General features: G+C 42.9%; 10 protein-coding genes across 10 annotated transcripts; 1 reads left to right on the top strand and 9 right to left on the bottom strand.

Annotated features, from left to right (window-relative positions):
* Positions 21,167-22,111, bottom strand: LOC8083223 (polcalcin Phl p 7). The gene has a single exon (XM_002460295.2). It carries the CDS (start codon positions 21,866-21,868, stop codon positions 21,569-21,571), a length of 300 nt encoding a protein of 99 aa, XP_002460340.1. The 5' UTR covers positions 21,869-22,111; the 3' UTR covers positions 21,167-21,568.
* On the bottom strand, positions 23,473-24,316 carry LOC8063706 (calmodulin-like protein 1). The gene has a single exon (XM_002460294.2). The coding sequence runs from the start codon at positions 24,116-24,118 to the stop codon at positions 23,564-23,566; it is 555 nt and encodes a 184-aa protein (XP_002460339.1). The 5' UTR covers positions 24,119-24,316; the 3' UTR covers positions 23,473-23,563.
* On the bottom strand, positions 29,431-30,153 carry LOC8083221. Its single transcript, XM_002460293.2, has 2 exons — positions 30,003-30,153; positions 29,431-29,906 (listed from the first exon to the last, which is right to left on the bottom strand). The coding sequence occupies exons 1-2, from the start codon at positions 30,151-30,153 to the stop codon at positions 29,431-29,433; spliced, it is 627 nt and encodes a 208-aa protein (XP_002460338.2).
* On the bottom strand, positions 32,106-36,086 carry LOC8063705 (protein disulfide-isomerase SCO2). The gene is made up of 3 exons (XM_002460291.2): positions 35,540-36,086; positions 35,308-35,434; positions 32,106-32,480 (listed from the first exon to the last, which is right to left on the bottom strand). Exons 1-3 carry the CDS (start codon positions 35,954-35,956, stop codon positions 32,407-32,409), a joined length of 618 nt encoding a protein of 205 aa, XP_002460336.2. The 5' UTR covers positions 35,957-36,086; the 3' UTR covers positions 32,106-32,406.
* Positions 36,596-39,500, bottom strand: LOC110432341 (probable LRR receptor-like serine/threonine-protein kinase At1g67720). Its single transcript, XM_021452557.1, has 9 exons — positions 39,231-39,500; positions 38,523-39,105; positions 37,915-38,381; positions 37,679-37,814; positions 37,514-37,585; positions 37,358-37,426; positions 37,152-37,223; positions 36,974-37,057; positions 36,596-36,896 (listed from the first exon to the last, which is right to left on the bottom strand). Exons 1-9 carry the CDS (start codon positions 39,310-39,312, stop codon positions 36,869-36,871), a joined length of 1,593 nt encoding a protein of 530 aa, XP_021308232.1. The 5' UTR covers positions 39,313-39,500; the 3' UTR covers positions 36,596-36,868.
* Positions 42,133-44,081, top strand: LOC8083219 (galactoside 2-alpha-L-fucosyltransferase). The gene is made up of 2 exons (XM_002462445.2): positions 42,133-42,310; positions 42,409-44,081. Exons 1-2 carry the CDS (start codon positions 42,133-42,135, stop codon positions 43,875-43,877), a joined length of 1,647 nt encoding a protein of 548 aa, XP_002462490.1. The 3' UTR covers positions 43,878-44,081.
* LOC8083218 (protein WEAK CHLOROPLAST MOVEMENT UNDER BLUE LIGHT 1) lies at positions 44,192-50,251 on the bottom strand. Its single transcript, XM_002460290.2, has 3 exons — positions 50,075-50,251; positions 46,392-47,074; positions 44,192-46,278 (listed from the first exon to the last, which is right to left on the bottom strand). The coding sequence occupies exons 2-3, from the start codon at positions 47,001-47,003 to the stop codon at positions 44,482-44,484; spliced, it is 2,409 nt and encodes an 802-aa protein (XP_002460335.2). The 5' UTR covers positions 47,004-47,074; positions 50,075-50,251; the 3' UTR covers positions 44,192-44,481.
* Positions 53,785-54,970, bottom strand: LOC8083217 (ethylene-responsive transcription factor ERF109). Its single transcript, XM_002460289.2, has one exon. It carries the CDS (start codon positions 54,894-54,896, stop codon positions 54,012-54,014), a length of 885 nt encoding a protein of 294 aa, XP_002460334.1. The 5' UTR covers positions 54,897-54,970; the 3' UTR covers positions 53,785-54,011.
* Positions 56,609-57,143, bottom strand: LOC8083216 (alpha-amylase isozyme 3C). Its single transcript, XM_002460288.2, has 2 exons — positions 57,069-57,143; positions 56,609-56,982 (listed from the first exon to the last, which is right to left on the bottom strand). Exons 1-2 carry the CDS (start codon positions 57,141-57,143, stop codon positions 56,701-56,703), a joined length of 357 nt encoding a protein of 118 aa, XP_002460333.2. The 3' UTR covers positions 56,609-56,700.
* On the bottom strand, positions 66,465-68,164 carry LOC8083215 (alpha-amylase isozyme 3C). Its single transcript, XM_002460287.2, has 2 exons — positions 67,057-68,164; positions 66,465-66,970 (listed from the first exon to the last, which is right to left on the bottom strand). Exons 1-2 carry the CDS (start codon positions 68,086-68,088, stop codon positions 66,689-66,691), a joined length of 1,314 nt encoding a protein of 437 aa, XP_002460332.1. The 5' UTR covers positions 68,089-68,164; the 3' UTR covers positions 66,465-66,688.

Below are 69,976 nucleotides of genomic sequence, written 5' to 3'. Positions count from 1 at the left end.
ATCAGTGCTGAAGAACTCAGTACACTGTACGTGTACGTACCCTATGTGCTCATACGATTTCTGAATGGTCCACCGTGGGGCTTGAAATGTACTGTACTGTATGTATTATTGATCGAGATCAGTGATGTATGCCAGTTGAAAGGCGGTACCGTACCATAGTGGAGCCACTGTTTCGTCCTATGTACTGGAGTACACTCGCTATTCGGTCCGGGCATCGATCATCACTCTTCATCAGGTGGAATAGATGCGCATCCCATTGTATTACGGCGTGGATTAAAACATACTGTATTACCCCTCTGGGTCTGGGGTTTCTCAAATCTCACGTGACTTTTATTAGGGCAGCTAGCTAGTGTGGACGCGGACAACGTGGCTATAGTAAACTTGTTTGTCGCCCAGCTGGACAATTACTGCTACTCTGCTAGTATAACTATTCTTTGCACCCATGCAAGCCACAAGGGTCCCGTTATGATAGTGCTAGCAAATAGCAAAGGGTGCATTTGCTTTGTAACTACAATCAACCGTAGCTTCGCCACTCTACTTCCTAGATCAGCTTTAGGAGCAACTGGGGAAATGTCTTCCCGGCAACTAAAAGGGGCCGAAGGGCTCCGCTCTACATCATTTCTTCCACAATTTCATTCTCTAAAGCCGAATGAGATTAAGGGAGTCTAGGGCCTTGTTTAGTTCTCTCCAAAATGCAAAAACTTTTCAAGATTACCCATCATATCGAATCTTGTGGCATATGCATGAAATATTAAATATAAATATAAATATAAATAATAACTAATTGCACAGTTTATCTGTAGTTTGCGAAACGAATCTTTTAAGCCTAGTTAGTCTATAGTTGGACAATAATTATCATATATAAACGAAAGTGCTATAGTGTTCCGAAAATTGTTCAGAAGGGAACTAAACAAGGCCTAGAAAACTACTTTCATCCGGTTCCTCAATCATGTGTGTTTCTTCTTTTTTTGACAATAAACACATATATATTATATTGTCACAGCAGCCAAATTATATAGAGGTCCTCAAAAGGAGACCATTTTACAATATAGCCCTAGATTTGGGGAAGAAGAAGGCAACCATGTCCATGGCATCGGTGGCGATGAAGCCGCTGGCGGAGGGTCGTAGGGGCGTTAAAGACGCTTACATCCAGGTGGATTGACCGTGCAGAGCATCGGTTGAAGGCGGGCCGGTCGAACCATCGAAGCACGAGCACACCAGCGACCGAAAGATTTATTTGAAGTCATTGGCGGAGGTTGAAGAACAGGCTTGTATCGGGATACCAGAGGGAGGCAACATCATCGAGCGTACCAGGAGGGGGCACCTTGTTGCTAAAGAGCACATCCAGATCGGAGGCTACTGTGGAGAGGAGAAAGTGTGCAGCTAGGTGGAGTTGGAGAGCACAGACGATACGGCCGGGGCAGGGAGGAGCAGAGCAGCGGCACCACGGATCAGATCCATTCAAAAAGGGACTCGATCCGTAGGCACAGCCCACAAATCAGCCTCAATCTCGGACGAATCGGGGATGGCGTCGTGAAATCTCGAGCAACCATGGAGGGGAACGGGTGGAGATGGAGCTGCACAAGAGAACTGATTTATTTTATTTTGACTGACCTAAGAAGTGGCGGCGCCGGCGACGTCGACCATGATGGTCATGGCAAGCACGACGACGGCGACGGCTCCAAGGAAGGACTTCCACATCGGGGATTCTAGAAACTCTTAGTTGAGTTGGTACTAGGTACTACTCCCTCCGTCCCTAAATACTGCTATTTTTAGGAGAAAATTTTGTTCACAAATACTGTTATTTCTACTAGCATACTCGGTCCACTAGCCTATTTAATTTCTCCTCGGAACTTCTCTGGTCTACCAGCCCATTTAATTTCGTGCATGATTAAATGGTGGAACCTAAATTAATTGATAGTATAATGGTCTTTTGTTTGCCACACTAATCTGTTTGAAATCTGCTAGAAATAGCAATATTTAGAGACGGAGGGAGTAGTATCTAACTAGAGAACTTGTTTAGTTGCAGGATACTATAGAACTTTCGTTTGTATTTGATAAATATTGTTGAATCATAAACTAACTAAAAAATTTGTCTTGTAAATTATAAACAAACTATAAAATTAATTAATTTTTAATCTATTTATAATACTTCATGCATGTGCTCGGATATGATGGGGAATCTTCAGCAACTAAGCCTTGTTTAGTTCACTCCAAAAAGCAAAAAGTTTTCAAGATTCTTCGTCACATCGAATCTTACGGCACATGCATGAAGCATTAAATATAGAGGAAAGCAAAAACTAATTACACAGTTTAGCTGGAAATCGCGAGACGAATCTTTTGATGCTAGTTAGTTCATAATTAAATAATATTTGTCACAAACAAATAATAGTGCTACAGTACCGAAATCCGAAATCTTTTCGAAACTAAACAAGGCCTAAACACGGATATGATGTACGTAGTCCAAGACTTCAACTAGCTAGCACTACATACGTACAGTACAGTGCAGGGCAGTGTATACATGTTGCTTTTAATCCTTGCTGATCCTCTGTCCAAAACTGGAAGAAACAATGATATCGTGACTGAAGTATACTACCCAAGAGGTGAAGACGAAGGCTACTCTGCCGTGAACAGTAGCGGCATAGTATGAGCTTGCACGCAGCTAGCGCTTACGGAGTTACAAAGTGTCGTTTTTTACTTTTAGATTCTTATTTGACCGTTCGTTTTATCTAAATTTTTTATAAAAGTCTATCATATTTTGATATGGTTGTTAGGTCAATCTCAATGCATGTTTTATGAAAGTGTTATACATATTAAATAGGGTGTCACATAAGTAAAATTACTGACTTCGCAGAGTTATTAATTAAAGGAGTTTCATCTCCATGAAACTTACGTGGCTCAGTTATCTAGTTTATAATGTTAGTAAGGGCACTCCCAATGCAGAAACCACCATAGTTTCTATAGACATTAATTAAGGTGTCACCTAAGCATTTTGCTGATGTGGCAAGGTAGTTATTAAAGAGAGAGAGCAAATATCATAGAAACTGGGTCTAACTTAGAAACCATGTCTACGCGAAATCCAAGACATAAAGTGATATGATTGGTTGAGAATGAAGAGAGAATGAATATGATTGGATAACAAATTATTGTATAGAAACAATCCATTGGAAGTATAGTTTCTATACGTAGTGTTTATAGAAATTAATATGTATACAAACTACATGTAGTTTCTAGCATTGGGAGTGCCCTAAGGGCACTCTCAATGCTAGAAACTATATGTAGTTTCTATACATATTAATTTTTATAGATAATACGCATGGAAACTATGGTCCCAATGAATAGTTTTTTGGAGAATAACTTTTTATCCAATCACATTCATTCTCTCTCCATTCTCAACCAATCACATCACTTCATGTCTTGGATCTCGTGTAGACATAGTTTTTAACTTAGGGCACTCCCAATGCTAGAAACTAGTACATGTAGTTTCTATACCTATTAATTTTTATAGACACTATATGTAGAAACTATGGTTCCAATGGATAGTTTCTATAGAATATTTTTTATCCAATCAAATTCATTATCTCTCCATGCTTAGCCAATCATATCACGTCATGTCTTGGACCTTGTGTAGACATGGTTTCTAACTTAGACGCAGTTTCTATGATTTTTGCTCTCTCTCTTCAATAACTCTCTTGCCACATCAGCAAAATGCTTAGGTGACACTGCAATTAATATCTATAGAAACCACGATAGTTTCTGCAATGGGAGTGCTCTTAGACCGAGTTTCTATGATTTTTGTTCTCTCTCTTCAATAACTATCTTGCGGTCTTGCCACATCAGCAAAATGCTTAAGTGACACTATAATTAATGTCTATAGAAACTATAATGGTTTCTGCATTGAGAGTGTTCTAAGGCCAGTCTCAACGCATAGTTTTATGATACAGTTATCAAGACTATAAACTAGGTAACCGAGCCACATGAGTTTTATGGGGATAAAACTCCTCTCTCATCTGATGAAACTTCTTCATTTAATGAACCTGTCAAGTCAGCAATTTTACTTATGTAGCACCCTATTTAATGTGTATGACACACTTAGGCTAGTCTCAATGGAGGTTTCATTAGAGTTTCATGACATTAAATATGCTGATGTGACACTATATTAATGAAGAGAGAGATGGTAAAAGTTTCATGAGAGTAGAGAGAGTTTCATCCCTATGAAACTCCAATGCACTGTTTCTAAAATATTGATGTGTTGGAAACTGTGTCATGAAACTCACATTAAAAATGGCCTTATGAAACATCCACTGAGAGTGGACTAACTGTACCATAAATTATGTACTGCGACTGGCCTTATAGCCTCGTATCTTGTGCAGCCTACATGCTTTGGACCTAGACGGTACCGTGTCCATATACATGCAAGAGACAATGAGTACAAACGCTTTAAAGCTGTGCCAGAATGACAAATAAATTGGAACAAAGGAAGTATTATTTATTTTATTATAACTTATTTTTGTCAAAAAAATACTTTAACAATAATTTATTTATTTTATTATTTGTATAAAAAAATAAATAATATACATGATCAAACAAAAAATCTTAAAATAAAAAATGATATTTTTGATGAGACGGAGGGAGTGATACTCGTCTTCGTCCTTTTGAATCTTGCCTCAATCCATCGACCATACCAGTCAAAGTTTTGGATCGCCCTACGTGCACTGTGCAAGCATCGATAGGAGCAATTAAGCGAGCGAGCATCGGAGCATGCATGCATGCAGGGCAGCAGCTGACCCGACGCCGACGGAAGCGCGCGCGCGGCAGAACCTATGCATGCATGCACGGGCACTGTGCGTGTCCGCCCGCCCGCCCGGGCCACGGCGCCATGCCATGTATATCCATCGTGCACGCACGCACGCACGCATGCCCGCCCGGGTGGGGTGTGGGCCGGCCGGGTTGCCCCGCCACGACACGAGGGGGCCGTCGTCCTTGAAGCTGCATGCGCGCGCGCGAAATTGAAGGCATCGATAGTGACGCGTCCTACTAGACTACACGCATGTCGACGAGGACCCGGGCCGGGCCGGAACAATATGATTGACACGCACGCCTCAAATCCCTCATGTAGAATTGTACCAGTACTCGCGTAGTCACCTTGCCGATCATGGCGTGGCACCGCTACCATCTTCCTCTTGGCAGGATCTATCTGGAGTGTACATCCAAGTGTACGTACGGAGTACGTGCTTCGCTCTAGGTTCTCACCGTACTGTATTATTTACTCGTACGGAGTACGTGCTTCGCTCTGGAGTGTACATCCAAGTGTACGTACGGAGTACTTGTACACGAAAGAATGTAATTCTCATATCTCGAGGAGGAGTCAAACAATTCAAACATTGATTAGAATTATATAAAAAGATACTACCACTCTTGAAACAAAATAAATATCATTAAATTAGTTATAGAATATATTTTTATATAAATTTATTTAGAAATACAAATTCTAATATTATTTTTTTTCTAAATTTTATTAAACTTAAGATAATTTGGCCGGTAGGTTTAGGTCTTGTTTAGTTTCAATATTTTTTTAGATTTTGATACTGTAGTATTTTTGTTTGTATTTGATAATTATTAATCACTTATAGACTAAGTAAGCTTAAAAAATTCGTCTCGTAAATTATAGACAAACTGTGCAATTAATTTTTATTTTGATTTATATTTAGTGCTCTATATACGTACTGTAATATTCGATGTGATGGAGAATTTTTTTAAAAAAAATTGAATTTTGAGGTGACGTAAACCAGGCCTTGCTACAATACTACTATACGGGGCGGCCGGCCCAGCATCCAAGCGCATAGTCCAGGATATGGGATGCCGCGAATCCGTGATCTATACGTAGGTTACAGATCCGGGTAGCATCTAGCTGGGGCACACCGCACTTGTCAGTGCCTCAGCTCCCTCTAGCTAGAAAGGTGTCGTAGGGCCGAGCCGGACCGGGGGGCGGGGCCATCAGTCATGCAGCACTACGGCCATTGCCTACTACTGTTCCGCCACGTGAAATGCTCAGCCTAATGGTCGCCAGGGTGAGTACACTTAAAAACCTAAAACTTTACAAGATTCTCCGTCACATCGAATCTTGCGCCACATGCATAAAGTATTAAATATAGATAAAAAGAATAACTAATTGCACAGTTTACCTGTAAATCACGAGACGAATCTTTTAAGCCTAGTTACTTCATAATTAGACAATGTTTGTCAAATAAAAACGAAAATACTACAGTGTCAAAATTCCAAAACTTTTTGCATCTAAACCAGGCCTAAACCGGCCGGAGCGGCAGGTCTTGCAGTTTTGCTCTAATCGTAGTACGTAGTAGTGTACAGCAGTACTATTAAATAGTTAGCCCCTGCAACTGTAATGTACGTGCATCAGCTGCATGTGTACGTACACAGCCTAGTACGAGACAAGCAGCGCCCCACCTGCACTGCAGATGCAGGGCAAACGAGACATCGATAAAAACTCGTGGATATACACAGCGGTCGGTGAGGTGACGCCGGCCGGCTTTCTGCACCGGCGCGCGCGCGTCTTTCCACGTAAAATAACGGTAAGCTAGCTCGTGTTCAAAGCCCGCGGTCGTTTTTGGGTCGTCGCGCTCGCTCCCGGACTCTCCTGAGCCTGCATGCATGCAGCGTGCATGGGGCCGGTCGACGCCACGCCTGGGAAGGGCGGTGGCATGCGCATCGGGAACACCGCGTTCCAGAACGCCTGCACCGGAGGTCGTTGCCTTGCCTTGTCTCGCGGGAAAACAAATGAAGCCAGCTGTTTAGTTCCGAAAAGTAAAAATTTTTCGGTACTATAGCATGTTTATTTGTAACAAATATTATCTAATCATGGACTAACTAGGATCAAAAGATTCGTCTCGTGATTTACAGCGAAACTGTATAATTAGTTTTTGTTTTCGTCTATATTTAATGTTTCATGCATGTGCCAAAAGATTCGATGTGACGAGGAATCTTGAAAACTTTTTGGTTTTCAGGGTGAACTAAACAAGGCCCCATTCATCAATTGTAAAAAGTTTATATAACCTTCCAAATTATCTAGAATGAACTACACCCTCCAAACTATAAACCAGATATTCTACCTCTTAAATTTTAAAACCGGTCAAATAATCCTCTCGTGTGGTTTTTGAGGCTGGTTTTATCTTTATCTTTTTTATTCATTTCCGCTGAATATTTAAAAAATCATAATAAATCACAGAAAAATCATAAAATAAAAAATTCAATTTTGTTGGACTCATGATGAGTAGATTTACACAGTGAATATATAATATGGTATACTTTAGTACAATGTTTTTTCTTAAGCTTTAAATATATGTTTTTTTAATTAATAAGAATAATTCATATATGTAGTTCCTAACCTTCAATTGTGGTAAAATTTTTATGGTGGACTCATTATTGTATGCTTGAACTATGGTAAAAGTTTCGCACCTATTGGATCACGTATAACTTAGTTATAGTTTTATTTAGCTTTATTCTTGTTAAAACTATGCTTTATCTATAACTAAGTTATACGTGATCCAATGTGTATGAAATTTGTACCATAGTTCAAGCATACAATAATGAGCCCACCAAGAAAAATTATACCGCAATTGGACCATAGGAACTACAAATATGAATTATTCGAACTAAATTACAAAAAAGCATAGATTTAAAACTATAAAAAAACTTTGTACTAAAGTATACCATATTATATATTCACTGTGTAGATCTACTCATTAGGAATCCAACAAAATTGAATTTTTTATTTTATAATTTCTCTGTGATTTATTATGATTTTTCAAAGATTCAACGGAAATAAATAAAAAAAGAAAAGGACAAAACCACACTCTAAAACCACTTGAGAGAGTTATTTGACCGGTTTTGAAAGTTTAGGAGGTACAATATCTGGTTTATAGTTCGAGGAATAAAGTAGTCCATCTTAAATAGTTTAAAAAGTTATGTAAACTTTTTCCTTCATCAATTCAAATGCAAGCACGGAAAGCAGAGAAAGGTTCCCACTTCCCAGATCTTCTGCAGGCACTCCATCTCCGGTTCCTAGGCTAACTACTGTATTAGCTCACTTGCTGGTTGTAAGGCTGCTTGCAGCTTTCTTATAGCCTATTCATACAATAGTTAGCTATTCACTATTAATACATAGCGTACTTATCTTTTAAACAAAGGTTTTTAGTTCCTGTGTCTAAGTTGTTGTAAGCTTAGAGCCTGGTTCTCCTCTCTCTTCTCTCTTCTCTCTTTTACCTCAGCATTTAGCCGGCTTATAGCCCACTATAATACTTACTCTCTGTGTTACCTCCCCCTCTAAAATTAGCTCAATTCCTAGAATCCTTTTAAGTCACATTAAATTATTTTAAGTCAAATTATCTTAAATTTGATCAACTTTGTATAACATACTATTACTCATCCATCTTAAAATAAGTACGAGTACGTACAATTAAAAATTAAACAAAAATAAGTACTCCTCTATGCCAAAATAAAATAAGTATGCTATATTCGTGTGGATCAGTTTTTTTAAAAGTTTAACTAAGTTTGTAAAAAATATTAGTAACACTTATATATATCCAAATAAGCTATCTATCTAATAATATTAATTATATATATATAAATATTAATATAACTTTTCTATATATTTGGTCAAAATTAAATGTATTTGACCTCTCGAGAAACAGAAAATGACATTTATTTTAAAACTGCAGGAGTACTCATCCATCTTAAAATAAGTACGAGTACATACAATTAAAAATTACACAAAAAAATAAGTACTCCTCTGTGCCAAAATAAATAATGCTATTATATTAGTGTGGATCAATTTTTTAAAAAAGTTTAACTAAGTTTGTAAAAGATATTAGTAAGTTCCTCAGTACTACTAAATGGCATACCGGGCAAAAGTTTTAAATGTAAAAGGGGGGTTAGACTAGGCAATCCTCTGTCCCCTCTTCTATTTGTACTAGCAGCCGATCTGCTACAAACCATTGTAAACAAGGCATGGCAAGCTGGAATCCTAAAGCATCCTCTCAGTGATGATTTCCAGGAGGAATATCCCATTGTACAATATGTCGATGATACACTTCTCATTCTCCCTGGTGATGCTAGAACCCTCTACTTTCTCAAAAAAAATGCTAGAACCCTCTTCAGTCTGAAAGATTATTAAGGTCCTTTTCAGATTCGACTGGTTTGCATGTTAACTTCGATAAATCCTTTATGGTACCAATCAACATGGTGTTGGAGAGAGTCACACACCTTGCCAACACCTTTGGCTGCCAGGTTGAGAAATGCCTTGCCTCTTGGAACGACAAAGCCTTCTGTCACTGAGTTTGCACCCCTTGTCACCAAAATGGAAAGAAGGCTCACTGGGATCAACAAACTCCTGTCCTACAATGGTAGGCTCATTCTGGTAAATTCCGTCTTCTCATCTCTTCCAACGTTTTATATGTGCACCCTTAAATTGCCGCCAGCAATCATCAAAAAAATTGACACTTATAGAAAGCACTGTCTTTGGGACAAAGGGGACATAAATCGAAGAGGGAAATGCCTTGTGGCATGGGAGACTACCTGTAAACCTAAAGAGCAATGGGGTTTGGGAATTGTTGACATCCAAAAGCAAAATGAGGCTCCTTTTTTTCAATCTAACATGGAGCAGGTTGTATTCCAATGATCTCATGCCCCCACATGCACGAAGCCCAGTTGGCTCTTCCTGGTGGAAAGATATAATGAAACTCTTTCCAAATTTTCAAAGTATCTCCACATGCTTACCCAATAGAGGGAAGTCAGATGTTTGGATAGATCAAGTAGTGAAAGATATGTTACCCCCAACTCTAATCTTTCACCAGGAAGCCCAAATGCTCCATAAAATTCTTTCTTAGTCAGCAAATGGATAGAACATTTAGTCTCCTACCTCTACCACAGATTGTGGCTGAACAGCTTGAGGATCTAAAAGACATCATACACAGCAGACAATGGGATGAAACTCTTAATGACACGTGGTCATACAACTGGGGTACACCGAACTACAGTAGTAGGAAGGCCTATGTTATTTTCATCGACTCCCCTCCCTCTTCAAATGGCTCTAGAAATCAAGCACCTTGGGTAACCATAAATTCTTCTTCTGGATACTTTTGAGAGATCGACTGAACACCAGAAACCTCCTAAGAAGAAAACATATGTTCCTAGAGGACTATAGTTGTGTGATGTGTAATCGAGGATGTGAAGAGACCAGCCTCCACCTGTTCTTTGAATGCAGCTTTGGCAAGGAATGCCGGGAATCCATCCCTATCATTTGGGAAATGAATCTCAACCCTTTGGACATGATTCTACAGGCAAGAATGAACTTTGGCAGTGTCATATTCAGAGAAATCCTCATCACGGCATGTTGGATCTTATGGAATACAAGAAATAGCATTATCTTCGACAATGGTCACAAGAACCTACAAGTATGGAAAAGGCAATTCAAGGATGAACTTGGTTTGGTCTGTACCAAAGCCAAGCCTAGTATAAGTGCTGCTATTAATAGTTGGAAAGAGTCTTACATGTAATTTTCTTGTTTGTTTCCCTTTGGGCATGCTGCCTTGCATTTCCTGTCTTTTTGGGCATTTGCCTTTTGTAACTATTCTTTCATTCAATGAAAAAAGAGGTGGGGAGCTTCCCCCACCATTTCATAAAAAAACACTTGCATCTCCAAATAAGCTTATTATAAATAGATTTAACTATTTATTTATTGATATTACTTATGTATATAAATATTAATATATATATTTTTATATATTTGGTCAAAATTAAAAGGTATTTGATCCCTCGAGAAACAAAAAATGACATTTATTTTGAAACTGCAGGAGTAGTACACTTCTGAAGGTATGGGAGTACACTTCTAAAATGTGTTTTCCCTCTTGTTGACAGCTGATCTCTATTCTTTGTGCACCACTTGGCCCAACGGGGTGCCCACCCAGGCGCCAGCTTTGGCCTCAGCGTGGCCTAGCCAAATACTAAAATGCAAATTAGTTTGCTCAAAAATTATGCTCAGTTCATAGGACTCTTCCTCGTCCATATTTGGATATTTTAATTAGGAATATTTCTACATTTACGTTGAGTTTTTCTATTACGCAAATAACGGACTAACACATCTGCCATACGATTACACGAACATCCACCCACACTTCATAGGTAATGCACATTGTATCGCAGGCATATAGCTTCTAGTCATCTTTTAATAGTTTGGTGTTTTGCGAAAAAATAAGATAATTAAGATTATACTAGTATTACCTCTGTTGTAATTATTAGGTAATGCGAACAATTAATTTGATTATACTCTTGTTAGTTTCTTTTTACATTTTTTTCAGAAAATATTTTGCCCGACGGGGTTGAAATCGCTAGCTCAGAACCACAAAAAAGGAGAGATGAAGTGGTAAGTTACTGCAGTATGGAGCGCTAGCTCGCCTCTCCAGATTTTCGTCTGTGATACGTTTAGGCCTTGTTTAGATCTTATTTTTTTATTTTGATACAGTAACATCTTCATTTGTATTTGACAAACATTATCTAATTATGAACTAACTAGGTTTAAAAGCTTCGTCTTGTGATTTACAGTCAAACTGTGCAATTAGTTTTTGTTTCCGTCTATATTTAATGCTCTATGCATGTGCCGCAAGATTCGATGTGACGATAAATCTTAAAAAGTTTTTGGTTTTGGGGTGAACTAAACAAGTTACAGTCCGGTTGCACTAATCAACTTTTTTTCTTTTTTAATTGTTTCTGATGTTCACGCCAGCAAACGATTCCTACCTGCTGTTGGGGCCTGGGGGCGCCCAAGTTTGCACCGGGGTCAAGTTTACTCTAGCTTTGCCCATGTAAAGGTATGGTCTGCCTTTTTTTATTTTCTCTACTTCTAATGTGCAATAATTATATGCTGAAATAACTTTTAATAGGGAAATTTGTAATTTCTTTGTAATATTGATATCTTCCTGCAATCTTAGAAGTGCACTTATTTTGCGACGGAGGGAGAAACAACGTCCATGGCACGAAATAAATATATTAAGAAAATATATTTCATAATGTATCTAATGATACTAATTTGAGTCATAATATTGATGCTCTTTTCTATAAAGTTGTTGATCAAACTTCAATAATTTGACTTACAACAACTCTAATAGTTGATTTAATTTGAGATGGAGTGAGTACTAAATTTTGATACCACACATAATCCATCCGTCCACAAAAGAATGCAAGTATTTATGTCCCCAAGTAAATTTACTATGTAAATATATTCTACAACTAATCTAATGATACTTATTTTGTATAAAAAATATGAGTATTTTTATATAAATTCAGTAAAATTTTAAATTGGTTGACTTCTCAAAAAATGGAAATTTTGTATTCTTTTGTGGACAGAGAAGTACTAGGAGAACTAAACATAGATTAATTAGGATAATAATGGATCTTCCAGACTAGTGGTTCGTTGAAACTCACTAGCTTTTATTGTCTTATAATTATAATTAGCTAATGTTTAACATATTATCACAATAATGAACTAATTTTTAGCCCTGATATCCAAACATCCCCTAATGATATTAAGCTGCATACCGCAGTCAGCGACAAGCGATAGCTACGGAGTACCTAGGCCCCTCAGTTTGCGAGGAATCCTCCAATGCAAGCTCCGGTTCCTCCAGTAGATCAGCAGCTCTCCAAAATGTGTGTGTACACCTACGTCGATCAGACGACAACAATGCATCAAGAGAGGCTGCAGCAAAAGCTTTTGTGAGGTGTGTGTGTGTGCGCATGGACAACAGTACAATACTGCATGCAGGCTACTGTAGGCTGGAGGTGCAGGATTTGACTGCCTGGTGCCCTTTGAAAGGCTCGAGCTCGCGCTCTCTACAGACTACAGGCTTTTGCTCCAGCCTAAGGCCTTGTTTAGTTCCGAAAAATGAAAAGTTTTCGGTACTGTAGCACTTTCGTTTGTTTGTGACAAATATTATCTAATCATAGACTAACTAGGATCAAAAGATTCGTCTCATGATTTACAGCTAAACTGTGTAATTAGTTTTTATTTTCGTCTATATTTAATGTTTTATGCATGTGCCACAAGATTCGATGTGACGGGGAATCTTGAAAATTTTTTAATTTTCAGGATGAACTAAACAAGGCTTAAAGTTGCTGCTTGACCGTCCAATGGATTGCTGTGGTTGCAACAACATACAGAACTATCGGATAAAAGGAGACCAGCCAGCCGGGTCCATGATAATAAAATACTTCATCCCTCCCTAAATAGAGTCACTATACGAAATTTATTCGATCTACCTCATGATACTACATATGTATATAGATATTAATATTTTATTAAATATATTTGATCAAAGTTATACTTTTTCGGAAATGAGGATGACTCTCTTTTTGGTGAGGGAATAGGCTCGTCGTATGCATACAATAAAATAGGCACCATGCATCAATGCATCATCGTATCCTAAAATTTAAAGATATTCATCTTTATCCTCAAACCAAATACATAGTACTAAAGTGGTTAGCCTCAGTAATTGTGTTTGCATATAATGAGATATTTGAAGGAGAAGAATATCATTGTTGTGTGAATGAAATGAATTATATACCTTCGATCGAGTTCGATCAGACCTCAAGAGATAGTTTTCACAACCACCAACTAATCCAGTCCAGTGCCCTTCCTTGCCTACCGCCACAGTCCCGCCAATTGGCGTATGGTAGAACCCTTAGTGGCGTCTAAAAAGATGGCCACTCGCATCTTTGGCATAACCACTACACCTATTATCTCCTCTGTTCCATGCCATTGACGATGATCCCATGTGAAGGCGGTCTCAATCTTTTGCTTGGGTGTCGATGGTTGGAGGTGGGCTCGTCGCGTTGAATTTGTGGTATGGCTGTGTTCCATGAATGGTGCTAACAATGGGGGAATCATACCTTACTCTTGTTGGTAGTAACACCAATGGCTAACACTCCCCTCGCTTGAGGCATCAATGTATCTACTCACTTCTTGTTGTGCGGATACATTTGGGTAAAAACTTAGTACTGGTCTATCCGTTTGTGTGGCGATAGTGCCTCCGGATGTTGTTCTCTCATTAGAGACCTTGCCTTTGGATAAGGATAGGTCATCCTAGTGTTTAGTTCAAAGGCATCGGGGATAGAGTCATGTCTAGGAGGGAATATTCTCTCACATTCAAGGACAATCCCATCCCAAAAAATTGGAGGGATGACATCCTCCTATCCTGATGTCGTTTGTTCGTTCGTGCACCTTCCACTTCTTCCTTGTGCAAGTGAGCACTTCGGCGATGGTGGTAGTTTCGGCCATGATGTTGTTGGACCCCATTGTGGGTGCACGAGCTCAACCCTAGAGCAGAGCACGAGCTGGTTCAGCATGAGCTTTGATGCTGGCGAGGTGAGCGGGTGAACTAGGCCCAAGAGCAAAGCAGACATGGCAAATATGATCCGGCGTACGCTCTAGTGTAGGTGAGGCTAGTGCGGGCAAGGACGAGGTCTAGCATGAGCTTCACCATGGGTTCCGACAGGGCGGGATTGAATCACCATGAATTTCGAAGAGGCAAATCTGTTGCGTGAGGTTCAAAGCTGGCAGGGGCAAGTCTTAGTAGGGATGAATCTCAATGGGGAGAGGGCAGCTGGAGGTGAGGGTGAGCCTCAAGGTGGATGTCCAACGGAGGTGGAGCAAGTTTTGGTGGGGATGGGAGAGGTGGCCGAGGGGTGAGTCTTGGGTTGTAGTTCTAGCATCAGCGTCTCGGTGGGGAAAACGATAGGTGTAAGTGCATCAATCCTATTAGTAGGTTTTGGTGAAATATTGACAATGTATGTAAAGAGCTAAAATTATGTTTCATGAAGTATTTTAGTTATATACTCCCTCCGTATCTATTTTACTTGACGTTTTGGGCTACTCGAACGATTTCGTAATACTTGACGTTGCGCGGCCACATAGTCAATTACGGACGCAACTGCCCCTGCCCATTGCCTCCCATTGCTGGACCAAAACATGCATGTCACAACAATCAAAAAATATCGTAGCTAAGAGGAGTCAGAACCGGCAACCAGTAGCCTTGAAACACAAAGGTCTCACCAATTGAGCTATATCAGATTGTTGTATAGAAAACACCCACGACGCTATTTAATAGGGGCAAAGCAGGAAAACTAACTCCTAATTAATCACTCATTGGTTACCACAATCTTATCCTAAACATCAACTAATTCGGGTATGGAGGAAATACTCATGTGAAAAGTGCAAATGGTAACATGGGACCCCTCAATGTTTAGTCAAAACAAAGCTAAGATAACTCACTTTAGTTGAATGAAGTTCGCTTTTATTTCCAAATTTATTTGAATTTTAAGAATTTAGGACGCCATACTATTAAGAGGGGTCAAAGTCACATTACTTGCAAGTGTTCGTGTGCTCAAAAGATATCTAAGGTGATGAACAAGGGATGGATGCTGTTGTTTGATGTGGTTATCTTGCACATTGGGGACTTCTTGTTGCCTAGTCCCAGCATTCGAATATCTCCAATTGTGGTCAATGTTTTTGTTGGATTTGTAGTGCCCTTTGTGGGTGTGTGTGTGTGTGTGGTGTTGGTTTCTTAGCTTGGCAGTAGTCAGAGCCTAGTCATCACTTGGAGATGTTCTATGAGGCGAGGAAGAGAGGAGTGAGGGAGGAATGAACAAACAGGAAAGAGAATGTGCAGAGAGTTAGAGACGGGAAGATCTTTTTTCAAAAGAACATATTATTAGGTGTAGAAAAATTAGAGAGATTCTGGTATGTCCGCCATGGCCGTTATTAGTAATGTAGTAACATTTTCTGCAATATCTCTGCAAAGTTTGAATGTCAAAGAGTACATATTACTTGACCACAACTCCAGATTTTACATCTCAGTATATATATATATATATATATATATATATATATATATATATATATATATATATATATATATATATATAAACTATGCACATCTAGGCCCATTGCATATACATTTAAAAATTTGATAGTACTATGCATATCCAATCATTGGTTGAGTGGCCTTAGACTATCTCCAACAACAACATCCAAAATACAAGACCCATTCAATATTTGGGTAGTGCTGTAGGCAAAAAGTTCAATACCCATTCAATATCTTCTCCAACAATAAGACCCAAAAGAGAATCCTTCTGCAAATGAGTTTCCAAGAGAGAAGATAGTCATATTTGGGTATTTAGTTGGAGGCTGATTTTAGGTCGCTTGCTACCTATTTTGGGTTTGGGTACCCATATAGATATAGGTCTCTTATTGGAGATAGTCTTAGGTCATGTTTGGTTGCGTTTGTTAAAGTTTACCGTCCGTCACATCGAATGTTTGAACACATGTATGGAGTATTAAATATAAACTATTTATGAAACTAAAAAACAAAGCTAAAGAATAATTTGCGAGACGAATTTTTTAAATCTAATTAGTCCATAATTGGATACTAATTATCAAATAAAATAAAAATGCTACAGTCTTGTTAAACTTTAACAACCCTAACCGAACACCTTACAAAGTGTACCGTGTACGTGTACAGACAAAGATGCTAAGTACCGTAAGCTGTAAGCATCTAAAAATGCTCCAACAAACGGTCAAAGGGAGCAAACAAATAGTGTAGCTAGCTAGCTATAGTCGTATCCACATACACATCTTCAGCTGCTTCTGCCTCCAAGTAAAATATGGTCACCGCTCATCATCGCCCCATGATGCCATTTCCCTCCTTTCTCGCCAACGCTCATCTCGGGGGCATAGCACGAAAGCACTGTGTGCACCCCTTGGGCAACGCGTCGGCGTTGCCTCGCCCTTTGAGCAATGTGTGTATCATATATATGTGGCCGACCTCGCTTAGTTTACTGGCGATGCATGGCTTTGGAGGCCTGAATGTGATGTTCTCCAAAAGCTCACAAAAGGGGTCATCCGGTTGCACTGCTGGTCTAGTTTATTCCTGTACATGTCGAGAGCCAGAGCGTCTGGGTGATGCATGAGGCTGGTGGGGAGTCAGGCAGGGAGCCATGCATGCAGGATCACATGCAAAAGCATGCATGTATGTCCTGTTGGGTAGCAAAGGGGGGAAAACAAGAGAAAAAAATGATGCTAGCTGGGCCATGCGTGCACGGGTCACCACACCAGATGGAGAAGGTGTGCGTGATGGTCAATCCTCCCAATAGTCAATTGTGTGGTAGCTGCATGCAGCTAACCCGAGGTTGATTACTTTCCAAAGCGGGCTTGGCTATAGGGTGATTTGTTTTGCGAGGAGGGCCATACCATACCTCGGCAACGCGACAAAAAGTGCAGCTTTATTTGTGATCCTACTTGGTCATGCGGCTTGCTTGGTAATTGGTAGATGATGATCATTTGAGTATTGGATCGATGAGCAATCTTTGACCCGTCAGTGATCCTTGTTTTTTTTATGGGCTGTTCGGTTGCCCGGAATGCATCCCTAGCTGCAACCATTTCAGCCAGGAATGTGTGTGTTAGGGCCTGTTTAGATCCACTTAAAAATCCAAAAGTTTATAAGATTTCTCATCACATCGAATCTTCCGACATATGTATGGAGCATTATATATATATATATATATATATAAAAATAAATATTTAATTATACAGTTTAACTGTAAATCGTGTGACGAATCTTTTAAGCCTAGTTAGTTCATAATTGGACAATATTTATCAAATACAAACAAAAGTGCTACAGTGTCAAAATCCAAATATTTTTTGCATTTAAATAAGGCCTTAATTTGATCACCTGAAATGATTTTTGGTGGAATCAAGGCCAAGCGAATGAGCCCCTTTTGAGGAGATGGCCCGGCAGAAAACTTTTCTACTGCACTATGCCAAATGGCACGATCTACGCCATTTAAGTGCCGGCACCACAGAATAATATATAAAAACAAACACTCCACTGGTTAAGAACTCAAACCTCTCGGTCCAATCTTTAACTAGGTTGGGCTGGAATCTCAAAAACAAAGCTAGGTTGGGCTGCCTACTTATAGTGGATTGGGCTCTTCCCAAATGGCCCTTCAATTATTCATATCTCGAGCAAGGGCCTATGACCTATTGGGCTCACTCTAGGTGCATCTAAACCATCTTGGGCTGCGGCCTTATTGGTTGGTCTAATCCTTTTTCCTTTTAATTAGCAGGTATTTTTTGACATTTTTTTGAGGAATGGCTTTTTTTTTTGACATTATAAAATAGGAGTGAGGATTATGATCAAGAAAAGTCAAATTTTTACCATAAAAAAGACAGGTCAAATTTGCAACGTCCAGATTTTAGTGAAAGAAATTGAGGCGCGTGCGTATGTATAAACATCACCCCTATTTGGATTATGACTTGTTAGTTAAACATGTTTTTAATCATGAAGAAAGCATTCAATGTCTCCTTTTTGAATTTCATTACGTTAAACTTCTTTGACGCAATCTTTACTTTTAGAATAATTTATTTTAACCATTGGATTGGGATTGTGGGGTGAGATAATGTGCTAAAGTTGTTGACATTTGCTTCAGCAATTTCTTAGGCCCTACGGTTATCAAGAAATGACTTTATTTTTTTACAATGCCCACCAAAAACATACCTGTAGGTTTTATTCAGGGGACATACTAGATATGACTTTGTGCACCATAGTAATGACTTGATGATCAGCAACAACTGCAGATTTAGGCATGTCAAGAGATTAGGGTTAATAACTATGTATTTTTTTGTTGCCTCCCATGGATAGTCGTTAATTTTTTGGTTGGTCAATAATGTTGAATTCTTTTTGCATGATGTAGTTTTAGAATTGTTTTGAGTAGGTTTTGTAGCCGTGGCTGCCTCTTTGATGAGGTTGAAGTTATAACAAATTCCGTTATCTAAAAGAATATAGGAGAATGCTGGTTGCCTGATAATCGATATAGAAGTCCGCCTTTACAAATACCAAAAGATGGTTAACATGTACAACAACCTAGAGAGTATCCTACAAAATACTAAGGAACAACATCTCTTGTCCCCTCAATTGCCCTTACAAGATTAAGACTATTCTTGATATCTTTAAAGGTTGCACGACATGTTGTGTAAATCTATTTCGAACTTGATCTTTAGAAGAATAGCTTTGTTGCATTGCATTCTCAAACATAATGATAATCAACTTCTATAGATTTAGTGTGATTATGAGAGACACCATTAGCAAAAAAACTTGGCTCCAAGATTATCACACTGTAGTTTAGTTTAGTTGCTCTAGGAATTTGAACACTGAAAGCCATATGTTTGGTTTTGGTAATTGAGACAACTAGTGGGCTAACCTTTTATCCTAAGTGTTATGATTGAGATAGGTTATGTCCACACCAAAGTTGAGCAAGATAGAACTCATGGAGGCGATGCGAGGTGGCCACAAGTTGATCAAGTGCTCAACATTTGGAAAAGAAGAAAGAGAAGAACAAAACCTTATGGATTGAAGGAAAAAATATAAGATAGGGTATTTTGTTTTGCCGGTCAAGATGCAACAAAGTGTGTGATCGGATTTAGAATAGATAGCCATACTATTATGAGAGGAACTCCAAAGTTCAACCGATTATCTAAGTGCCACTAGTTGTCAAAATACATTGCATATGAATTAGACCTAGTGACAAGGTGAGATCACATGAAAAACCCTTTAAAAAATTGTTTGTGAAAATGCTAACTCACTTGAAGCCATTGCGAAACACTCATGTTTGGGATGGAAGATTCAAAACCATGCAATCCACACACCAATGGGACTGGGCATTTGGATTTGGATACAAGTGGTGACATAGTTGACCAAAAGCCATATCAGTGAATGCCTACTTTAATTGACCACATTAAGGTCGGATTTGTTTAATGTATGCATGTATGCAAGATTTTAAGCCTCACAAGAGAAAGTCGTTTGAAGCCATAAAGAGAATATTGAGGTACTTGAAGCATACACTAAGGTCACAGTTTGAGTTGGTTGGATACTCAGACTCGGACTATGTGAGATGCATGGTGGATAGAAAGATTACATCAGTGACATGTCAATTACTTGGAAGATTACTCGTGCCATGGTCATCAAAGAAGTAAAACTCGGTTGCACTTTCGGTGGCCAAGGCAGAGTACATATCCGTGGGAACTTTTGTTGTGAACAATTGCTATGGCTGGGAGCAGCATTGCTTGACAATATGATCAAATTTGAAAAAGTGCAATTGCTATGTGATAATGAAAAAGTCGTCCAATCTTCAGTTGCTTGTAGTTGCATGATGAGTGCCTCTTGGCTGGTTGATCATCCTGCGCAAGATGATGAACAATCATTAGAGATGGTGTATTGTTGTCTAAACATCCTTAGACAGTTGTAGTGGGGCGCTTAACGTTGTCTTCATCCATCAATCAAGATATTCTTCTCAATCGAAAGATCAGACCACCCTACTTTTATGACGAGGGAAATGAGTCATCATGAGGAAAATAGGTGTGAGACAAAAAAATGGGACCCACGTTATGAAAAATGAAGGGGAAAAAGACTCCAACTCTTGACATCACATCCCTCTAATGTGAGACCAGATTTCTGTTATCATGGTTGCAATTGCAATGGAAGTGATGACGACTTCATCAATTTTAGTATAATTAACAATCGTGAGGAGTACGTTCAACTCTCGACAGCCCATCCTTCTCGTGTGGGATAAGATTTCTTCTATCATGGTTGCATGCAATTGCAACAGAAGTAGTGGAAGTGAGGGCTTCGTCAAATTTTATTATAAATTTCTTTTTTGGATATCATGTTTTGTTCTTGTTTCAGTTTATATAAATTCAGGTAATATGACGCCTGACGTAGGAAGTCTTTTGTCATAAAAAGAAAGATTATTTCCACTGACAAATGGGCTTCGTCGACACTGAAGTGGATCACAAATGTTCAGGTCAGTGGTCAACGCGTAAGGCTAGCTATTGCGTACATCTCCGGCAAGGTACAGCTCGTGCGCCGTGCGGTGTGGAAATGGAACACCATATCGTAAGAAACGGCAACTGTAGCCCGAATAACTTGGCGGTGGCACGGTCTGACGAAGGCTAAGCAGCATTTTTTTTTTGACAACAACGAAGGCTAAGCAGCATGGACTGGAGCTAACTAGTACACACAACTTTAACCGAGTAGCAAAACACGGGTAACTGAATGATATCCTCAAAATAGGAAAATATTTTGCCGGGAGTACACGGGATGGTCAAGCATTATACTGTCAATTTCACTGGAGCAAATTAACATCCACAGCACCCATGCATGGCACGGCCGGAGGAGCTAGGCTATGCAAGCCGAGGCAGGCAGGCTGCCACGCATGAGTACCATACACACCGTACATAGATCACGCAACGACACATAGAGCTAGTGCATATGCATGATGCCATGATCGAATTGACTAAGTACAAAGAAAGCAAGTTTTAACAGACAAGCGATAGATGAAGCCGTTCTTATTTTAGCCGGCAGCAGGGAGAGTGATGGTGACTGGTGAGTTGTCGCCGGCGAGCCAGCGCCCGCCGCCCGCCGTAGCAAGCTCATGCCGGATGCGAAGATTAGTAGGCGACGATCTTGAGGCCGAGGTTCTTCTGCGCGAACTCGATGAGGCCGTCCACCTCGCTGTCGTCGATGTAGCCATCGCCGTCCGTGTCGGCGTAGCTGATCCCTTGCTTGCTCCTCCACCCCGAGAACCGGGCGCGGATGGCGCGCATGGCGCGCCGCAGCTCCTCGCGGCTGATGCGCCCGTCCCGGTCCGTGTCGAACCGCCGCAGCCACTCCTTGAACTCGTCCACCGTCATGTCCGCGTCCAGCGACCGCGTCGTCGTCGGTGCCACCGTCATGCTCTTGATCGCCATCGATCGGTCGAGCGGCGGCGGCGGCGGCAGCAGCAGCAGCAGGAGCGTCTCACAACACTACCAGCACAAAAAAAGCTAGCTCCTCTGCAAATGACCTATACCCCTTTCTTCCTGTATGTGTGTGTGTGCAGCAACTTGTTGAGACCTATTGCTCTTATATAAGCAAGCCAATTTGGCAAGGCTGTTGCGTGCGATACAACACCTGCAGCCGTCACTTTTTTCTGGGGGTAACGTTTATCACGGCTTGTATTGTATCTTACCCCTGCCTAGCTAGCTTTGTTGGCACCTTTTGCTGCTTAGCTTATTCTCTACGCAGATTTGGTGGTCGACAAATAGGCCACTGCCAGGTCCAAGAGCACAACGGCATCTGTATCGCGCGCCGATCAGATGGGGGCGTCTAGATCCTCGTGCACTACTCGTTGAATGGAGCAAGAATCTGCACCCAAGTGGCTGAAAAAGAACAAAATTAAAAGCTGAAGATATGAGCTTCTGCATTCATCATCCAGCAAGCTGATTGATGGTGTCGTGGGTAAACCATGCACAGGCAGCCGCACAATGTGCAGTTGGAATCTGCAAAGAGAGGAAAATCGGGCATACTGTACACTGTATAGTGCTATCTTGTTAAAAGGAGATGGAATAGGATGCTGAAAGGCCTTGCATTATTGCCCTCTCGTCTAAACTCTGCAACCGTACACGCTTTGTTTTTCTCGTGGTACCGGCTTGGTGCTGCTTGAAGAAAGTTGTGCTCACTCTGTTCCGTTCCAAATTATTAGTCATTTTATCCTTTTATTATAAGAAAAAACAGCAAAAGTTTTTCCATTATATATTAATATAAAAGAAAATATTTTTCTAGAGAGATAGTATATATATCAAGATATAGTATATATCTATGTCCATAGCAATTAAAAGATATGTAACTAAAAATGCCAAGACAATTTACCATTTGGAACAAATTAATGGAGTATTAGATTTTTTTTAACATAAGGAGTACATATATTTATTAATAAGAAAATGTAATATAAAGTTGAAACGAACCCTACAAAAAAAACGTAAAAAAGAGCATAACGACAACTCAGCAAGGAGGATAACAGCCCGTGTTAGGTTTCAACTTGCCATGCATGCGCTACAAGCCTACAACCTTTGCATTGACTTTGAAACTTTTGGTAAAGTTTCATGGGCATTAACTCAAGTTCTCCATTAATTTGGCGTAAACGTCTTACTAATGTAACTCTTGTAAACAGTCGGCTGGCGTGATTTTCTTCTTTCGTGTATCTCTGTTAACTCCAGTTTGCTGGAGAACTCTCGATTATATTGATCTCAAGGTGGGGAACCCCCCCCCCCCCCCCCCCCCCCCCCATTTTTGTCAAAAAAAAGGTTAAAGTTTCATGGGCACCGATTATTTGTTTCAGTAGCTTTATTGGATTCATCTCTACGTCAGACACGGCAAGTTGTCAGGTCATCGACAAGACTGTAATCGCTAGTGTGTACTACCATTCTGTGTTCTTCCGGATGAAGAAGCAACTGTTGTTGCAGCGGGAATTCTACTGTGCAGAGCAAACGAGCAACTGCAAAGAGCAGTGACAGATGACAGGAGAGAAGATAGCTGATTTCAATCTGATCATCATATTATTCAGGATATGAATTGCATGGCATATTTACATCACGACGTGCACGGAAGCTAAGCAAGCTCGGTGCTCACGGCTTCCTCCGCGGGCGAGTCATCATGACCATGAACTCGTCCATGTCCACGAAGCCATCGCCGTTCCTGTCGACCTCCCTCACCATCTTCCGGCAGTCATCCAGGCTGCAGCTCTGCCCGAGGTTGCACAGCACCGTCATGACCTCCTCCGCGCTGATCCTGCCGTCCCCGTTCCTGTCGAACACGAAGAAGGCCCGACGGATGTCCCCGAGCTGCACGCCGTTCCGGTGCACCTCCATGAACTCCTCCAGGTCCATGTACCCGTCCTTGTTGTGGTCCGCGACGCACATCATCCGCCGGGCCTCGGCGGCGGCGTCCGCCTTCCCGAACCTCTCCAGCAGCAGCTGCAGGTCTTTCTTGCTGATCTTCCCGTGGGATTGGCCAGCTATCATGCTGAAAACTTTCTTCATCTCCTCGTCGTCGGGCTTGTAGGTGCTCAGGTCGGAGTACTGGCGGTCCCTGGCCGACAGCGGCCGCCCAATTGGCCGGCCGGCCTTGGACCGGAGCTTCGCGAGATTGTACTTGAAGGAGAGGATGCTCAGATGAGACATTTTTGCGATGAATAATTGGTCAGCTGCTGGCTAGCTTGCCCTTCGTCAAAGTTTATATGTCGCCTGCCATCAGCAAAGTTTGCGATAATACATATGCCTGAGAGCTGCAGAAAGTTTCAGAATGTGGGATTCCTCCAGAACCTGCAGCGTAGGCAATCTCAAACCAGAAAGGAGGGCAACAGATGGACCATGCCAACGTGCGAAGTATAAGATTCTAATACGAAGCTGCTTGGGAACGTACAGCAAACCAAAAAGGTTTTATATATATACAGCCGAGGGAAGAATCCCCTTGAAATCTATTATTTTCTTTTCTGAATATCGATCGTTATCATCTCTGTAAGCAAACAACAGAGGTAAAATGAGTACAATTATTAGGCACCATTGCTAAGTTTACAATGTTTTTTTTTTAACGCAAAGTTTACAATACTTAAAAGAACGACCCCTCCATGTATCATCCTGAACAGTAGACTATGCACTGGAAAGAATCATTGGTCAATTTGTAGGTTGTGAGCACAAGCTATTCGGCAGCAGTTACAAAACTACAGCAGCCGAATGACTTCAAACCTTTCAAACTATGGTAGTTTGCCACTGTCTAGGTCGTCTATCTTTTGAATGTCATCACGAAATGTAATTTTCCTCACATAACCTGCAAAACAAGTTATGTTCCCATCCACAGGTATGGGAAGAAGTCAGCGTATAATCTTGTAGAAGATAATAATAGAGCAGTAAGCTGTTAGAAAGAAAGCCCAACACTTAATGAAGAACATCCTAGTGTGAAACTATTGGTAGACAAATGAATTACAGTTATGTCAGACCATTGAGGCACTGACAACTACACTCACAAATTAATACCAATCTCATCAGGGGTTTCATCTATCAGAAAAGGTATTAGAGGGTGTTTGGGACTGCTCCACAAACTCTGCTCCACAAATTTCACTGTGGATCAGCTCCATAAAAAACTGAGGTTTGTGGAGTACCTCTTTAGGTGCTCTCACAACTCCATCCTTTTTTCTCGAATTGAGTGCGTGGAGCTGAAATCGTTTGGCTAAAAACCGTGGAGCAGAGCTAGAAAACGTAGAGAAGAGCAGTCTCCAACACCCCCTTAATCTGGGTCTTATCTCTGGTAACGTGGCAGTACTCTACATATTATTCCCTTATTTCTCAAATGGATTAAGTCCATATTTGGCCCCTCAACTATCGACCGAGTTTAATTTTAGCCGCCAACTCTGAAACCGTCTAGTCTTGGTCTCTCATCTTTCACACTGGTCCAACTTTAGTCCCTGAGTCCGGTTTTGGGCAGCGGACCCTGGTTTTGCTTGCCACGGTGGCAACATTGAACACGGTGGACGCCACGTAGGCTTGCAGCATTGCTTAAACAGGCTGGCCCATTCAGCCCGTCTCTCACCCCCACCATTCTGTCTTCCTCCTCCTCCGCCGCCGCCGACGAGAGGCCCTCCAGATCTGTTGTGGAGAGCTCCCCCGACTCAAATGGCGAGCTCAAGCTCTTCCAGCCGCAGTGCAGGCCAAGCGGCAGAGTATTGGCGCCGGAACCTCCAATCCGCGTCCCCCATCCCATACCGTGAAGCTCCTCTGGAGTACACCCCTGCAGTGAACTGTAAATGTGGTGTCAAAGCCGCTCAGTTCATCTCTTGGAGTGATTTGAACCCAGGGATGAGGTTTCAGAAGTGTGCGCGTGCTCGAGTAAGTTCAAACTTGGATTTCCTTCAAACTTTAGGTCAATTTGTCTTGCATATTTGTCTTCGATTCACATGCTGTAGGACCCCTTGAGTCAATGGATCTCAGATTTCGTTTTTCTGCGTAGGAGGGTGGTTGTGATTTTTACCGCTGGGTGGATGAGCCAACCATGGGGTTCATGAAGCAGTTGTTGCTTGATTTGCGCGATGCAGTGAAGTATTGGAAGCGTGAAACTCTTGCAGCCGAATGGGGACTTGAAGAGGCCCGAACTCATCATGCAAGAGCTTTGGATGCTGCTACCATGGAGAATCAGAGGCTGCAGGGTCAGTTGGAAGCTGCTGGGAGGGAGAATCAAAGGTTGCAGGGACAGTTGGAAGCCGCTATCAAGTTCAATGAAGATAGGAGACAAATGTTTGTTGATGCCAGTAGGGATGTCGCCACTATGCAAGGTCAGATGGTGGGTGTTTTGGATGCAAGGGCTCAGCTGGAATCCAGGATTGTGAAGCTGCAGAAGGAGAGGAAGTTCCTGTTGTTTGCTCTTGTTGTGTGCGTTGGATTAGTTTCTGCTTTTTGGAAGCTTAGTAATTAGTATGTAGGATGTATTAAGTATGTAGTTTCTGTGTGTGGCCGTTGAATGTAAGACTTATTTGGCATTTGTGTACTGTGTATGTCTTATTCGGCTATGAGAATTATCCTAGTTTGTGGCAGTTCAATCTGTACTTGCAATGCTGATGACTAAATTCATAGACATTAGAATGACCACACGAATGCCAAATTGTTTTATCACAACATGACATGGTTCACAGCATCACATGGTTCACCAAACAAATGACAAATTGTTTTAGCACAACATGACATGGTTCACAACATCTCATGGTTCACCACACAAATGACAAATTGTTCTAAAAGAAAACATAGTTTCCTTGTGACATGACAATGACAGAAATGGTTTATTCTTCAAGGTAGTGCTCCTTGCAGCAGTAAAGTTGGTGTTGTGCCTGATCCTCTTGGTGTTGTCCTTGCACTTTTTTTCCTGTGTGGTCCTATAGCTGAGACCTCAACCTTTGAGCTCGATGGCCCAGAAAGTTGCACAGTTGCTTTTGAATGCCTTCCAGGCATACCAGGTGCAGTGGCCTCTAAAGTGACCTTAGCTTGACCTCCTTGCTTGAGTCTTGTGGTCATCTTAGCTGATGAAGACATGGAATTGTTCACAGTCTGCAGAGTACAAATAGATTGTTACCCATTTGGAACTATAGTATCTTCGTACAAAATTGTACTTACTTTACTTACATTGCAATCAACAGACAACTGGGAGCAATGCCTTTTGGTGGACACTGATGTAGAAGAAGGTGTTGCCTTCCTCTTGGAATTACCAGTCCTTGCTCTAGTTGAATGAGAGTCATTTCCTCTAGTTCCACTGGTACTACCTCCTCTTGCATGATGAGATCCCCTAGCACTGCCACTAGGTACTTGGCCTCCACCACTGACATTAGCTCCGGTGCCACTACCTCCACTTCCTGTCTTCCTGCTGCAAGTTGTCCGGTTGTGTCCAATCCCTTTGCAAACTCTGCACCTCACAACTGTACCATGTTTGGATAGCTTACCACGACTTGGCTTTTTTTCTCCCCATCCTGCCTTTTCCTCTCCTTCTTTGGCCTTCCTGGCATTCTAACATACTTTGGTGGCAAAGGCTTAGCCCTGTCTGATACTGGCCAGAATTCCCTACCTTCAACAGGTTGAAGACAGTGGGCATATGTCTTATTGTATTCCTCAAAAAAATAACACTTGGCTACATAATCCTCCACAGCCTTGGATGCTACATAGATGCAAGAAATTGCATGAGGGCATGGCAGACCAGATAACTGCCAGAACCTACAAGAACATGTCTTTTCCTCCAAGTTCACAGAAAACCTATGATCCCAGTATGTTACTTCAAAACAGTTTTGGCCATTACTAATTGCATGACAGAAACCACTAGCTGTAATGTAAGTCATTAACTTCTTGTAGGTGTTTGGACAGATTGGACCAGTCCACCTTTCAGCCTTGGTCCTATTTTCATGTATCCTGACCATTACCTGGCGCCTTATGCCTTCAAGCATGCTGATTATTGGCAAGAATCTTGCTTTCAAAATCCAGTGGTTGAAGCACTCACACATGTTATTATCCACTGAGTCACAGCAAGAACCTAGTTTGAACCAGGCCCTACTCCAATGCTTAGGATCTATCTGCATAATTGCATCAGCACCTTTAGGTGTCTCAGCCCTGAGCTTGTTCAAGTTGTAGTTGAAGAGATTCATAGATGAGGACTTGGCACACCTCCAAAACAGCTTCTGATACTTCTTATTGGTGAATTTTTTCCTCCAATTGGCATAGATATGCCTAGCACACATCCTATGCTCTACTCTAGGAGCCCACTTGTTGACAGCATTGATAAGACCTTTTTGCTGATCAGAAATGAAAACCCAACCAGTTCCATCTCCAAACTTCAGATCTGCACTGAGTAAAGCTAGAAAAAAGTCCCAGGAGTCTTTAGTCTCTCTCTACCACGGCCCATGCAATTAGGTACATTTGATTGTTGGCATCTCTTCCTAGAGCACATAACAGTTCTCCATTGGTCAGGCCCTTGAAAAAGCATCCATCAAATCCAATAACCTTCCTGCATCCAGCAAGGAACCCCTTCTTGCAAGCATCGAAGCAGACATAAAACCTCATAAATGTAGGCTCTGCCTCTTCAGTATCTAACTTAACTACCACAGTGCTTCCTGGATTGCTCCTAAGCAGCTCTAGCTGGTAATCAAACACCATTGCATATTCACCCTTGGTGGCATCATACATCCTCTGCATGACAATTGACTTAGCTCTCTTGATCTTTGAAACACTGACATCAGCAAACATTTCTTCTTGGACTGTTTCTCTAATGCTCTGAATAGACCATTGTGGGTTTGCTTTAATCATCCTCTCATACTTGTCTGCAATTTTCTTAGAAGTAACTAGAGAGTTGTCCCTCCTAGGTGGACAAGTGTGGTTGTCTATGCATGTAGCTAACTGTGAGCTCTCAGCCCTAGATGTCTTGGATAGGAGCAAGACAAATGGACACTTAGGCCAAGTACAAACAACCCTGCACCTCGCAGCCTCATTCTTAACAAACTTTAACACTTTCCTTGCTGCCAAACCATATTTGATGACAGCCTCCCTGAATGTAGCTTTGTCAGGAAATGACATGCCAAGACTGAAAGTTGGCACATCAGCACTACCATCAAACCTGGGAAATTCCCTCTTCTTCCTGATCACCTCACCCTCCTCTTCATCATATGAATCTGCATCTTCATCTGTGTCCACTTCTGTTGAATCAGACTCAACTCCAACCCCCTCAGCAAATGGATTGGATGGCATCAAGTTCTCCACATTGACTTCATGCCCTTCATCATCTACCACCACCATTCCTCTGTCACTCAATTTCTTCTTTAGCTCTTTCAAATCTGCTCTGATTTGGCCTGCCTCTTCATCATCTTCACTACTCTCATCATCACCAGGCAAGTAAGACTGGTCACTATCATCACTATGTGAACTGTACCCTTCCTCCACTGGAGCTGAGTCATTAACTGACACTTCTTGCATCAATGACTTTTTGCCTTGACAACCTCATTACCATCATCACTGTCCCTAATCCAATCAATGTACTTACTATATTGAGCTACTTCTTTCTCAATCTTCTCAGGAGAAGAAATATACGCAGAAAGTTTTTCTAAGTTGACAGATTGCTCAGCATCATCTTCCAAAACACGCTCAACAAATATATCAGCAGCCCCTCCATCAGTAATAGCCTGACACATATCCATGCATGCCTTGTCATCCATCAACACTCTGAGCCCATTTGATAACATTTTCCCAGGAAACAACCAGTGCAGTGTAACAGGGTCACTACAATTGTAATGGTCTTTAAGATGGCCCTGTATTTCGGGCAATGACATCTTGTCAATCTCCACAAATGACAACTCCTCTTTACCCCCAATGTAATGCAACCTCCTCCCATCATTGTAAAACTGACCATCGAAGTGAAATCTAACAGCAAGAAATTCCAAAGGATCCATTCCTACAACCGAAAATCACAAGCTCATGATACATACCATGGACTAATCTAGGCTATCCACTAATCTACCAAGCTCATGATACAGACCATGATACATACCTGTTGTTTCAATGCATTCGGTACCGAAGGCCGATGCAGGGGAGACCTCAGTGGGGGAATCGCCCGCGGCGACGGCGACGGCGACGGCGACGCAGACAAACGGCGGGCGGAGGAAGGGGGATGGGGTTAGGGTTTCGGTCGCTGGAGACATGGGCTGAATGGGCCGGCCTGTTTAAGCAATGCTGCAAGCCTACATGGCGTCCACCGTGTTCAATGTTGCCACCGTGGCAAGCAAAACCAGGGTCCGTTGCCCAAAACCGGACTCAGGGACTAAAGTTGGACCAGTGTGAAAGATGGGGGGCCAGGTCTAGACGGTTTCAGAGTTGGCGGCTAAAATTAAACTCGGCCGATAGTTGAGGGGCCAAATATGGACTTAATCCTTCTCAAATCCCTTGCAAGGTTATATGTAGTGTCTACCATGGTTCATGCTCTGTAGAAGTAAAAAGGAGGCCATGTGCCCTCCAGCTCTACGCAGGAGGCGAGGGCTCATTCGAGCGCCTCTGCTTCTTGTCTTGTCGCGAGTCCAGCTCTTCCCCTCAGATGCTGGCATGTTTGATTCTCTCGCTAAATGTTAGCTAGTTAAACTTTAATTATTTTAGTAGCTAAAGTTCCAAACACACTAACTAAAAAAGAGCAAAAATAATTTAGTCCTACTAATTACTCAAGAATAGCTAAAATAATTTTAGCTACCTAAAAATTTAGCGAGAGGAACCAAACAGGGCCAAAGACGATGGAGGAAAGTACGAGAGATTGGAAAAAGGTGAAGATAAGTTGGACCCGTATACAATTAAAAAATATGTTCTACAAGAAAACAAGAGACTAGTCTATTGTGCAGGTAGTGACGGAGCTAGCGGTGGGGCTGCCGGGGCTCTAGCCCACCTATGGTCGTCGAACCTATAGAACCCTCTCTTAGCCCCTTCTATAATTTTTTTTGGTATTGATGTATTTTAAAAATGGCCTAAAGCTATCTTAAGGTAGAAAAAGCCCTTTCTGAATATTTTTCTAGATTCGTCCTGCAGCTTGTGTGTTAGATTTGCTTGTTGCTTACTTAGGGCTTGGCTTTAAAGCCAAAGGCCTTACTCTGAGAACAGTTGTCAACATCAGTCTTCATCGCACTTGCCCATGTCATCATTCATTGATCCGTGCGCTCTTCACAAATGGTTTTGTCTTCTCCATTTCCTACACATCACGGGCAATTACATAAAAGAAATTCCAAGGAAGGTGCATTGTCAAGGGAGCCGAGCAAGCACGTGAGCGGAGAAGAGTGGACAACGGCGGGTACCGGCTGCCTACCTTAGACTACTCTTATGTATAGGAAGAGAAGAGAGAATCATCTATGATGAATATTGTAACGAACTCTTGCCTTCTCATGCTAGCACTTCTCTGATCCCAACCCGTCGTGCTATGCATTCCCCCGCCTAAACTCCGATCCCTGCTGTTATCTGTGTTCGTAACATGTTGCAGCGGGAATTCTACTGTGTAGAGAAAACTAGCAATTGCAAAGAGCAGTGACAGACGACGGTCCATTTGTTAACAGCAAATATTTCTTTCACCAGTCCTATCTAAATTCCTAATAGCGTGTCATCAGCAAGCTGCAGAAAGATAAACAGAATAAGAGAAGATCAAGCTAAATAATGAGCGCTGGTTTGAAACCTGATCATCTTATTCAGGATATATGATTTGCACGGCATATTTTACATCAGGACGTGCACGGAAGCTGGCTGGGCCGGGTGCTCACGGCTTCCTGCGCGGGCGCGTCATCATGGCCATAAAATCGTCCATGTTGACGAAGCCATCGCCATCCCTGTCGATCCCCCTCACCATCTTCCGGCACTTATCCAGGATGCAGCTCTGCCCGAGCTTGCGCAGGACCGTCAATCCGTCATGACCTCCTCCGCGCTGATCCTGCCGTCCTCGTTCCTGTCGAACACGGAGAAGGCCCGCCGGACGTCGCCGAGCTGCGGCTAGCAATACATATGCCCGAGAGCTGCAGAAAGTTTCTGAATTTGGGATTCCTCCAGAACTTGCAGTGTAGGCAATCTCAAACCAGAAAGAGGAGGGCAACAGATGGACCATGCCAACGTGCGAACCAAAATGGTTTCATATGCCAAGAAAAGAATCCCATTGAAAATTATTATTTTCTTTTCTGTACCGATCGTTATCATATCTGTCAGCAAACAACAAAGGTAAAAGGGGCACAATTACTAGGCCAAATTGCTAAGTTTACAATGCTTTTTTTTAACACAAAGTTTACAATGCTTAAAGAACAACCCCTTCATGTATCGTGGCTGAACAGTAGAATGTGCGGTGGAAAGAATCATTGGTCAATTTGTAGGTTGCGAGCACAAGCTATACGGCAGCAGTTAGAAAATTACAGCAGCCGAATGACTTCAGACCTTTCAAACTATGGTAGTTTGCCATTGTCTAGCTCGTCAATATTTTGAATGTCCTCACGATATGTGATTTTCCTCACATAACCTGCAAAACAGGTAATGTTCCCATTCCACAGGTATGGGAAGAAGTCAGCCTATAATCTCGTAGAAGAGAATAATAGAGCAGTAAGCTGTTAGAAAGAAAGCCCAACACTTTGGCATGACATATGCCCTCAAGCTCTACAGTAAAGTCTAATTCTAACTTTACTTTTCCATGGCACAAAAACAAACAAAATGAGGAAGCATCAGCAGAACATTCTAGTGTAAAACTATTGCTAAACAAATGAATTACAGTTATATGTCGACCATTGAGGCAGTGACAACTACACTCACAAACTAATACCAATCTCACCAGGGGTTTCATCTATCACGAAAGGTATTCATCTGGGTTTTATCTCAGGTAAAGTGGCAGTACATTGTTTCAGTACTACATATCATTCCCTTATTTCTCAATCCCCTGCGAGGTTATATGCAGTATCTACCATGGTACATGTTCTGTATTAGAAGTTAAAAAGAAAACCACTGAACCCGTCCTATGAGTGGAAATCCCTACTGAAACAAGCAAATGGATCAATTGTTGATGTTTGAATCTAGTAGTTTATTTCAGGCAAGGTTTAAAACTGTGAATTGTGTGGTGACTAGTCTAGAAAATGACATAGGACATGAACTTAAGGTCTACTAGGGTCCAGTTCCAATGAAAATGTGGCTGCAGCCACCAGCTACATGGACCATGCTTGTGTTCAGTGATCGTAGTCAAGCAAGAATGCAGAGAGTCAATGGAGGCAATTAATTATACAAGCATATCTACACGTATCATTAGCATGAATTCATGGTGATGATAGGAGCTTGGGTAGGATTCAAGATACAAGGCAAACCCTGAGGGAAAATACAGTCAAAAGTTTGCTGTGAATAAGACACCTAATTGATCAATGTCATCCATTGCTCTAAAATTTAGTGGCTATGTGTAACTTTCCAAGGTTCCACATAAACACTTGTCGCATAGGATAAAACCTTTTCTGACTAGTATAATAATTAAATTGGAACATTTGAAACAGTGAAACATATAGGACAACATAACTAAACCAAATAGTTGAGCAATATATCTATGTAGGGTAACAGTTGCCCGAGTTCTACCATTGCCTGTCAGTGAAACGCCTAGAGCTACATAATAAAGAGTTGTCTGTACTCTGTAGTTTATGCACTATCATTAGTATCTCATCAGACACCCTAAAAGCTGTTGCCGGTCACCACTGAACACATCTCCAGAAATTCCCTGCTCTCCCCCCGTCCTCTCTCTCTCCTTCCCCTACCCCTAGAGGTTTTCATCCTTTGTCTCTCTCTCTCTCTCCCCCCCCCCCCTCTCTTCCTCTCTGCCAGGCAGCCTGCCAGATGTACTTGCCAGCTAGTAACATGACGTCTGGTGCACTCCTCTCAACTTTCTGTGCCTCAGAACAGTTGCCAACATCAAGGTCTTCACTGCATTTTCCATGCCGTCATTCATCAATCCGGCACGCCTGTCACCAGCAATCACATAAAAAATCTTCCAGGCCCTGTCACCCCAATGCCAGCGGAGTTTTAGTCCCTATGACACAAATATTGGTGAGGTGGTGTGGTCAACTCGACCACACCCTTCTACACTTCACATCCTAAAGGATCTTCCTGTTCAGGTGTTCATGTCTTTGTGCTTGGTGTAAGGTCGTGCTTGTTGAGGATGTAGTCTACACCTTCATACTTCATGGAAGGTGCTAATGTGCTCTATATATTAATGTTATAATACAATCCTATTTAAAAAAGAACTGCTACCCATTTACTATTTTCAGATAGCATATACTTTACCATTCATATATGTGCTGCCACAAGGATAAGAGCTGAGGGACTATCCTGTATCACTGTTCATTGCATAAAACTAGAAATCTCATATTCAATCCGAGCACCAAGAAATCTAAAATTTATTCAGCAATTTCTTACTATGGCATTGATAATCTGTCATCATGCCTCCAACTAAAAACTTGCAACCATGTCGGTTCTAGTTTCTTGTGTGATTAGCATCCATGGTATACTTGTATAAACCAAAGACAGTCTGTTAGAACAACACAGAGAACCATTGTTATGAATATCCCAGAACTATATTTCTGTAGGACACTAGCCATTAACTATCATTTCAGACAAACCAGGGAGATGATACACCAACGCAACTCCACTAGTAAAAGATTATAAGGATCTCAAACTTTGCAAAGAAACTTGTGTTATACTTTCTGTGACTGTGAATAAGCGCCATTTCACAAGACAATTCAGTCAATACTCAGACGTCAGACCTACTGCTGAACAGATTTCCAATACAAACACCTATGGTGTATTATAATCAATTAGTAGTCAGTACACAAATGCAAACAGAAATGAACACGCCGTATGGACAAAATAGTGAATGCTGGAGCTCTTAGGAATTAGAGCCACTGGCAATAGGTTGTTTATTCCTAAACATACAGTCCAATTTATGACAATCTAAGGTTCTTCTCAAAATAGCAATGCCTAATGCCCAAGGTTAGGAACTCAAGGTGCAGCAAATAACTTAGTCATGGGGTTCAAAGTTCTGACTACCCTAGTGTTGTAATTTATAATTATGATGTGATCTATAATAGAATTGCACCTCCACCAGTAACAGCTCTACTGCATGACAAAGTATATTATCTGTCCAACTAGTAGTTCATCACAATGACATCACATCTTCACAAAGCTCAAGTCTTGATTTATTGTAGGTCTACCAGTAAGATGTTCTGTGTACCTCTGTCCTTGTTCTCTCTAAATGTTTACTCTTAGAAAACATCAATATTGTACCATGTAAAGGAAATCAAGTTCGAGGAATCTCATCTTACCAATGCCGGCGCATGGCACACACTTGCAGATGGTCTCCTTGCCCTTTTTCCTGAAATAGCTGACCAGCCCCGTCCCCTGGCAGCTCCGGCACTTGCCCGTCCACTCGTACGAAACCGTCTTGCAATCCTACAGCCCAAATTCACACATCCCAAACTCATCACCTCGCCCAAAACCCAAGACGCCAAAAAGAACACAGAAATTGAAGTTTTCACCTCGGCCCGCCGCACTCACCTCGATCTTGACGTCGCAGCTAAGCCGGCGGTTCAGCTCCTCCCGCGACATGGGCTCGGTCCCTGGCACGGTCAAGGGGATGGGGAGCGGCTCCACATCATCCACCAGGTAGCTCTCCTTGTCCCCCGACCATCGCTCCCACCATCTCCTCCTCTTACCCTTCTTACCTTTCTCCTCCTCGGCGCCCTCCTTGGCCTTGACGCGAACGCCAGGATCGCGCGCGGCGACGCGGCCTCCGGGAGAGGTGGACGGGTCCGCGTCCGGAGGACGGCGAGGGCGGAACCAGTCCGGCGCCGAGGCGGCGCCGGTGGTGTTGGCGGCGGCCGGAGAGTGGGGGAACCGGGGGCGGCGGTGGAGAGGGAGGGAGGGGTTGGGGCGAGAGGAGAGGAGCGGGGAGGGGTTCGGGGGAGTCGTCATGCAGACGCCGGGGAGGTTTGGGTGTGGGAGGCGGCGGTCATCGCCAGCGAAGAGGCGGGAGTGGGAGTTGCAGCGACGGCGAAGTGGGGCGATGAGCGCGAGGAAGGCGGAGGAGATAATTGAGCCGACAAGAGTAAGACACGAGGGAGATATCTTGACTCGATATCTTGCAACAGTACGGGCTGGGCTGACCTTCATGGGCTGCATTGTATGGCCTGACACAGAAGCATTTCTTAATGAGAAATGCTTCACGCTTTTGTGTGTGTGTATATATATATATATATATATATATATATATATATATATATATACAACTGGATGATACTGAACGTTGCGGTGTAGAATAATATTCTACACCTAGGGTATAGAATACTATTCTAGGTGTAGAATAATATTGAGCAGAAAAATACTGAGCGGTACTGAACATCGTTCAGTATCATCCAACACTACACTTAGGACCACAAAATACTGAACAATACTGAAATGCGAATACTGAAATCTGTTCATTATAGTAGTTTGGTGTAGAATAGTATTCTACACCTATATATATATATATAACCAAATGGTTTCAGCTTTTGATTCATAAATAAGTGAGCGACCACTCAACGATTGACATTCTGGTGACAAAGAAGTTGTTCGGATGGGTTGTACATGCATTGCTCTTATGAATTTGTGTAAGTAATTAGCCTTCTTGTTTTTCTCATTGAACAAAATATAGTCTTCGTTTTTATAACAAAATGCATCTTTACAGAAAAAAAAATAAGGTTACATTTTAATTGTACAAAAAAATATCATGACTCCAAAACGAATAGGAAAAGGGTCCGAAGCACCCAAAATTGGGCAAGAAAAGCAACACCATGATACAAAGACCACCAGTCAGACGATTTTGCCTTCTGTAATGGAATGCCCTTGTTAGCTAAGGTTGTTCCCAGGTGTGTACCTGTCAGCGTACAGCAAGTAATTCGTCAGTCACTGCAGGATGCTACGAAACCACAATCGCTAAATGTAGTCACTTACTGGAACCTAAACCCTGTGTCCAGCATCACTCTGTTACTGATGCTGCTTGGGATTGTTCCTTGTAGGTTATTGTTCTGCACAAACCTGCGAAATAGGAATTAACTCGAGTGATCAGTAGGTTAAAATCGCCAGGATCATCATTGAGTGGAGTGGATTAATAAATATTAGAGGCACTTACAGTTCTTCAAGTCTTGTAAGGTTTCCGAGCGGTTCAGGGAGCGAGCCTGTCAGTGCATTGTCCTCCAGGTGCCTTCAAATTTCCAATCAGGAATGCAACAGGATTAGGTGAAAGAAGCAACCAAGATCTTCAACGTCATATTATCCAGAAAGGATATTTAGCCGTTGGTGATTATATTTATTACCGATCGTTATTATTATACTTACAAAGACACTAGATGATGCAGGAGGCTCATATCTGGAATCGGTCCGGTCAGATTGTTCCCGACAAGCCAACTGCAACAGTTATCGCTTCAATTTTAGCAATCCATTTTTTTCCCACTTAAGCATGCAAATTTACACCAATTTGTTCCAGAAGCTTACATGCTCGAGATTGCAGTCAGGTTGGCAATGTTGTCAGATATTGATCCTCCAACTCTGAAATTTGTGAGGTTGCTGCAAATGACCAGACTGACCATTATTCATTGTTCATCACAAGTATATACAAGAGAACAATCCATTGTCATATGACTGGTGCTGCAAACTTACAGCCCTGTTACTCTTGCGAGTGGATCTTGGTTGCAGGTGACACCAGTCCACGAGTTCCCCTTGGGCAAGCAAGGATCACCTCTCCAGTCCGGCGGCGGGTTCGTGAATCCTCTGGCCAGCTCCTGCAAGCCGATTACTGCAGCAGCAAGGAGATGGGTGGTTTGAGCGAACAGTGTCCGGGTATCTATCAGCCATGGATGGCACCGAGAAGTGCACCGATCAGGACAGGAGGTTACCGTCTCTGGGATGCGTCCTCCCGCCGAGCGGAACGACCATCATGAGCTCCGCCGCGTTGATCAACGGGCCGACGGGGGACCCCGTCGCCGGCGTCAGCGTGATCCTCGTCTGCCCGGACAGCGGCCACTGGGCGCCGTACACCATGGACCCTGCCGTGGAGACGTTGAGGCCGGTGAAGAACGGCTGGCCATTGACCGCGACGTCGAATACCCTCCAGCTGAGCGCGCTCGGCCCCCGGTTGTCCTGGAAGTAGAGCGCCAGGTAGTAGGTCGCGGCCGGGAGCGGCGCCGGCGGCCACTGGAGGTCCAGGCTCTTGTCTCGGCTCGCCGTCAGGCCTCGCCGGAACACAGCCTCCGGAGGCTTGTTCCAGAACGCCTCCGTCGCCACGCTCGCCTGGCTCTCCACCACCGGGATGCTCCCGTCGCTGTACGGCTCCCAGTATCGGTTGAACCGGTCACCTGGATAGCTAGATCGTCGCACATTTCGCACGAGACATGGTCAGTTAGTAGGCTGTACACGTATCTATCTTCGTTCTCGCCGAGACATCCATGAATTAATGGTGCTCGCCGGCCGCCGGCCGCCGGCCGGTTCTTTTTTTTTTGCTTACCCAATGATGGAGCCGTTGTAGCCGAAGCTGTGGCGCGCGATGGTGCTGAGCGCGTAGGCGGTGAAGTTGACGGCGCTGTACACGGACCCTTCCAGCGGCACCACCTCGAGGGCGTTGATGAAGGGGCTTCGTCCGGGCGCGGTGGTCGCGGCGTTCCTGGCGAGGCAGACGCTGAGCTCTTTCCCCGTCGCCTCCACCACGGCCTCGTAGTACGTGGCGAGGCCCCGGGCGTAGCTCCCCGCCGTGTCCACCGCGCTCCACCGCGTGCCGTCGATGATCTGGTCGAACACCGGTGGGGACTCGCCGCCGTCGAACCCGCCGTAGTAGTACGTCGTGCGGACCAGGTACCTGGCGTGCATCGCCGCCGGGACCACGTAGCAGTACTTCGTCGTCGTGGCGGCGGACGACGACGACGACGCGTCGGCCGTGGGGAAGTACCGGAGGGAGGAGAGCATCGGCATCACGCCCGGGGAGCCGGTGAGCTCCGCGGCCTTGCCGACGTGGTTGATGAACGCCCCGTCGGGGACCCATGTCACGTTCCCGGCGACCTTGGCCGACGTCGCGCCGCAGCTTATCTGGTACCCTGCGCGCGAGGTGAGCGAGCCAACTCAGGGTCAGGGAATAATAAGACGACGCCGAACAGCTCATCGAGTACGTGTGTAGGAGGAAACGGGAGAATAATAATGGCGGCAGTGATGGGAGGTTCACCGGACAGGGCATCGGCGACGCCGCCGATGACGAGCAGGACGAGGGCGCCGGCGAGGAGGAGGCGGAGGGAGAAGGGGATCATTACTGCGGTGGCGCCAGTTGGATCGATCCTCCAATAATGCAATGCGCGACAAGGACGCGGATTTGGACCGAGCGGAATTGGAGGGTGGTGCAACGACGACGACGACGAGATGGAAGCGAAGACTCGGAAGGACAGCTGCGGTTGCCGCCGGCTCGCGACTTTTGTTTTGTTTTGCCCGGGCGGCACAGCTTGTTCAGGAATTGAATATTTTGAAACTCTGGTGCACCCTACATGTTCATCTGATACGCCGGACCCGTTCCAAGTCTCGTTGCTGCGATTCGTTAGGAGACAGACAATTAATAATTTTGACAGTCTACAGTGGTGGGTTGCGGTGCACAAGAAGAACGGAACTAACTGCTCCTATATAATAATAAAATATTTGACGGAGGTAGTATAGTTTATATGAGATGTCATTTGGGTTTGCTTGGATGGATGGAAAGCATTTGGCGTGGGCAGGAGAGGCGCCGGGGTCATGGATGCAGCGGGCGCTCCCGCTCGAGGTCGAGCTCGATCATGCCTGGCGGATGCCATGATTCGTTGCGTCTCGCCTTCTCCGCGGACGTGGTGGGGCGTTGGTTCCTTGCTTGCGCCAGACCTGTCCAGTCGAATCACCCCCGGTGCAGGACGTGCTCGGATCAACTACGTACCCAACTAATCATCCGAAGCGAGCGAGCGACACGTTGGCCGCCGTCGCCGCAGCCCCGTCCCACACCGCGCCAATTAGACCTTTTCGCGTATTACATGATCGACGGCTGGGCTCGCTGTTGAGCCTGTACACGGCGTTTGTATCAACCAACGACTCCAACGTGACTGTGTATGCGGTCCCTTGATGTAACATGCATGCGATCCTATCCGCTTCAGCGACTCAGGCGTCGACGTGGTTGGTTCAACATCAACCTGAAAATGGGTTAGCTAGGTTTTGTTTCTATTTGCTCTGCTCACAAAAATAAAAGGACAGGCCAATCCGCCAAGGCGCCAATGACGATGGATCGGGTGGAGATTGCGAGGTACCGCCTCAAAATGGAACACGCCGGCGCGGCGAGATTGGCATGAGGCTGCCAGCTGCCTACGTCAGAGGTAGGCCCTCTAACGCCATCCAGGCCTGGAGATTTTCTCGGACCTTCATGGAAAAGAGTACCTTTTTCATCCAGCGAATTTTCTGCTCAAACTTCAAAACAAGACATTTTATCCCATTACAGACTCTTCTTAAAATAGTTCAAATTACCTCACTATCTGGTTTGAATGGGTTCTAAAGGTTGTTTTGTCCTTTTTAGTTAAAAACTGGATAAGATTTTAATGCATAGAAAAACATATGTAAAATTCTAAAAATTCTGATAAAAATCATAGATGTAGATTAGGAAAAAAATATCCAAGTAAAATAGAGCTCGTGAAAATATCTTTAGAAACTCTAAAAAATATATTTAGTTCTAGGAGATTGCAAAAATATCTAGAGAAGAAAAATTAAAATTACCAAAAAAAATTCTAATTGATATCTAAACACGTTTTGAAATTTTTTTAGAACAAAAACATAATACATAACTAGCATGAATGCATAGCATGGGTACATCTCATGTTTTTGCTGCGAAAGTTTATAAAACACATTTAGCCATCGATTAGAATGTTTTGGGATGTTTCTTTTTTTTTGATATTTTTCTCATTTTTGAGAGCTAAATCTATATTTTTGAAGTTTGTAGATATATTTTTATGATCTTTATATATTTTTATGATCTAAAAACTTTGTAGACCTAAGAGCATCTCCAACAACTTGGTAAAATTCACTTGTCAAATCTTGAGTTATAGCAAGTTGCTAATTTGTTTAGCAAAAGAAAAAAGGATGTGTCTCCAATAAGTTGCTATTCTCACTTGGTAAAAATAGAGGATGACAGATAGGACCCGCTCACTTGGTAAAAGAATATGTGTCTCCAACAAGTTGCGCTCGGGATAGCAACTTGACAAATCTCGGCAGTAGAAACCTCTGGATAGCAACTTGGGAAATTTAGCAAGTTGAGATAAGGAGTTGTTGGAGGAGGATTTTTATGCTTTTAGCAAATTTGGTAGGATAGCATGTTGAAATACCAAGTTGTTGGAGATGCTCTAAGAGCAACTCCAAGAGAGTTGATAAAAATGGACGGCTAAATTCAAGATTTTGCCAACCTCTAAAATAGAAAATCATGTAAAAAAACAAAAATCTCCAACAGTCTTTCTATATGGCAAATCATATGGCTAGCGGGACATGCAAGCTATATTTACCATGCGAGAACTCCGGGATAGATGACTTGCTATTTTAGCAAACCAAATACAATAGCTGTTGGACTCTCTTTTCTCTTCCAAAATAGCCAAATATAGAATACATAACATGGATAGCTCTTCTGTTGGAGTTGCTCTAATCCGGGCCTGAGTCAACAGATGGCCAAGGCACAGGGAAATGGGCCGAATAAATTTCTCGGCAGCCTGTTGGAAAACAGCTGGCCTGCATTTTCTGATCTTTACGCACGCATGTCCGATGAGGGTTCAGACTTCAGAGCTCACGCTACTTCAGCGCGACCATTGGAGTCATTCCAAGCAGCAGCTCGGAGAAAACAATCGAGGCATACTTGCATTTTGCATAAACAATGGAAGTTTGCATCTTCTACACGATGCCGCCGACTCGCCGTTCCTTCGAGCGGCGAAAAAGTGCGCTCGCTCCGGATCCCAAGGACTGTTCATCTGGTTGAAGCGTAGACCTGACATCAGAGTCCTCTGCTCCCGTCGTGCCAGCGCCAAGGTTGGCTTCTCTTTGCGGGCGCAGACAAGGCGGCGGGCGATCGACGGAGGATCGGAATGGACAGGAAGCTGAGGCCGCTGCCGCAGCCGGCGGTGAGGAGCGCGGCGTGGCCCGTCGGCCTGCTCGTCGCGCTATGCTTCACGACGCTGCCGCTCTTCCTCGCGCTGTCACCCGGGCGGCCAACCCTGTTCGACCTGTGGCAGCAGATCGGCATCAGAGTAGCCGTGCACTACGGTACGTGCTTGTCTGCATCGCGCGGTCGCACGCAGCATTCGCAAATGCAGACAGCAAAGCGTGTTCGCTTACCCGATCGACCCGCCCGATCCATGCAGATGACGAGCCGAAGCCGTCGTCGGAGCCCTCGGATTCGCCTCTGGAGAGCCGCGACATCCTCCTCGGCGGCCTGCTCTCGCCGGACGTCAGCGAGAGCACCTGCCTGAGCCGGTACCTCTCCTCGCTGTACCGCAAGGCGTCGCCGCACTCGCCGTCGCCGTACCTCGTGTCGCGGCTGCGCAAGTACGAGGCGCTCCACCGCAGGTGCGGGCCCGGCACGCCCCTGTACGACAAGTCCGTGCGGCAGCTCGCCTCCGCCCACACCAGCATGGGCCTCGCCGAGTGCAGCTACCTCGTGTGGACGCCCGGCAACCACCTCGGCGACCGCATGGTCTCCATGGCGTCCGCCTTCCTCTACGCGCTGCTCACCCGCCGCGTCTTCCTCGTCCACATGGCCAAGGACATGGCGGGCCTCTTCTGCGAGCCCTTCCCTGGCGCGTCGTCGTGGGAGCTGCCCCCGGGCTTCCCCGTGCACAACCTCACGCAGCTCCGCCGCGGCAGCGAGCATAGCTACGGGACCCTGCTCGGGGCCAAGAAGATCAGCGACGAGGACCCCGTCGGCGTGCGGTCCGAGTCGCTGCCGTCGTACGCGTACCTCCACCTGGCGCACGACTACCAGCTGCCCGACCAGCGCTTCTTCTGCGACGACGACCAGACCGTGCTGGGGAAGGTGAACTGGCTGCTGCTGCGCTCCGACCTCTACTTCGCGCCGGGGCTGTTCCTCGTGCCGCAGTTTGAGGACGAGCTCCGGTGGATGTTCCCGGCCACGGACACGGTGTTCCACCACATCGGAAGGTACCTGTTCCACCCGTCCAACAAGGTGTGGAAGATGATCCAGGGGTACTACACGTCGTACATGGCCAAGTTCGATGAGAAGATTGGGATTCAGATCACGACCCTCGCCGGGAACCCCGTGTCGACGGAGGCGTACTTCAACCAGATCGCGGCTTGCACGAGCCAGGAGAAGATCCTGCCCGAGGTAGACCCCAAAGTGGCGTCGAGTGAGAAGAAGGAGGCGGCTGCGACGTCGTCGAAGGCCGTGCTCGTCATCTCGGCGCAGCAGGAGTACGCCGAGAGGCTCAAGTCCATGTACTACGAGCACGCCACGGTTACCGGCGAGCCGGTCAGCGTGCTGCAGCCACCGGGAGCCGGAAACCAGCCGCAGAACCACAAGGTGCTGGTGGAGATGTTCCTGCTGAGCTACTGCGACGTGTCCGTGGTGAGCGGGTGGTCAACGGTGGGCTACGTCGGCCACGGCCTCGCCGGGGTGAGCCCGTGGCTGCTACTGCCGCCGACGAACCAGACGGTGGCACACCCGCCCTGTGTCCGGGCAATGTCCATGGAGCCGTGCTTCCACGCGCCGCCGACTTATGACTGCAGGGCCAAGACAAACGGCGACCTCGGCGCCGTTCTCCGGTGTCTCAGGCGTTGCGAGGACGTGGATGGTGGCCTCAAATTGTTTGATTGATTTTGACGAAGTTTGATCAGATCCGATCGTGTATGTAACATATCATTTTTCCCCAGAAGTCAGATTCGAAAGAAATTTCAGAATTATTTATCTTCTTTTCATAAATGTATTTATAATAAGAGAACCTACATTCATGCAGCATTTTTTTAATTTTCTTGTTGTTTTTTGTGTTTGTTTGTTTGTTTTTTTGCTTGGGGCTTCAGAGGAAGGTTTTTTATTTTGAGCTGGACTTGGGAGGAAGATGTGTATATGCAACTCCATGGTCTAAAAATTTTGTGTTCCTCATAAGCTTATGCAATTTCTTGAATTGATTCTTTCAACAAACGAACAACAATTTTGTCATGTCACAAAAGGAAAGTGAGATTGCCCAAGCTAACTAGATTACAGCAGTCAATAAGGCATGCTGCATGCTCCTAACAATATTAGCACGGTGGTCAGAGAGGGGCAACTCAATAATGGTGTTTGATATAATCTACAACATAAACCAGAGTAAATTTCAGAAACACTTCTTTGAATTGTACCCTATTTTCTACAAGAGTACATTTACAAATAAGTCATACCAAAGAATTTAGCACATCATTATCATTGAAAAGGAATTTAACTTTCAATGTGTCTTCTTCCTAGACGCGAACATGGCCACTAAGGACCGTGGAAAGAGTGACTTTCGTGTCTTTGGCTCTTTCACCCTAGTTGCTCCTATAGTGTCCGCTCTAGACAATGTTCCAACCATGTGAGGATTGGAGGTTGACGATGCTGCATCAAAAGATAATGAAGTGCTCTTCAAATTGGGGATGTCAGAAATGGCATGGCTTGACTCTCCTACTTTCCTTTGTTGCTCATGCTTGGCCCTCCGCTTCCTCAGCTCGTTCTCCATGGTGAGCTTGCCATATTGCGCTGCATTGGCTTTCTCCTGCGCAGCCCTCAACTCCAACTTCCTCTCATAGATCTTCTTGGTCGACTGCTCCAACTGATTCAAGCTCCTCACCTCTGCATCCTTGGCTTCTTTGATTTTCTCAACAGCCTTGATGACTCGCTTCTTGGCGAGACCTTCAGCATCTTGGGCTTTCTTGCTTAAGGCATCGTACTCTTCAAGTGATAACGTCATATAGTTGTTGCTTATCCGTTCATCTTGGGGCTCTATTTGTGCTTCATCTTTGTATTCTTGCAAAGCATTTGCTGAGGCGGTCGCAATTTCTTTAGATGCATTCATTGCAAGTATCTCCTGTAATGCAGCTTCTAGCCTCAATTTGATGACATTAAATTGTGCCTTGACTTGATCCGCCTCTTCCCTAGCTTTTGCCGCCTCATAACGGGCCATCTGTGCCTTAGCCTGTGCTTGTTCCACTTCTTCAGTTGCTTGTTGTAGCTCTGTAGGCATCTTAGATGCTTTTGTTCTTTCATGGACGATGTTGAGCTCATATGTCATGTTGCTTTGCTCTTGCTGGAATGATGACACAGAAAGCGAAGCTAGGTGCTCTTTGTGTTTCAATGCTAACAGATCTGCCTCCTCCCTCTCTATTTCAGCTCGTAATGTAGCAGCAGCATTCCAAAGTATTCTGGCTTCATCTTTGGCCTTTTTAATGTCTGCCTTCATGTCCTCAAGCTCCTTCCTAGCATTTGCTAGCTTCATTTTGGTAATAACCATAGGTATCTCTACATCTCCATCTACACTAACCTCTTGGGAACATTCCCCTTTCAAATAACTAGAAAACTCATCTTGCAACTTCACTAGCAATGTAGAGGCAACTTTTAGTTTAGACTCAAGATCTTTGTTGACTGAAGCCGCATCACGCATACTCTGAACCTCCTCATCAACCTGCCTCAGTTCATTTTGCCAATTCTCCTTTTCTTGTTGATATGCCAAAGTAACATTCAATTTTTGTTCCTCTGCTATAATATGAGTAGCTTGTGAAGAGGTGAGCAACTCTTTCAATCTGATAATTTCGAGGGTAAGGTCATCCACAGTTTTCTCAATCTTTTGAGATGCAACACTGGATTCACATGCTTTTGTTTCAGCGTTGTCTCTTTTAGTGTTTAAGGATGTGTACTCCTTCTGAAGTTGTTGTATCTCATCCTTCACTAAATGTAGTTCTGTTAATGCACTAGCATAACGATATCTTGCAAGCTCAATCTCTGCTCTTGCTGCAGCACTCTCTCTACAGGCAATTCCCTGTTGAATCTCTTTGAATCGTATATCAGCCAACTCTGAGTCTTGCTGTGCTTGTATTGCCTCAGTTTGCGTCTTCTCCAAATTTAGCTTCAACCCTTCTATGGTTCTCCTAGTGGTACACAATTCCATGACAACTTTATTTTTCTCAACTTCTGCAACTTCTGCTCTTCTTTTGTACTTAGGAGCATCTTCCAGTGCCTTGTCAAGCTCATTTTGGACATTCTTACGTCTCTACACAAAACAAATGGAATGGAGAGACATGCTAATTTCATAAGTTAACACGGAAAAGAAAAAAACAATGGCATTGAGACATACAAAGTGCATATTAGGAGAATAGATATTACCTCTTTCCAGTCAAGAATGCCTCCAAATTTGCTTACAGCCTCTTTAACAGATTCTATTGGTGCTCCAGTGTCAACAAGCACCCTATTATCTATAGATTGAATGAACCGCTCAGCAATCTCTGCGGCCTTATAAATGTTTCTTTCAGCAGAGTTAGGGCGACTTTCTACCTTTCGTTCACCCAAGTAATGGACATTCTCCTCTCCTTTGTTTGCATATAAATCATTAACTGCAAGGTGACTTAAATCTTCACTAAAATGTCTAGAATGACTACTTATGCCCTTCCGTTCAATCTGGTTATTGCAATTTTGCTCTCCATTGTTCAAACGCAAATCATTAATTGAAAGGGCACTTAAATCCTCACTTAGATGTCTACTATGAATAGCCGGGGCACTTTTAGTGTAATCAAAGGAAGCAGGAGGTTCTGAATCAATCAAACTTGCCACTAAATCAATTGATTCAGAAAGAACAGATATCTGTGGTACATTTTCCACATTTACTTCATTCATTCTGCAAGATACAGGAGGTTCTGAATCAATCAAACTTTCCACTAAATTGATAGATTCAGAAGGAACATATAGCTGTGGCACATTTTCCACATTCACTTCATCCATTTTGTAGGATGCAGGAGCTCACTTAGTGGTCAGTTCAGAAATTTATCATGGATATACTTGACATAGGGTACCTGAAAAAGTAATCACCATGTTACATAAAAGGAAGTGTTTTCACAATTCCGACTCATGGTTCAAGAAAATTACTTGTATAATATGTTGTCTCACAATGTTTCCCCAATAGTAAAAAAAGAATGGGTTTCCTTATAAAGAAAAACATTTTTGAATCATTTTTGTGAGTAAACTCCTCTTCAAATTTACCATATATGTAATTGTATATTTTTTTCTTAAGAAAGTGTAGTAACTTTGTCAAAATAGTCCATTGAATTAACCCTAAGAACAAGAAAAATAAGGTTGATCAAATTAGTTGCAATTTCATCTACTAAAGTTATTAGGAACATGCATTTTTCATTAAAATAGAAATGATACATATTGGGATTGCTTTAGTATGCCACTTTTTGAAAATTCTACAATTCATGAGCAAAGTAATAAGGAAGGACAAATCTGAGCACCCTCCACACACACTAGGACAAATCTGAGCAGCCCCCCACTATTCCATGCCTTGCACATTCAATAGTATTCAATATGCTAGCAAAGCGCCGCTGTCCTTTGATGAAACCTCTCAAATGTAAAACCACATTCACCTAACGGTTTATAATATATGTATTTAATACATCCTCTATGCAAAAAGGTCACTACATTAAAATGACAGAAAAACTACTCCTTGTACATAAGAGTAAATTTCATCATTCAAAAATAGTAAGTATATCTAAATGGACATTCTCTCCCACAACCATGAACAATGACGTCCAACCGTAAAACAATCAGATTGTTGTCATAAATAATGTAGTATTTTTTATCTATCGGAAAAAGGCTATTAGAAAATCTTGGTAATCATGTCAATGATGTCACAAGAAAACCTAAATTGAGTGTGCACCCTCGCAATTATCGTCCCAACCCACAACCCCGCAACTGGAGTAGCATCATAATGTCACATATGATCCCCACATTCAATGGAGTTCTCATCATGGATCTCATACCATGTGGGCTCCACTGTGCCCTGATTGACCCTGTCTTTGCTGCTACCCAGTACTCCTCCAATTTGGTGCACCTTAGCGCACCCTTCCATGGCCTTGTAGTTCGTCATGGTTGCCTCAAGTTGTTAACTCAGCCAGGTAGTGGAATCTCCTCCATTCAATAAGACATCAGAGGAGTCTCCCCTAACCTCTCACGGAGAAACATCCTAAATTCCTAACTATGAATTTGTATCACCATTGTTCCGCTATGAGAATATCCAATTTTGACTACATGTAGTCCTTTATTTGATTTAGGAACTAAATTAATCCCCCATATACACTATAGTTTGATCTTATGTTGCGATTCTTAATTTATATTAGGCAATGTTTTCCTAAACACTAAATGGTAAACAGTCACTCATCTACCATTTAGCCATTATTCGGGCTAAACGGGCTAGACGGATGATTAAATGAAAATGGTGTACCACCGTGTAGTGTTTACACCGTGTTTAGGCGAATAGTGATGTCAGATAGATTCCACTCAAGTTGATGCATTATGTTCATGGCATATGATATTTTTGTGGATTTATTGAGCACTTGTTTTTATCACAAGTTGTCCTAGTGATTGCACAATAATTGTCTTGGTAATTGCACGACCACACTAGGACACTAACACCAGTGTCAATGTTGATACACATATATCACCTAATGATTTTTTTTTTGCTTTTTGAAAACCTGATCATATCCTAACATTCCAAATGTACAACTAGAGATAAACCAACTAATAACTAGAAATTCAATTCTTTGGTTTCAAAATATGCCAAAACAAGCTGCACAAACCTACATATACATATAGTTGCACCCCAAACCAACATATACACATCTACCAAACATATTGGCTATTGTCTTTTGTTCGCGGAGAATTCCATAAGTACCTCATTGAATTGTTCAACAAACACTTTTTTGTAAAGATGATCCATCGATCCCCACCATAGATTAAATCAAGAGACGACTACACAGTGCCTATCTATGGTGCAAGGAGATGTGTTTGATCGAGATGCTGAGGAACCTGATTCATCTTTTGTTGTTAATGCTTCCTTCAACAAGAATATCACTGGGGTAAGTTGAGCGTTACGTACCATATTTTCTAATAGTAATTGATTTAGTTTTCTAAAAATGGCTTTGAAGGTTTATTCAGTTGTTATCATGTAGGTTGGATCTGATGTAGAAGGCATCCATGAGGTGTGTAGCATGTTTCATTCTCACGAACATAGGTGTAAATCTAAAGAACTAGTTGATAACTGCGACTACTTGACTCTCCAAGATTGACGATCACACATTTGCATTGAAACTATGATATCCACACGAACAACATGAGTCATACGCCATGTCTTTAAATGGTTATTCTTAGGGTTTGTTATTAGGTAAAAATCCATTTTCTTAATAAAAATTGGTGTGTCTAGTTGAGTTAAATATCTTATATGTACAATTTTACTCTTATATGGCTTGCCAAGATAAAAAAAATGTCTAGCCGTCGACAAGAATTATGGCCATTTACGGTTGTGCGCCCATTATTGAACTAAGATTACTACTATTTGGCAATACTAGAGTAAAACCATATATTTTATTCATATAGTCTGTGTTCGTAGAATACATTTATAAACTATTTATGTGGATCATCACAATAAAACTAGTGAGAACACATTGAATAAAATTCAAATGACAATGTGCAAAATAGTGGTACAATGTGCTTCTTCTTTAAAAAAAATCATGTGCACATTCAATTTGTAGTAATAATGGTTGTTTGCAATCCTCCTTGTTCTTAGAATTGTCATCCTAGAGTAAATTTTCTATGATTAAAACAATTGTAATTTCTGAGGAGGAGAAGAATTGACTTTGTTCTCAAAACACAAGGTCACATCACCCGTAATGCACAATGCTAGATAATCCATGCATTTTTTTTTGCCCAAACTGAATACAAAGGTCAATTTGAACAACAAAATATAACAACTCAACTAAATCAATCAAAAAATATAGGGGTAAGGCAATGTGCAATACCTCATTGAAATCCCTTTTCATTATCTCCCTTCATGGCATGTGGTTTCTTGACGGTAAGGGAAGAAGAAAAATCAGATGTGGAACAATTTGGGATGAGAAGGAAAAGAAGTGGCAGCTAGGCGTTGCCGCATGGAGAAGGAGCAGGAGCAAACCAAAGGTAATCCCAACTATTTTTGGGATGGGGCAGCACCTTTGCTCCGCAATATTCCCTCCCTCCTAGATTGGGGGAGAACCAGGGAGAAATATGGACCCATAGGCCCAAAATACACTCCGAAATTGAAGCTAGGGGGAGAGAAAATCGTGTGCTACCCTAGAGAGCTTGAGAGCAATATCTGCCACAATCCAGTCCCAACCAGTCACTACTCACTACCCACCCTCTACCTTGCCACTTGCTGTTACTTCTTCGAGCACTGTCACTACTAGTCACAATACTCCATCGCATTAACCTCCCCTCAAATTGTATGCCCTACTGCTCTCGCGGCTTCAAATCACTGACCTATTTGCTTCTCCACCTCCTACGCATGCTTGCCAACACGTCATTTGAAATCGTATGGGGGAAACAAAGTAACGGAGCCAGTTTTTTTTTCCGGAGCCAGGAATATTATGACCTCGCATATGCACAAGAAATCACCATATCATGAATGCCAAACTTTTTTTAATTCTATCCGAACATTTTTAAGCTTTTTAGCATTTAAAATCACCACAAAAAATAGAGGAGTTCCTTGTGAAGTATTGTTCCTCAGGATCTGTATGGAAAATTTAAGTTAAGTTTGCAACATCAATATACAAAACAGAAATGACTTTATTAGTAATTTCATTCCCTTTTACTTTTTGACAGTGCGGCAGTGTCAATATTATTAATAATTTAAATTGAATAATATAGCATATATAACAAAACAATAATGCAATTCATGGACACTTCCTTTGAATACTTAGGAGGATGTACCGTGATGTATGTAGTGATGGAGCCACCACCCAACGATCCATCACTAGTACACAAATAAATTTACGAGGTGGTGCTTTTTTATTAACCGGGACGGTCACAAAATCTATAGAAATTAATTGTTCGAATCATGCATAAAATAAATGAAAGTACAAATAATTGTTTCAATCATACATAAATAAATTAATTAATTAACGTATATTATAGCAATGAATAAGTTGATTTTTTAAAACATATATATTGACTAAATAGAGTATCCTTGTAATAAGATAACTAAATTGTGTTTTGTGTATTTGTAATCATTGACACTCAATCTAATAATAACATTAAAATCCAGCAAAAGAAAATAAAATCGACATTCTATTTCCACCCATCTAATTTAATCGCACTAAGTTTTGTTCGATTCGCATGTGCCTCCAGGTGTGCAAGGCCAGCGACACGTGGCTACAGGAAAACAAGTCCACGCCAAACCGTAGTGGCAAGGAGTGCGAGAGCAAGTATAAGCGTGTGGTGTCGTACCAGGGGCGGAAACATAAAGTTGATTTTTTTGAATATTTGGGGGCAACAATGTTGAATAAGTTTTTTTTTTTGGAAAATTCACATTCATAGGGGGCATGGGCGCTTGTCCACCCCCTATCTCCACCCTGGTACCACGAGCGCTGCTCTCAGTGCGGTAAGTGTTGCCGTATGAAGAATTCATAGTTGAGAAGGCTAGAGTTGCGAGGGCTCCGGCTGTGGTGGCTGACGACAACGTCTAGTGCGACCCCACGGTGGAGATGGAGGTGGCTGACACTGACCACGATGACCTAGCTTGACAATCTATCTGAGGTGATCGCCGATTAGTAGGAGAAGGCTGTGATGGAGAATCATGCAATGGAGGTGGCACAAGTGCTGATGGCAATGCTGATCATCGTGGCAATGCCAATAGCCGACGATAAGCTCTACGGTCATCGATGGAGCAAGTGGACCAATCCCACTAAGGTGCATGTGTAGCGTCATTTCCATCCTCCTGTGCCAGAAGAACCTCAACTTCAATGAAGAAATGTAGTGCAAGCTCTCCCAACCGATGAGCGATGTTAGGTTCGTTCATACTGGATTTTGAGTTGTTCTAAGTTAAATTACTTAAATTTTGACTAAATTCAAAGAAAAGAATAACGATGCTTACTATATCAAGTAAGCATCAAAATAGTTACTTTATGAAATATATTTTTATAATTTACCTTTCTGATATGGTAGATCATCAAACTGAGAATAATCTGCCTTTGTGTTTTACTACGAATCGAGTATATGCTGTTTTTTAATCGAAAAAAAGAGTATATGTGATTTTAGTTGACTGATGTTTTACTTAAAAGTTTGGCATGAAATCTCAAGAAATTTGTTTGAACAAACTTGAGAAAATATTTGATCAAAGTTTGGATCAGAATCCTTGAATCTAAGATTTCTTAGAGACTAACTAACCGCGAGCATAAAAAGTGCGGTAGATATTAGATGGGGGGGAATGCATTCCACACACCATCCCACTATTCGAGTGGACAAGTCATACGTGGTGCCGCTGAGAAGCGTAGAAAGTTAACCTGGTAGACTTGTGTAGCGCATGGCTGAAAGACTAGTCAAAAACTTAACCAGCGAACGGGCTGGTAAGTGAGAGAGTCATACCGCTTCCCGCCCGCGGCGTCCCGTCCAAGGTCCAAGAGCAGAGCACGAGCGCTTTCGTCTGACTGACGAAGCGGACCCAGCACGACGCAGCAGCTGCAGCCGCGGGCGGCGCGCGGCTACCGCTGCTGGCGCTTATCCGGAAACCCGCGGCAGAAAGCGAAATCCCCCCGTGGGCGCTTCGCTTGACCTTTCTTTTATTTGCTCCCCGCCGCGCGCTGCCCGCTGGTGTGGGCGTGTGGTTTTGGCCTGGTGGCGCAGCGGCAGCGGCAGCGGCAGCGGCAGGCGGTTGGCTGTGACGAGTACTAGAAGCTCTTCGCTCTCGGTCCTTGGAAACGAGTTGACGAGAAGCCGCCAGCCCGCCCGCCCGCCCGCACTCGCAGCTTCCACTCGTCACTCTCGCGGTTGGCCCGTCGTTTTCTTGTTTACCACAGCCTTTCTTCTCCCCTTTTTTCGATAAAATACAGTAGCAAAAGCCCCTATCACTATCGCCACTGGTAACCCGTCACAGGATTTTTCTTTCAGGGCGCAACGCAAGAGAGTAGTAGAATGCTTAAACGAGTGCCATCTGGCATAAACTCCTATTTCTGAGAGCAAGGATGAGAAAGTTAAACAAAAAGGCAGGTAAGTACAGGATGCCAGATGAAAGAAAGAAATTTAACGAATTAGGCCTTGTTTAGTTCCAAATTTTTTTGGGAAATCGACACTGTAGCACTTTCGTTTGTATTTGACAAATATTGTCCAATCATGGAGTAACTAGGCTCAAAAGATTCGTCTAGTCAATTCCGTCCAAACTGTGTAATTAGTTTTTATTTTCGTCTATGTTTAATACTCCATGCATACGTCTAAAGATTCGATGTGACGGAGAATCTGAAAAATTTTGCAAAATTTTTTGGGAACTAAACAAGGCCGACTCCAACTTTCCTTTACCATGTTTGTTTTGACCTAGGACGTTTGCCCTCTGACGAGTTATATATGGCTCGGTCAATGATTTTTTTTTTAGTTTTTATTTATAAAAAAACGATTTTTCAGTATGTTTTCTTAACCAAATACTGAGTACAATGGATAAGCAGTAAACTCGTCAAAGAATCTCACCAGCCAGAGTACAAAAATGTTCAGTCTATCAACACAGTTTCCAAAGTCAATTCATTGAGAGGGAAAAAAATCTCTTTCCACGAATCAATACACAACAAAAGAATGCCACCCCTCTTCCAAATTAATCCACCTACAACGAACCAACTAGCTATGCTTAATTAGTTCAATGCTACAAAAAGAATGCTAGTCAGTCTAGCTGAGATCCTGTCAGTAACCACTGCACGCTTGTGTGTACAGTACAAGAGCTCAAAAACTAGATGCAGCGCCGGAAAATGGCAAGAACCAGAGGTCCGCCTCGTCCTGCTTCATCAGGTCCTGTAGCAGACCTTCCCACACCTCGTCTCCCTCTCCGCCGTCCACGCCGCCGCCCAGCTGCCAGTCTCCCGGCGCCGCCGCCGCGGCGTCTGCACTGCACGGCGACGGCGTCATCAGCATCGGTGTCGTCTGCGTCTCGGCGTTCGCCGCCGCGGTGGCGCAAGCGTCGCCGCCATGGCCATGGCCCTGGAACGGCAGCAACGCCTCGTGGCCCGGGAAATTGAGCTTGGCGCGCGCGCCGCGGAACTCGATGGCGGCGCAGTCGTAGGCCCTGGCGGCCTCCTCCGCGGTGTCGAACGTGCCCAGCCACACGCGCGCCGCGCGCCGCGGGTCGCGGATCTCCGCCGCCCACTTCCCCCACGGCCGCTGCCGCACGCCGCGGTACATGTTCTTCTTCCGACGCCGCCGCGTCCTCTGCCCGTGCTCCCCTCCGGCCGCCGCTGCCGCAGCTGTCGCTACCATCTGCCCTGTGCCGAAGTTCACTGCTTCCTGTTGCGTCAGCTCCGGCGCCGCCCCGAAGAAGTCGCAGCCGAGGCATCCGTCGATGCCGCAGACCCCGCACGGCTCGCCGCCCGCCACCGTGACGACCTCCGGCGGCGGCGTGCTGTACCCGGACACCACGTGCCGCAGCGCCGCCACGATGATGGCGTCCTCCTGCTCATGGGAGATCAGCCTGCCGCCGCCGCCGCCGAACCCCACCAGGCTCTTGGCGATGTCGTCTCCTTGAATCGAAGCCTGCTGTCTCCTCTGATCATTGAACTGCTGCTCCTTGAAACCTTGCTTCCCGGCCATGGCGGAGATGAGCTTCTTGGTCATTACCGAGGTCGATCGAGATTGAGGGGCTTGGAGTTTGAGTGTGTCTGAACGTTTTGAACTGAAGCGGGAAGTTGCGGGTGGAGGCGCTTATATAGGTTGACAGCCATCGACGGCCACACGGCGACACGGTGCACAGATAGTCAGATACAGAGCGGCGCCAGGTGGGAGCTCGGAACGAGACTGGTTGGTCCATGCTCTTTCTATTTCCAGAATCTCCCTCCGGGTTGTGGAAAACGTGTGGATGCGAGGAGCTCCGGGTCGTAAAAGATCCGGTTCGGGCACGGGCGGGCCGTCGATTAGTGCGCGGCCCCGTGCGCGATGGGAGTGGTGCTGACGTCTTGGCATATGCAGAATTGCAGATGATGCTCTAGAGGCTGACCTCACTGACAGGGACCGGAGTGATATACAGCATTGGAAAAGTCAAAGCAGGATGGGGATTTTGGTGACGTGGCTCGTCCACGGCGGCTACCAATGCCTTCGGGGAACATGGTCCATCTTAAACCAAATTATCGTAGGTTTAATTAAATCATAGAAAAGAAATATTAAGATGTACCATATACCACATGAAGTGGTATTTTTTTAAAAAAAACTATTATCTTCATGACCTGTCATAAATTTAAACAATAGCATTTCATAATGTAGCGACAATAACATTTTATTACATTTCTAGTAAATCTTAGTTGATATCAGAAATATTATTGTCAGTGAATAATTAAAATAAAAATAAAAAATAAATAAAAAGTACTCTCTCTATTCTAAATTATAAGTTGTTTTGAATTTTTTTGGTTAATTCATTTTGTTATATATCTAGACACATTATTATATCTAGATGCATAGCAAAATAGATATAACAGAAAAATCAAAGTAACTTATAATTTAGAACAAAGAGATTAGCTCGTTTCCTGTGCGTCGGGAAAAAAAACCTAAATAAAAGTTGGTGTGTCACCGTAAGTAACGTTAAGAAAATCAACTCTTTGAATCATAGTAATGGATATAAAATATCATATTCATCTTATAGGTTCAGACTATAATGGTCTAGGTCCATCAAAATATATAAAAGGACAATGAATAAAGAATCCAAGTATGGAAAACAAATAATGGTATATATATATTTGTGTTACAATTGGACTTTTATGCAAATGCACAAGAGCTATATATTCAAACCAAACATTGAAGTCTTGACATGCACATAAGAATAATAAAACTTTGGATTTCGTGGGAGGGGGTAGCATATGCCCCCTCCACCGAGCATTCGCACTAAGCTAGAGGACTCCTCGCCCAGTCCAATACCTCGTACTCCACCCGCATATAAAGGCTCGTCATTCAACCAGTTTCAAACTTTCAATCCTAGGCCGCTCTTTCCCCTATAGTGGTATATCCCTCGCCATCATAGCATGTCCTCACCATAGCCCTAAGCTCATCGAGTCACTCTTCAACATTTTCATGTTGAAAATTTTTGGCATCACAATTGACGTTGATAAAAAGGAAACAACCAAATAAAATGTGTTAATTCCATCAATCACAACTCAAATCTGATGGCTTTTTAAGATAATTATACGAGGAGTTGCTCTTAACATCACCGGTAGTTTCAGCTTAATATAAGAATAGTCTTTGTTTCCTCATTTCAAGAGGTTACAAAATTCATATGCCAGAAACATCCAAACAATAAAACCTTCTTTCAATAATTTGCTGAAAGAAGAAGCTTGGTAGAATCGTATGCTACTTATTTAGCCTCTCTTAAATTTCTTTTCCAGGCTTAAATAGACCTGATCAAAAGAAAAATATCTGTAGTGAACGGACGGGTCTAGTGGTGCCGCCCCGCTGGAACTCTCAGACCGGACTTCTCCCAAACGCAGTAGTTGTTGCCATGGGCAACGGCGTGGAAGTCTGAGGGGATCAGGTTCCCGACGTCGTACCGTGATCCGATCTTCACGATCACCTTGTCGTCGATCTTGGCAACGTAGAGATCGCCGTCAGCAGCAAGGATGTTGAGCTTGCTCCCCGGGTGGATTCCGTTTCTTGACCTCACCGCAGACAGCGCGCTGATCTCCTGCTTCAGGTTCCAGTCGAAAACATGGTCGTAGAACTGAATTACAGATGCAAGGACAGTGTCAGTTGCTGGAGTTCATGGTTAAGAATTCTTAATTGGTGATAGGGTTGTTGGGGACTTACGATGCATGGAGTTCCTGGGTGCGTGAGGATATAGGCGTAGCCCTGCATGACCTTCACTGCCACACGTTCGGGCATTAGCACCGGTCGGGAAGGGCCTGTTGCCCCGGTTCCCGAGCCGGTGCTACCCTTTCGGGACTAAAGGCCCACCCTTTAGTCCCGGTTCCGTTAACCGGGGCTAAAGCCCCCCTTTAACACCGGTTGGTAAGGGTCCTGCCAGGGCTGCCACGTTGCAGGTGTTAAAGGGTTTCTTTTTCTTTTTTTTTTGGTTCACTTCTTCGGTTCTGTTTATTGTTTATATATAATATATAATAATAGGTTTTTCAATACATGTTTTGCTGATACAATAATATATTTATATTACACGCATATTAAGCATATATAAATGAAAATTATAGGCTAAGCTTAATAGTTAAGCTTTGCCTATAATAAAATGAATAGACCACATCAAAAATTAAATATATATGTAAAAAGCTTTATATATATATAGTTTTATATGTACAAAATTCGTAACACATATATACATAGAGTTTGTTCTCCCAATGTCTACAAACGATACAAATGATCATCGTTGTTTGGTATAAGAGTTTCGTTGCCGTTGAAGTGAAACTCGCCGTTTGGATTGATCACTTGGTCGCGGAGAAATCCTGCTATCGTCTCTTGGATAGCTTTGATTCGGTCTTGTTGTAGGACCTTTTCCCTCAGCCATTCCGTCTTTAATTTGAAATAAATAAAAAAGGTATTAGTTATCTAAGTTATTCAATATAATTCAGGAGATAATGAAAAGAGACATGTAACGTACTCTGAGCGTCTCTGTGGGTGTTTGATTGACTTGTGCCATCATGAATTTGCACACGTAATATGCACATAGATTGTTCCCCCCTTCTTGTCTTAAACACCACTGTACGATGTATATATATATATAAATATTCATGACCACGACAATAAGAAGGCTAAAAGTTAGCGAAAGTTTGTTAGCTAGTAGAACTTACTTGTGGATGTATTATGTTAAGCGGCGCTTTACATCCACTGAGATGTTCACGGTCAATGAATCTTTCCCAAACCCTATACACAGCCATTGTGGATCGTGAACTAATAATTACAGAGTCATATTATGATATTTTTGTAGCTGAGATCGACATTACGTACCTTTGAATAACGTTTACCATTTGTTGATAATTTTCTTGTGGTTTTCTCATTGAGTCAAAGATTATCAATCGGTTCTTGGGAATTTCAATGACCATGAGTATCCAGTGAAAGCTGTTTACACACACATATATAGGGTCAGTCCTATAATGTAAAATAAAATATGCATGCACTTAATAACTATATAACTCACTCGAAGTTGAAGGGGAAGAGTATTTTTTGTTTTTCTTTTTGGTTTACAAAGAACCTCATAAGATTGGTGCAGATTTCTGTCTCATAATCTGCTGTCCACACTGCCTGCGGAGCCTTGAAAACAATATAAGGGTCAACGAACCCAATACTATTGTCATTTCTCATTCTGAGCTCTCTCATTTGGTGCCTGCATATATACATACAAATCCTAAGTGTGTAAGGATTATATACATGTAATTAAAGAAGTTAGAAGTATAATAAAAAGGAAAAATACTTACAGACAAAAGCAGCTGACAAGAGATTTGTCAAGAGCGTCGAGGTGGCATAATTGGTGCAATTCTTCGAACTGCACGTATATGAGGTCATCTCCACGGAAGTAGTGATGTTGTCTAATACGAACAGAAATCCAATTCTCTCCCCTTTTAGACGCCTCAATGCACCATTTGTTTATTGCAAACATTTGTGTGCCGAGCTCGTGTAAACGCTTAGGGTCGAATAGACTCCTGCCCGGTTCATATCTTGCCCTCCATTGATCAACTACCTCGGCTTTTTCAAATGTATGGCATCCAAGAATGGCGGTAATTTCTTCTATATTTAAACCGCTCTGTCCAAAGTAACTCTCAAGCGAGTCTAGCTCAGACAACGCTAAGGATTTCTTTGGCATCAAGTCTTCATTTGAGCCGTATTGATTTGGCACAATCAAAGGGGGCACCGGTTTTGATACTTCTCCGAGCTGTGGGACCCCCTTTCCTACTCTCTTCTTAGTAGGCTGTGAAGACTTGACCAGAGACCGCTCATAGTCCGAAAGTGCTGGCTTTTTCTGAGCTTCGCGTTGCTTCTTTTGATGGTCCGCCACCTTCTGCCTCAGTTCCGATGGCTTCACATAAAAGTACGGCTTTTCTGGGTTAAGCCGTTTTTTCCTTTCCTCCTTTATTTTATCAAAAAATTGTTGGACCTCAGCTTTAGATGTAGCAATTACCTCCTCTTCACTCTTTTCGTAAGGTAATTTTTCTGGCGTCTTAGCTCTCTTTGCTGAGGCAGCCTTCTTTGGAGGTGGGACCGATGACTTCGGTCCTTCTTGGACGGACCGCTTCTTACTACCTCGCTTTGGAGGCGAGGGGACCGACCGTGCACTCTTTGGAGAGGGCGGTGCAGGCGGTGGAGGGGGTGGGCCCGATCTTTTTGGCGTTGGAGAACGCGGTGGAGGAGTTGGAGAACGCGGTGGAGGAGTTGGAGACCTCGGTGGAGGAGGTGGAGACCGTGGTGGAGGCGGTGGCGGGGTCGGTGTGGCCGCCGCAGGTGTTGGAGGAGATCCAGCATTGTCACCGCCCGCAGCACTATGATGCGCTGGGGAGAGAACTGAACTTAGGTTGGAGGAGTCCCTGCAAAGAAAACAATTACAAGTTTTGTGAGTAAACTTTTTTTAAATTTCAATACATAATAAATAATATAAGAAGTAAAATCACACACAAACCTATGTTGAGGAATAATTATGAAGCGCTTGCGCCAACAAATAAATGTCTTCTCAGCTTCACCTAAGGTCTTCTCTCCGTCTCCCCCTTCTATGTCTAGTGGCACATTGCCACAACCTTTCTCAACCCTATCAACCGAGACGCTAGCATATCCACCAGGTACTGGTCGATTATGGATTCTTGGAGTGCCCGTTCGGTCGATAGGGTTGACAACAGCGATAGCCACCTTTTTGGTGGCATTCCCATCTGGTACATGCAGCTCACAGGTAGTAAAAGCCTCTGTGACATCATCCACGGGGAAGTGTAGCTTCGTGTCATCCTGAATGGTTGGTACTTCCGTGGATGCGCAGCTGCTTTTCAACTGGCCTGGGGGGCTAACATTGACCTCAGGCTGTGATGTACCTTGCCCTTTCGTCATTTGACTAAGTGCTGCTTGCACTTGCCTTTGAATCTCTGCCTGCATCCATTCTTCACGAGCTTTCTCGCGCTCTTGTGACTGCAGAACAAAAGCTTCCAGGCGGCGGATCCGCTCTGCCTCCTCATCCTTCTTTCTCTGGCGGCTTCTGTAGGTATCTTGATCGGCTTGGAATGATTGCAGCCACGGAACTGCCCCATAGCCTCTTGTACGCCCACCGTGCTCAGGATTTTCAAGCGCATAGGTGAGTTCATCCTTCTCCCTGTTAGGCCTGAACTCACCAGACTGAACCGCCTCTCGTGCACGGACTAGTCTCTCTGCTGCTCTAGAGATTTCTTGGCCCCAAACTAGCGCCCCGGTGTCTGGGTCCACGCTTCCCCATGACCGTAGAACCTATGCTTGGAGCGCTCGCTCCAATTCTTTGCTATTGTCTCGGGTGTGACCCCCCTAGCAAGTAGCTCCTGTTCCATTCGGTCCCACTTGGGAACAACACTGTAATAACCACCTGATCCCATATGATGGTGGTATGCCTTTTTACTGGCATTCTCTTTGTTTCTATTGGCTCGTTCCTCGCCCTCTTCTGATGTTTTGTACTGCACAAAGTCATCCCAGAAGGCCCTCAGCTTTACATATTGCTTGAGGTTGAAATCTGGAGTCTCGTTTTTCTTGACATATTTATTGTACAAAGACTTCTTCCAATTCTGGAAGAGTACTGCCATCTTCTTCATAGTCCAGTCATAAATTCGCACCTTCAACTCTTCATCGTTGGTGTCGAAGGTGAAAACGTCTGTGACGGCTTTCCAAACTAACTCCTTGTCACGATCAGAGACAAAACTGATCTCAGGAGCACCTCGCTTCTCTCTCCATTCACGACAACTGATCGGTATTTGATCTCTCACAAGATATCCACAGTGATTAACATATTTATTTGCATGCTCACCAAGTGGTCTGCCTGTAGCTATCTCAAACTCAGAGATTACATAGCGGCCCTCCAACGGCTTCTTTGGCCCTCGTAGAGGTACGCTTCTCCCCGTAGAGGTCGATCCAGAAGGCTACACGTACATATAGAAACAAAAATACTAAATTAATAACCAAGTAATAAGTCTAAAACCTAATGTAAGAGATGCATTATTTATATATGTTTACATTTACATACCTCGCCAGTATTTTCTTCTTGTTGCACGACAAGTTGTTGCTCAGGGGCATTGCCCTCTTGTTGCTCAGGGGCATTGCCCTCTTGTTGCTCAGTAGGATTGCCTTGCATGATGTCGTGGTAATCAACGAAGTACTGACTACCGTCGTCGATTATATTTTGAATGGCAGCTTCCATATAATCAGGATCATCATGAGAACGGTCAGCCATTTCTATGTCTGCAACCATACATATATATATTCTATATAAGATAAGAAATACACTAATACTACTACAAATGAAAGTGTTGGAGTGCTCTAAAAATAATACTAGGATCTTTTAAGCCAAGTAATACATTAGAATAAAAAACAATACTAGAATAATACATACATACAAAAAATATTACATATATATGTGTGTATATGTACAAAAAATAATATACATACATACAAAAAATAATACATATATAAAAAAATAGAACATACATACATACTATATACTAAAAATACTACAAGAATATATATTACAAGAATACTACAAAAATAATGAAAGTGTTGGAGTGCTCTAAAAAATAATACTAGAATCTTAAGCCTAGTAATACACTAGAATAATATACTAAAAGAATAATACTAGAATAATAGTACAAACAATAATATATACAAAACACTACAAAATAAAATATAATACAAGAATAATACAAGAATAATAGTACAAACAATAATATATACAACACACTAGAAATAAAATATGATACAAGAATAATACAAGAATAATATACTTCAAATATATACTAAAAATACTACAAGAATATATATTACAAGAATACTACAAAAATAATAAAAGTGTTGGAGTGCTCTAAAAAATAATACTAGAATCTTAAGCCTAGTAATACACTAGAATAATACAAGAATAAAACAAGAATAAAATAATAATACAAGAATAATACAAGAATAATATACTACAAATATATACTAAAAAATAATACTACAAATAATATACTAAAAAAATAATACTACAAAATAATACAAGAATAATATTAATATATTACAAATATATACTAGCATAATATAATTTATAACAGGTCAACACTACACTTATACTAATGTACTAAAAACTATTACTAGAATAAAATACTAACATCATGCATTATTTTTTAGTGTGTATATATATATACTTAATATATATACTAGCTAGCATTCATTAATTATTATTTTTGTGTACAAATATATAGAAATCACTAAAATTGCAAAGTGATTGACATATAATTCATAACATTTATTTATTTTATATATATAAACTGCAGTGGAGTATTTATTATATATATATATATATGTATATATATGGTTTTGGATTATACATTGCAGTGGACGCGCGCGGGGCCGGGCGTGGAGATCGAGACGTAGATGGCGGCGCTGGTGGAGATGGTGGTCGCGGCGGCGGCGCTGGTGGCCGGAGCTGACCGCGGCGGCGCTGGAGACGGCGGCGCTGGAGATCGGCGAGGTCGCGCGCGGGCAGATGAACGGGCGGCGGCGCTGGATACGATGAACTCGACGAAGACGAAGACGAACGGCTCAGATCCAGGACGCCCATGACTTAAATAGAGGCGGACCCTTTAGCACCGGTCCGTGGCTGGAACCGGTGCTAAAGGGCCTTTAACACCGGCTGGTGTTACGCGCCGGTGTTAAAGGGTCACCCTTTAGCACCGGCTCGTGTTACCAGCCGGTGCTAAAGGGACCCTTTAGCACCGGTTCCAGCCACGGACCGGTGCTAAAGGGTCCTAGGCGGGCTCGGGCGGGGTCCTGAAATTTTCAGGACCCTTTAGCATCGGTTCCCACTATGGGCCGGTGCTAAAGGCCCATTTTTTTAGTTTAGGGTTTTTCAATTGTTTTATATATACAGTTTATATTATAAATTGTATAGTAAATTAAATATTTTGCATAATGTTTTTTAAAGAGTGACATATATTGTAATTTGTTTTAATGTACACATGAAAATTTTTAAACTTAAATATCTTATTGTATTTTTATAATTTACAATGATTTTGTAAGAAATGTTTAGTATTTTGTTAATGCAAAAATATATTATTCCAATAAATTTACAAAAACTATATCCAATGAACTGGAAATTTATTTTCACATCATATTGACGTAAAACTTTTTATTTTTGTTATTTATTACTAGGAATGCTAGTTGGGTATAATTTTCATCAAATAAAAAATCATATAAAAATATATATCTTGATGAACACACCCTTTGACCGAACCCTAGATTGTCCCAAATGGAAAAGTCATGAATACAAAGTTTGCTACACTCATCAAGTTCTACATTTTGTCTAATGGTCAACTTTTCATTTGGAAAAGTTTGAACCACTGAATTTTGAATTTTCATAGAACTCATAGCCACGCAGCGGTTTCGGAACCCTACATGGTCTCGAATGGAAAAGTCATGAATACCAATATTGTTCCACTCATCAAAATCTACATTTCATATATAGACCATTTTTGCATTTGACAAAGTTTTGGGAAGGTGTAGTTGAAAATCCACAATTGACACATATAGTCATGACAAATTTTGCATTTGATGATCTCTAACAATTGGAAAAGTCATGAATACAAAGTCATGAATACAAAGTTTGTTACACACATCAAAATTCACAATTCTCAAATATAGTTTCATACAAAGTCAAGCCGACACAACAGTGAACTTCTTCTTGACGTATGACCCTTGGTTATGATCCTGCCGTAACCATGGAGTATCCTCATTGTTTAACAGAATGCTTGGGTCTTTGTTGACTATGAAGGGCGGAATTCGTAATCGCCTGACATGTCTGACTTGTCCTCAATTCCGACAATGTTTCTTTTCCCAGAAAGGACAATGTGGCGCTTTGGCTCATTGATGATTGAGTGGTCATCATTTTTTCCTCTCTTTGGTTTCGTAGACATATCTTTGACATAGAACACCTGACTCACGTCTGCAGCAAGGACGAATGGTTCGTCTTTGAACCCACTATTGTTAAGGTCCACGGTTGTCATCCCATACTCCTTGTCGACTGTTACCCCACCTCCGGTCATCTTCACCCATTGGCACCGGAACAAAGGAACTTTAAAATTAGCTGCATAGACTAGTTCCCATATGTCTTCTATGCGTCCATAATATGTTTGTCTGTTCCCATTTGGATCCGTGGCATCCACGCGTACACCACTATTTTGGTTGGTGCTCCTTTTATCTTGGCCAACTGTGTAAAATGTGTTACCATTTATCTCGTACCCTTTGTATGTGAGGACATGCCATGATGGTTGCCTGGCCAACAAATAAAGCTGCTCATCAATGTTTTCATCACCTTGACATTTTTTGCGCAACCAATCGCCAAAAGTTTCCATGTGCTGACGCATTATCCAAGCTTCATTCTTCCCGGGCCACTGGGACCGTAGGTAATCTTTGTGTACCTCAACATATGGTTCCACCAATGAGGAGTTCTGGAGAACTGTGTAGTGTGCTTTATTGAAGTAATCGTTTCCCGTACCAATATATGTTTTCTTCCCAAGTGTTCCCTTTCCGCTGAGTCTGCCCTCGTGTCGAGATTCAGGAATGCCAATTGGGTCAAGGTCTGGAATAAAGTCAACACAGAACTCTATGACCTCCTCTGTTCCGTAGCCCTTGGCAATGCTTCCTTCTGGCCGGAAACGACTATGGACATATTTCTTTAGGACACCCATGAATCTCTCGAAGGGGAACATGTTGTGTAGGAACACAGGACCGAGAATACGAATCTCTTTGACCAGATGAACTAGGAGGTGTGTCATGATATCGAAGAAGGATGGAGGGAACACCAACTCAAAGCTGACGAGACATTGAACGACATCATTCTGCAGAGTAGCTAGTTGCTCTGGATTGATTGCCTTCTGAGAAATTGCATTGAGGAATGCACATAGCTTTACGGTGGCTAGACGTACGTGTGGAGGTAGAATTCCTCTTAAAACGACCGGCAGCAATTGCGTCATTAGAACGTGACAGTCATGGGACTTCAAGTTCAGGAATTTCTTCTCTGGCACATTAATTATTCCCTTGATATTGGAGGAGAATCCAGATGGGACCTTGATGCTGCTAAGACATTCAAACATGCTTTCCTTCTCTTCTTTGCTCAGAGTGTAGCTAGCAGGGCTTAAGTAATGACGTCCATCGTCGGTTAGAAGAACAGAGGAAGACTGAGGCGGTCTCGTGTGGGAGGGCGACATCAACAGTAGTTGGGAGGCGCTATATTGTTTTTGGAAATTGTGCCTTATTTATTTGCCTGTCTAGGTGTTTTTCCCTCTCTTTCTTTCCAGAATGGGAAAAAGATGAGGAGAGAGATTTCTCCATATTCTCGGCCTTTTGGCATTGGAGTGATCTAAAATATGGAAATAAGGCCTTGTTTACTTCCACCCTAAAACCCTAAATTTTCAAGATTTTCCGTCACATCGAATCTTTAGACACATACATGGAGTATTAAATAAATATAGACGAAAATAAAAACTAATTGTACAGTTTGGTCGAAATTTACGAGACGAATCTTTTGAGCCTAGTTAGTCTATGGTTGGACAATATCTGTCACATACAAACAAAAGAGTTACCGTAGTAATTTTGCAAAAAATTTCTCAAGTAAACAAGGCCTAAAAGTGATTTGGCCTCCTATTGATCATTTCCGATCGTTTTCATCCCTATTTTTGGCCATGCTGAGATTCTGGTGGCAGCTAGACAAGCACAAGAAAAGGGTTCTAAGAGCAACTCCAACAACTTTGCTATTCTTATTATGAAGGCTTTTTAGAACTTGTATAACAGAAAAATAGGCTCCAACAGATGTGCTATTTAGTTTTGTAAAATAGAAAGTTTGCTATTCCTTGATTTTGGTTGGCCATATATAGCCAACCACTGACACTAGCTATCTGATAGCAAGGCTGTTGTGGACTTCTTCTATTTTAAGAAGTTGTCTATTTTATAAAATAGCTAAACATTAGAATTTGGCTACTATTTTTAGCCAAGCACTTGGAGATGCTCTAACATCACCGGGAGTTTCAGCTTAATAAGAATAGTCTTTGTTTCCCCATTTCAAGAGGTTACAAAAATTCCCATACCACAATAATACATCCAAACTTTAGAACCTTCTTTCAATAATTTGCTGAAAGAAGCTTGATAGAATCGTATGCTACTTATTTAGCCTCTCTTAAATTTCTTTTCCAGGCTTAAATAGACCTGATCAAAAAAAAAATATCTGTAGTGAACGGACGGGTCTAGTGGTGCCGCCCCGCTGGAACTCTCAGACCGGACTTCTCCCAAACGCAGTAGTTGTTGCCATGGGCAACGGCGTGGAAGTCTGAGGGGATCAGGTTCCCGACGTCGTACCGTGATCCGATCTTCACGATCACCTTGTCGTCGATCTTGGCAACGTAGAGATCGCCGTCAGCGGCAAGGATGTTGAGCTTGCTCCCCGGGTGGATTCCGTTTCTTGACCTCACCGCAGACAGCGCGCTGATCTCCTGCTTCAGGTTCCAGTCGAAAACATGGTCGTAGAACTGAATTACAGATGCAAGGACAGTGTCAGTTGCTGGAGTTCATGGTTAAGAATTCTTAATTGGTGATAGGGTTGTTGGGGACTTACGATGCATGGAGTTCCTGGGTGCGTGAGGATATAGGCGTAGCCCTGCATGACCTTGTCAGAGGGGAATGGCCACGAGTTCTGCGTGGAGCCGGTGTCGTGGTTGTCGACGAACGTGACAGCCTTCTCCGGCAGCCAGCCGATCATCCCAGGCGCCTTGCCGTTGCCGTCCTTCATCCGCCACAGCTCGCCCTGGACGGCCGCCTGAAGCACGCCCTTGGTTGTGAAGTCGAACGCCGCGGCGGGGCCGCCCACCGCCTGCGCCCAGTTCACCAGCTCCTGCCTGTCGGCGTCCTGGTTGTTGGATGGCTCGCCGTTGCCGTCGTAGTGCAGGGAGCTCCATATCTCGGCGACGACGAAGGTCGGAGCGGTGTTGTCGACGTACACCTTGGCGACGGCGGCGGAGTAGCCCTTGGCGAAGTCGAGGCGCCAGCCGTCGAAGCCGAGGTCGGACTTGAGCCAGTTGAGCCAGCCGGAGAGCTCCTCCTGCACGCGCGGGTTCAGGTGGTCGATGTCCGGCGCGGCGCCGAAGTCGGCCCCGGTGTCGCGGTGCCCGCGCCCGTTGGAGTACTGCGTGTCGTCGCTGCAGATCATGTCGGGGCCCCAGTCCAGGCGGCTGTCGGGCGTGCCGCCCTCGAAGATGCAATAGATGCCGCGGCTGTCCTTGTAGTCGGCGCAGCGGTGGTTGATCACAACGTCGGCGACGCACTGCACGCCCTTGGCGTGGAACGCCGCGATCAGTGACTTGAGCTCCGCGTGGGTGCCGTACTTGGACGCGTCGAGGTCGTAGAGGCGGCCGGGCATGTACCCCTGCGGCGCCACCGAGTGCGACGGCGGCGGGAGCCAGACGTGCGTGGCCCCCGTTGCGGCGATGTCGTCCACCTGCCCCCGGAGGTAGTTGTACCACCCACCTTGCTTCTTGCACGACTCCCAGTTGAACCCCTGGAAGAGGACCTGGGATTGGACCAGCTGGGAGCCCAAGCAGAGCAGCACCAACACTAGGAGGCTGCACATGGCAGCCGAGTGCTTCGCCATCTCTGCTCTATGGAGTACCTCTCTCTTGCTTCTGTGCTGGTGTGCTAAAAATGCAAGGGAGTCTTATACTTGGCTGTGTGTGGAGCACCATGCCCCCGTGCAAGGGAATTTATAGATTGCATTGCATTGGTTGGATCCAGTGGCCGTTTTGGCGCCGGCGGATGGTTGTAACGGACTAACAACGGATAAGCTCCGTTGCTTCAAACGAGAGCAACGACATATGGATGATGGGGAAAGTGTAATGCTATCGTGGCACATTTAAAAGGGGATAAAAAGGTCCTTGAGGTATGTGTCGTGTATAGTGTATATATATACGCACAATGCATGTATGGGGTTGCGTGTAGTGCAGGGACGCGGCGAACAAGCATAGGTATTGCGGTAACGTTTGGCTATCTTTCGTCATGGTTCGAAGTGTTCTTTGGCCTCTGCGGGTTGATTATTGCATATTTTTGGTAAGGTATTACAGTATCCATATTTCATTTTAGACTTAGATGATAGGAGGTAATATGTGGAATACATATTTTTTATTTTGTAAAATAAGACAATTAAGGGAAGTTTAGATATAAATAATTTTTTTCTTGATTTGATTGATGCATGCTAACCTCAGTGATTTGCATGTGCGTGTGCATGCCTAAGACCGTGAGTAGATTCAAATCAAAAACGTGTGAAATTGAATTTGAACTATTTACCCTATTTTAGTTTAATTTTTTTCGAGATCGTATTTTGGCATGTTTTTATTAAGTAGGAGTTTAATTCAAATTTCAATACCAATATGGATAGTTCGAATTTATACTTATATACTAATATCAACTTTGATTTTGAAGACAACAAATGCAATACCTATTTGCTTTATTGATTATTTTAGTAGAACAAATTATAATTGTGAAAATAAGATTTAAAATATGAGTGTAAAAGATTTTGAAACATATTTTAAAACATGTCAAGCTGGCTGCTCCCATAAAATCATGTGTTACTGACAGTATTAGAGAAGAATCAGAAGGATTCCCTATCATGTTTACTCACGTCATTATGGGAAGTGAGAGAAGTTTTATTTGTTTTCCTAGATTTTTAATTTCTTAATTAATTCATAAAACTCATAAAATCAATGGCTCAGATCTATTTGAGATATTACTTTCTTCTAGGTAAAAAGTGTACCTTAGCATTGCCCTTTTAGAGATTAAGGACCTGAACGATTACTCAAGACAACTTTAAAAACCACTCATGCATTTTACTCTATTTGTGGCCAACAAAGCCAATGTAAACCATGATCAACATATCTAGTGTTTGTGAGACATTGATGTTGACTTATCTTGCCACTTCCTCTCACCGTTTTGATGAGCTGGTAGTGATAGTAACTATTTCTATTTCTATTGATATGGCAGAGATGATAATCTAGGAGGTGTCGTCTTACATTGTCTTACTATGTTAAGAATAAGTAGCAAGTATAATAATGAACTTATAGCCAAGCTAGTCATGTAGAGGAGAGAAGAGAGGACAAATAAGAGAGGTTGGCTCTTATTCTAGCACCAAGCTAGGCACGAAAGCATAGACATTTGTCGGCTCAAACAATAGTGTATGTGAGAAGGAGTAGGAAAGAGAAGTAAGACATAATATCACATAATAATAAAAAAAAACTTTTTTATAGCCAAATAAGAAACAACTATTGTATGACTTGGCTCTTATAATTTCACTTATAGCCAAGCATTTGGCTCTATTATTAGATATTCCAGACCATCTCTATAAAATAGTGTTTTTTAGTGGTGCGTTCCTAAAGAGTGCTGCAACCGAAAATTGATTAACTGTAAAAGAACACTTGAGAAGCTTGCCACTAGAAATAGTTGTCTAAACAAATCATAACTTTTTATATCAAATAGGATGAAGACTAAGT

The sequence above is a fragment of the Sorghum bicolor genome, chromosome 2 (genome assembly GCF_000003195.3).
Source record: "Sorghum bicolor cultivar BTx623 chromosome 2, Sorghum_bicolor_NCBIv3, whole genome shotgun sequence".
Taxonomy (NCBI): domain Eukaryota; kingdom Viridiplantae; phylum Streptophyta; class Magnoliopsida; order Poales; family Poaceae; genus Sorghum; species Sorghum bicolor.
The sequence above is the reverse complement of the archived record's forward strand: the minus strand, read 5'-3'. Positions and strand labels throughout refer to the sequence as shown.

Bases quoted from the DNA above. Each gene is read 5' to 3' on its own strand.
- LOC8083216 (XM_002460288.2), bottom strand. From the start codon at position 57,143: ATGCCCGAACGTGTGGCAGTGAAGGTCATGCAGGGCTACGCCTATATC. The intron at 56,983-57,068 runs GTAAGTCCCCAA...TCTGTAATTCAG, and splicing joins ACCCAGGAACTCCATGCATC to TTCTACGACCATGTTTTCGA.
- LOC8083215 (XM_002460287.2), bottom strand. From the start codon at position 68,088: ATGGCGAAGCACTCGGCTGCCATGTGCAGCCTCCTAGTGTTGGTGCTG. The intron at 66,971-67,056 runs GTAAGTCCCCAA...TCTGTAATTCAG, and splicing joins ACCCAGGAACTCCATGCATC to TTCTACGACCATGTTTTCGA.
- LOC8063706 (XM_002460294.2), bottom strand. From the start codon at position 24,118: ATGTCTCATCTGAGCATCCTCTCCTTCAAGTACAATCTCGCGAAGCTC.
- LOC8083217 (XM_002460289.2), bottom strand. From the start codon at position 54,896: ATGACCAAGAAGCTCATCTCCGCCATGGCCGGGAAGCAAGGTTTCAAG.
- LOC8083218 (XM_002460290.2), bottom strand. From the start codon at position 47,003: ATGGATGAAGTGAATGTGGAAAATGTGCCACAGCTATATGTTCCTTCT. The intron at 46,279-46,391 runs GTAATATCTATT...TGTTTTGTGTAG, and splicing joins GCATTCTTGACTGGAAAGAG to AGACGTAAGAATGTCCAAAA.
- LOC110432341 (XM_021452557.1), bottom strand. From the start codon at position 39,312: ATGATCCCCTTCTCCCTCCGCCTCCTCCTCGCCGGCGCCCTCGTCCTG. The intron at 38,382-38,522 runs GTAAGCAAAAAA...GCGACGATCTAG, and splicing joins TACAACGGCTCCATCATTGG to CTATCCAGGTGACCGGTTCA. The intron at 36,897-36,973 runs GTAAGTGACTAC...GTACGCTGACAG, and splicing joins GACACAGGGTTTAGGTTCCA to GTACACACCTGGGAACAACC.
- LOC8083221 (XM_002460293.2), bottom strand. From the start codon at position 30,153: ATGTCTCCAGCGACCGAAACCCTAACCCCATCCCCCTTCCTCCGCCCG. The intron at 29,907-30,002 runs GTATGTATCATG...TTTCGGTTGTAG, and splicing joins CGAATGCATTGAAACAACAG to GAATGGATCCTTTGGAATTT.
- LOC8083223 (XM_002460295.2), bottom strand. From the start codon at position 21,868: ATGGCGATCAAGAGCATGACGGTGGCACCGACGACGACGCGGTCGCTG.
- LOC8083219 (XM_002462445.2), top strand. From the start codon at position 42,133: ATGGACAGGAAGCTGAGGCCGCTGCCGCAGCCGGCGGTGAGGAGCGCG. The intron at 42,311-42,408 runs GTACGTGCTTGT...CGATCCATGCAG, and splicing joins CAGAGTAGCCGTGCACTACG to ATGACGAGCCGAAGCCGTCG.
- LOC8063705 (XM_002460291.2), bottom strand. From the start codon at position 35,956: ATGACGACTCCCCCGAACCCCTCCCCGCTCCTCTCCTCTCGCCCCAAC. The intron at 35,435-35,539 runs GTGAGTGCGGCG...TTTGGGCTGTAG, and splicing joins GCTGCGACGTCAAGATCGAG to GATTGCAAGACGGTTTCGTA. The intron at 32,481-35,307 runs GTAAGATGAGAT...CCTGTTTTGCAG, and splicing joins TGTGCCATGCGCCGGCATTG to GTTATGTGAGGAAAATCACA.